The sequence below is a fragment of the Sinohyriopsis cumingii genome, chromosome 16, assembly GCF_028554795.1.
Source record: "Sinohyriopsis cumingii isolate HCF-2022 chromosome 16, ASM2855479v2, whole genome shotgun sequence".
NCBI classification, from domain to species: Eukaryota; Metazoa; Mollusca; class Bivalvia; order Unionida; family Unionidae; genus Sinohyriopsis; species Sinohyriopsis cumingii.
Window position 1 is genome coordinate 70,751,438 of NC_142976.1, and position 72,089 is coordinate 70,823,526.

At 35.7% G+C, this 72,089-nt stretch overlaps 1 protein-coding gene across 1 annotated transcript; it reads left to right on the forward strand.

Annotated features, from left to right (window-relative positions):
- Positions 1-6,126: 6,126 nt before the first annotated feature.
- LOC149780746 (lon protease homolog 2, peroxisomal-like) lies at positions 6,127-57,736 on the forward strand. Its single transcript, XM_089937808.1, has 17 exons — positions 6,127-6,319; positions 8,588-8,684; positions 10,741-10,936; positions 12,471-12,586; positions 15,428-15,580; positions 18,777-18,952; positions 19,743-19,841; positions 23,417-23,491; positions 25,045-25,230; positions 29,056-29,203; positions 30,349-30,428; positions 30,837-31,069; positions 33,950-34,191; positions 44,272-44,484; positions 47,400-47,591; positions 49,724-49,834; positions 53,761-57,736. Exons 1-17 carry the CDS (start codon positions 6,213-6,215, stop codon positions 53,869-53,871), a joined length of 2,535 nt encoding a protein of 844 aa, XP_089793934.1. The 5' UTR covers positions 6,127-6,212; the 3' UTR covers positions 53,872-57,736.
- The last annotated feature ends 14,353 nt before the right edge of the window (positions 57,737-72,089 follow it).

Consider the following 72,089-nt stretch of genomic DNA (forward strand, 5'->3'; position numbering starts at 1 on the left):
AAATTTATGTCAACGGAGTGCGGAGTGCCGAAGAATTTATCTATGAATTCATCGGTTTTTTGAAAATTTCTTCGAAATCTTCCAAAAGCGCCCACGTGAACGTCATACTCGGCCCGCAACGTGGATAATTTACCATCTACGGTGTTGTAGTTGACGTCGACGTATTTTTTTGTTGCTGCGTCTTCGTCGGATGTTGGATCTCTTAAAACTACTATCTTATTCCCGTTCATGCTGAGTTCACCCGTCATTGTGTCGCCGGTGTTTCTTACACGATTAGCTACACTTTTTGCAATTTCATCTCTAATGGTTGTAAACGACATACTTGAATCCCTGATTTAGCCGCTATCAGTAAACACAGGGATATTATCCGTGACCGCACCGAGTACTCGTCGAACTATATCATTCCATCTGATGTTGCTCGTTTTTAGTTTTCCGTATCGATCCTGAAAAATAACAACCTCATCTGGGTCAACTTCAGCAAGATTCATGATATCAGCAAGTTCATCTTTAGTCGCGTACTTTGACAGATCAACGTCGCCGGACTTTGTCTTAACGCGTGAAGATCTTCTTCCGTAAATATCAACCATTATATTTTAAGATCTGTTTAAAACGAATCGGTTGCTTGTATAATCATGCACGACTTTATGTGGCGGTTTGGATGATTTTGATATAGCGTTAAGTACATTAATTACTTCACGGCCGCATATTGGCGGATCCGTCATTGTTTGTGTGGGTAGCGTTGAATACCAAACTTGCGCGTGAAGTGGTGCAACATACTTGATAAATTCAACAGGTGGAGCTAACCCGTATGAATCAAAATAAACGATTCCACGTGGATCAACCGCGTATGATACCCAATGAGTACCGGGTCCTGAATTCGAGTCGAGATTAATAATACCTGTTTCGAATTTGTTCGGTTGTTTTTGGTAATTGATCTCGCATAAAAACACCTCTGAAGTTTTTTATTTTTAATCGTTTAGTAGCATCAAGTAAATCAAAATTTGATGCTGGAACGTCTAACGTGGAAGCCTCAGACCTCTTCCCCAACGAGATCCCGGTAATCTTAGGACGCGTCCCTTTTTTTGTATCCATTTCCTGTTGCTTTCTTTAGAGCCATTCTAGCAGCTGTTCCAACAGCACCTAACGCGGCTGCTTTTGCTACAGCTGGAGCAGCAGCAGCTATTAACGCTGGAATATCCGCGAGAAGTGGAAATATTCCACCTATTTTATCCATGTCCTTGATGGCGCTCGGAAAAAGATGTAATTGAACTCCGGTTTTTGATTCTAGGGCTTTATTGAAATGTTTAATCTGATTATTTGTCAGCGATAATTTGTTTGGACCACCACCAATCTGATCTCGTTTTAGTGATATTTTAGTTCCGCATTTGCTGGCGGTTTTTGATTGAAGTTTTTTGACCTGACCGGGAGTCAGAGTAACATTAACATGACCATACGACATTTTTATATAAATATATTTTTCTAAATAACATGATCAAAGATTTTCCACTGGTGCATCAACGACTCTCATTTGACCACTACCACCTTCAAGTAACATGGCTTTATCGCTGAGTATGACCGCGATTGCTCTATAATTAGCACCACCTGTATTTAATGTTGCTTTAAGATGTATATCAACGACAGATTGTTTTAATAGATCAAGATGCTCCATTGAAAAATAATGAATCGGATACAAAGTTCTAAAATCATGTTGTGATATTTACAACCCAGTATCAACATTTTAATCACGTCCCATGAATGACATCAATCGATGATATACACGTCGTATATGATTCTGTTCATAATTTAGTTGTAAATTTTCTGTTGGTTCTTGTTGTCCGTTTATCCGCAAAGAAATATATGTGACACCTAGTTTATCAAATATCATATGAGTACGTTCTTGACTACCTAATCGATTAGTTTCCTGAAACGCAATAAAAATATGTCGCGGTGCAGAAACACCGTGTTGTGATGATATATGCCATGTAAATTGACCGTTAACGTTAGTTTGCATACTATCTGTGCTTGTTGTTAACCATGACAACAAGGATTTATCACCAGTGTCCATGAAAGAAATTAATTTTGTTCTACTGCGATCGTTGGAGTCATTACCGGCATCCACAATGAAAGTTTCGATAGTACTACTTTACCAGGATCACCATCATGTCTCCACAGAGCATCGTTATCATCACCCTTTCTTACAAGAACAACCGTGTGTCTAGCTCCAAAAATAACCTTTCTAAAATTTCTGCAAAATCCAAAAATATGCGATAGTGGAATTGTGCATGAAAAACTTCTATTGGCTCCTAGCAACATATTTCTGCGCGCTGCAAATCCCACGTTGAAATCTGTATTAGAACCATGAACTACTTGCCACACATCAGCATCAGCATTATTGGCAGCATTTCTTGGTCGTCTTATATTATATGGATCATCATTGGGGTGACCAGAATTATCTTTCACAAACATCATTGTGGGACCTGCTGATCTTGTATAATCATCAGAATATCTTGCTAATCCTATTATTGTTGTAGCAACGTCTACATCTTTCTGAATTGATTCGATATTTTTTCCATCGATCATATAAGTGGCGCTATCAAACAGTGCCATGATCCCGTTGTTGACAAAACCAACTTTTGCTGCATCTGCGTAATTAGCATTGTTTGTTCTTACAATTTGTACCTTCTACCTCAAGAAAAGCCTCAGCGGGTAAAAAGTATTTACTTGTGTCATGAACTTGTAGTTCAGTTCTTCCACGTTGATCTGGTATTCGTGCTTCATAAGAATAAAACTGATAATCACGTACCAATTCATATTTAAGGAAGGTGCCTCCATATCAAATGCTTCATCGGATTCACGCTTGAACATTTTATTATAATTATTTTCGTCTAACACGAAAACCGGGTTTGGAAACTCCACTCCCTGATATCAAACTTGAAATATTATTCCCTGGTTCACCGAGTCCTTGATCTGCTAACGCCGCTAGTTTTTGATTTGCAGCCTGATTTATTATTCTACTGACATCTGCTGGCATCACCTCAGTACTTGGTAATTTTACTGGTGGTTGTTGTTTTCGTCGCAATAATCGTGCTAGTCTTTCTCTGATTGCCCTACAAGCAACATTGACAATTGCTCCAGGAGCTTTATCACGAACAATATCAATAGCTTTCATCGATAACTGTTTTGCAATAGGTGCTACTTTTGGAGCTATCCTTGTGAATAATCCCTGTACAACATCACCAAGTCCATCTCCGTAAGTAGCTCTGTAGATTGGTAATCGTGAGTTTACCGCTCTGACCTGTACGGGTTTACGATGATTATTGTGTATGATCATCTTATTTTGTTTGTTATTTATCTAACAACTAGTCATCAACAAGTTCATCGATAAGCTCTCGGTAAACGCCAGTATCCATGATACCATCTTGAAATAATCGCCGGCAAATATCAGCTGCTTCATTAATTATTTCTGGTGAATTATTTCCAGTTCGTTTTCCTCCTATGAGAACTTCTAACCGTGACACATCATTAATGATACTGTCAGGACAAACAAAAATCATCTCCCAGACCACTCCCCGTTGCGCCTTCTTCTGATTTCTTAGATGGTGTTGTTCTAAATAGCTTTTTAATTTTTGACAGCGATGAAGAAGATTGTTGTTGTTCTGTTTGTTGCCGAGGTGAAGGAAGTTGATACTGGGAGAGTTTTTCTTGTTCTTGTTGTCTTATTTTCTCTCCATGAAGTGCGTTTACTTCTTCATAAAGATTTCTATATTCTAAATCATCATCTCTAGCTTGTCTTTTATTTGCATATATGCGATACATCCATTTAATAAGATTTTCATTATTTAGTTTTTCATAAGGGAGGTTTAAAGCAACAAATTTGTTAGATATATAATCTAATATTTTTTCGGGTAATTTTTCTCTTTTAGTATTTTTTATATCTTCGACAAACCCTTCCTTAAATTTTGCAATTAATTCTACGTTTTCTTTTACTGGTTTGGGTTTAGGTGTATGTTCTTTTTTCACGCCGGTGACTTCAGTACGAAGTTATCCAATACTTTCAAGTATTTCCTCACCAACAGGTGGAGGTTGGGCCGCAGCTATATCAGTTGGAAGATCTCGTAAAATCTTCTTTGTCTGTTTAGTTCTTCTTGCTATTTTTTCAGTTTGTTCTGCTGTTTGTTTTGATACCGGAAGAAGATCTTCTTTGATGACAGTTGTAACTTTTTCAGTAGCTGCAGTGACGGGTTTAAACAGCTTTTTAGTATCTTCTTCGTATTCAACTTGTGCTTCTTGCTGCGCTTGTAGATTTTTTTCTGAATGAGTCTCTGACAGGAAGAAATTTTTTAATTGCTTCTAGTCTCTCTCGTGCTATTCTTGCAGTATGAGATTCTGGATGTACCATTATTTTTTAATATAACAATTTTTTAATTAATAAATTTAATTAAACAGATATCATTAATATATGCACAATTGTGCGTGGCTGATTCAAGGAACAACAAATAAATGCAACAAAAGGTGCCATGGAGAATATTGCAGGAGACATAATTATATTTTATCAAAAAATCCTCATGCTGGTTCACGACATTGTGTTGGATGTAACAACGGCGTTAGAGGATTATAACAGATTTGTAAAAATTGCGATGGAGATCGATATAGAAGTTTAATGATATATTACAGAAAAAAGAAAGAACATAAATCCAAAAATAGAAAAACCACCATCAGAACTTGAATATTACTTGAAGAGCAATAAACATATTCAAGATTACTCTGATGAAGATTCAGAATGATTGTACTCTGATAAAGATTTCCAGGATTATTCAGAATAACATAGCAGCAGAGAGGGTGTGGACCGCATCCTTTGTTTGTCTGGGTCAATCAATGACGCGGTAATGTTAATGACCTCAAAAAAAGGTCACTATTTTTTTTGGTCTAAAAACACTTACGTGACGCGTTAAGTGGTCTGATCGCCCTCTCTGCAGCTAGGTATATCAATGAGACGACCACATAAACGATAACACTTACAAACAAATGCACACTTCAATTGTTTATGATATATATATATATATATATATATATATATATATATATATATATATATATATATATATATATATATATATATATATACTGATAATTTTATATACATTGAACTTGCCATTTTTGATTAACTTATTTAAGGAATTATCTGATACATTACCTTTCTTGGTCTCTTAGTGTTGTGGTATTGCTGGTTACTGATAAATGTTAATAAATATTTACATTACTGTATCTGAACGATCTTCGTCAAAACGGGAGTTATTTCCCTTATCAACTCTTTCCATAACTACTTTTCTGTGCAACAAAATCTTTCTACAATCGTAGTTTTTGTTTGTTTGTTTTTATTGTTGTTGAAATGTAAAGTAGGTGTTCAGTAAAGTCTTAGACTGTTCTTGGAGATTCTTGGTGTGTTTTTTTTTTTTTGGGGGGGGGGGTCCTGTGGTGTTTTGCTGTTGTTTAAGGGTCGCTCACCAGTTTATATGTACTTTTGAGAGAGTGACATATGCAAGGTGAAGTCGTTTACATTTGAAACACACACAGTGGAGAGAATGTTGTCATATCTCAATGCTACTTTGATGTAATGTAGCTGTCGTTTCTTTGGATACTGTACTTATGGAAATTGTACATACAATAAGCATACAGCTAATAAAATGACTGCTCCCTGGTGCTAAAAAATCGCCCAGAATTAGTCCTAAAGTACACTATCTTTAGTACTTATTAAAACTGGGAAAATGAATTTTACCCAAGTACACAATACCAGCTTCTGGAATTGCAATGGATGAATTACCGTATGCGTAAAATGTAAAGGAAGTTATCGGTTCTTTATTTTAAATAATTTTTATAATTTACCTCTAAGTCCAGGAAGTGAAAATAATCATGTGGAGCTAGCAGTCTTTTTAAAGATGCACATCTGGATTAAGGCCAAGCTGTATATTCTATAACCCATATTACACACATCAATTATACACCAAATTGAAAGGAAACAAAGGTTGTTTTAACAATACCGAAGATATAAAAGGGTGGGAACCCGGGGAACTTCTTTCTTTTCTTTAAATTCTAAAATACAAAACTATAGAGCGCGACCTTAGTGAGACCAGATGGGAGAGAGCTCAGGGAACCAGACTATTGTTTGATCTCGAAATTGCGAATGAACTTTGGACGAGTTACAATATTACAAAATGGCTTCTACGATTTCAATTCCTCGGCGATTGCCGCTGTTAGTGGTTGCTGACAACGTTCTTTTACCTGGATCTGCAATGCGTATCCCTGTAAAGGACATGAAAAAGTATTACACATATGTCATTGTGTTAATTATGACAATCCGCAATATGAATACGAGCTTTGCGCTTTGTTTACATGTATTACTTAACATTTCAATTTTATTTATCATTTTACTAACTTGAAATTATTTAGCATTTGTACAAACTTGCAATTCCAATAATGCAGTCTAGTTATTCTGTCACTTAAAATTTATTACAGTGCATAGCTTGTGTGTTCTTTTAAAGTCATACGGCCAAATACACAGCATGTGTGACGTGAATATAATTTTTATAAATATACAAAACATAAAACTCAGAATGTTTCTGCTTAGAAATAAAATATTGCTTAAAGTTTAAACCATTGTTAAATCCAGTTAAGCTAGTCCTACATGTAAGACCTTGACGCTGATATTTATGTTTTGGGTGTCAGCACTTAAACAAAACCAGCATGTGTTGTCTTACATTGTAGGACTACCAGATATGCATGCTGTGAAATAGAGGACACATTTCAAATAAGAGAATGAAAACACGCACACAGACATACACTGCATTTCTTGCCTGATCCCACTTCTCGTTCATCTCACAATTCTCCCTGTTCTGTCAAAAAGGAACAGTGTGTGTATATATATATATATATATATATATATATATATATATATATATATATATATATAGAGAGAGAGAGAGAGAGAGAGAGAGAGATATAAATGCAATAAACTGACAGCAAACAGTGCCAAACTAGTATAATTAGCCTGAGCACTTTCGACTCTTAATGAGTCTTTTTCAAATGCATAAACAAAATATAGACAAAACAAATAGAACAACCATTGTGTTTGCAAAACTTTACATGACTATTTCTACAGGAATGAAATCTTTTAATTTATTTCAGCTTGTTGTGGATGCTGTAAAATATTTTGATCTAGAAAACGATGGATCATAATGACATTTGCAATAAGTGTTATATCACTGAAAGTGTAGCCATGAGAGGAGAAGTGTTCTGTGACACATAGCCACACTTACAGTGATATAACACTTATTGCAATTACTCACATCCCTAACTGGAGTTCCGAAACCAGGAAAGAAGAGGAACCTTACTGGATACACCACCTTAGAACATTGAAACCAAGCAGTTTAAACCAAAAAGACTAGAAAAAGACAGCTGTACACAAATACAATTATCTTTTTGCAGCTGGCATATTTTCTTTCAAATAATTATCTAAATTTGCTTATTAGTCTTCCAGTAGCCTATAATTACTGCTATAAGAATGAAATATCCTCGACATAATTTGCACTTGCATAAATTTACATAAAATAACATGTTTTTATGTCCCATTGTTTTCTAGGTCAGTATAGTTAATTGAACAGAATCATTTGATTTTGATTCAAACCTTTAAATATTAGAACACTTAGTGATAATGTTTAAAAAAAATGGCAATGGTTCACCATCGCAAATCCCTTTTTACCAAATATTCCTAAACCTCTCTCACTGCACACACCCACCCACCCACTAGTGGCTCATTGTATATGATGCACTTTCTTGCTTTGATAAATCATGTGTAGGCAGAAAATATTTTTGTAAAAATACATTTGTAATGACATAGTTTTGCATTTTAACTCTACAATATCACATGGAAGATAGCAATCAATCATACGTTGATTTTGTGGTCATCTAGGCAGGACAAATCTAGTTGCCTCACACAATGAACAGTTCTGGTTCACATTTCTTCAAAGTATACTATGTAGATACATGTATCATATTTGGTCGATAATCAGGAGTTTCTTTTATATCCATGCACCCACATCATCCAATGACCTGCATTCAGTTTTTGAATGTCTTTTGAAAATCTTGCTTTGTAAAATTTTCAGTTTAAGTACTTCTGTATGGTCCTAAGTTACAGATAGTTATCTATTGACTTTTAATTTCAAGTGAAGAAGCTCTGTCCATTTATAACTGTGCACACACAGCCTTTCAGTGAGCCTCATATAGTTTAAATGTCATCTGAAAGTCTTAATTTTGGTTTTCATTAAAGGTACATTTGTATGATCACACATCAAAAATCTTTGGCAATAGAGCTGGCAAGATATATGATTCTTTCAAATTGTTATTTTTCTTGTTATTAACCTGGTGTCATTTGAAGTGATACATTAAGAATTCTTTTTTCAGAACATGCTCAAAAATTATACAACTCCATCTGTTTTTAAAATGGTTAGAAAATGATTATGGTTATTAAATTAATATGCATAGTGGATAATGCATTTTCATAAATTTATTAATTTTCAAACTTGTTTGACAGCATGAATATGGTGAAAAGCCATGTATTAAGCAAAAACACTCTCAGAAGCACCATTATTGGAGTCATCCCCAAAGAAGCATCAAGCGTGCTAGATGAGGTTTGTATTTTATGACTCAGCAAAATGTCTTCAACCTTTTTTTGATAGATTATTTTGTTCCACAACTCATTTTTATTTTTTATCTTATAGGTGTTGTCTAATGTAAAGTGCTTAGAGCCTCTAAAGATTAAGCGCTATACAAAGTCCTCATTATTATTATTATTATTATTATATACAGAATAATTTGTTTCGTTTCTCTAGAAGATTTTATATTACCAATTTCTAAGCTTGTTTTGAATTTGATGGAAGTTTCCATTAGAAATCATTAGTTTTCCAGAAAATATTAATGTGTTATAGGCCAGATGACAATCTATATCAAGGAGACAAGGTAAACAATTATTCATTCCTGTTTCATATATCAATCTTTTGGAATCTGTGATCAGAGATTTTAGTTGCGTTCAGATATAATTTGACGGGAATCATTTATTTCAATTATTCATTTGAATTACAAAGTGTTCATTGACTTTTTGGACTTAAACACTTATTTGAGATTATTATCAATTCATTCCAAGGCTTTCCAGAGAATATTATTGTGATACTTCAAGACTATTTGTACATCAGCACCTTCAAGATTATTGGAATTAATTTAGAATGTTCTGTACTTTTAGACTTGTGATAGAACTGTTTGGATTATTTGGGATCTTATTCATAATTCTGTGTCTTTTGAATTTTCATTTTGTATTCGAGGGAAATAAAGTGTTTTTGTAATTTAGAAAAGTTGTTGGTTTTTTTCTTTTTGTTACTTAGTTTAAGACCATAGAGTAATAATAGTATCAAATCCAGTAATGTATAAGACAACTGATCTTCATTCATCATTTGATAATATTTACAGTGTAAAAGATTTTTGTATTAGTTGTTATTCTTGCAGATGCTTACATAATAATATATTTTAAGCAGGAGGTGCAGGGAATTCATCAGATAGAGTATAGATGTGAACCAAATAGGGATATATATATATATATATATATATATATATATATATATATATATATATATATATATATATATATATATATATATACCATCTTTGAGTGTGTTTTAGGTTATGATTCACTTTTGCTGAAATGTTGGGAAATCTGTTTTTAATAACATTTGCAAGCCTGATCGGTTTCAGACATGATTTTTGAAAATTGTAAACAATTGTAAAATTAAGATTGCAGTAATTGTTGAACAATTTAAAATTTTCATTGGGTGAAATTGCAGTGATGAGTAGACACTTAATGAATATTACGATATTGTATGATTTTTGTATGAAGAAACTTAATTAATCTTGGATGTTATCCTAAGTAATTTTCCAAAAGATTATGTTATCCTGCCGTACCTGGTGCAAGAGTATTGTTGCACAACTCTGATACAATTTAAGGGTCTTCACAAACTGTGGGACGTGATGGGTGGTAGTATGTTGATATGTACAATAGATTTAGAATTTTGATTCATCTTAGCGGGCATAGTTTGGGATCCTTGGAGGATTGTACATAACTTTTCTTCTGTTGCTGCAATTGTTCTTTTAATCACTGCTTTTTAATGTCCCTACCAAACTTTTTGGCCCCAAAAGCAAATGTTGTATGATTGAAGACATTCTGAGACTGAATAAAGGTTAAGAGTTTAATGAATTTACTGAACATTTTACCCGAAAATCCAGTGGAAAGAGAGAGTTTGCTTTCTGCAAGTTTTAGCCACCTATTTTGAGTAACAGCTATCTATTGTGAGTGACAGCTACCCATTTGCAAAGTTGCTCTTAATGAAGATATGCAGTAGATGGAAAGTTTTTCATCATCAGTAGTAGGTGGTTCGGCCTCGTTACATATCTCACATACATACAAAGGATGGTGAGCATTTTAGGGTGTATTGTAATAACTAAGTGACATGAAGAAACAGAAAAATATCAGTCATTGAGGAATTTTGTTTGTAATAAAAAAAATGTTTCCTGTTACTTTCACATCTCCCTACATTCCATTTCCTTCATCCTGTTTAAACAGGAGGGAAAAGTAACATCTCCTGTAATGTTGAAGCTAGTGTGACAACTGATATATCAGTCTAAATTTAATTTTTGTAGAATGAGGATATTTCTACATTGCATCCAATAGGAACAGCAGCAGTGGTTGTCCAGGTCACTGGCACAAACTGGCCAAAACCAGCCTACACTCTACTTGTAACTGGTCTGTGCAGGTTCAAAATTGAGGAACTTCTGCAGGAAACACCCTTCCCTATTGCCACAGTAACCCAGCTTGACAAGCTATCAGGAGACCAGGGTGAGAAGTATTTTCTCATGTTGCCTTACATTGGGGCATACACCTACATTGTGAGATAATCAGGCTGTATTTAGATGGTTTAATGCATTTGATTTTAAATTGTATGCTGCTTTCAAGAGTGAAAATTGGCTATTGTAATGAATCAGAATTTTTTTCATCCAAAATTTATTTTTTTATCAGCTAAACCACATTTTTGTTGGTTTTGTGATTTGTGCATAATTTTATATGTTAGGTGATTCCTCGGATGAGAATAATGATCATAGATGATTTACTCAGTTCAGTGATTTATCATTATTTAACATAACGTCAGTGTTTGAGAGGTTACACCATACTAAAGCAGCCTGATCTGGGCAGGATTCTAACCTGAATTCTTCTGGTCATGAGTCCACCATGCCAACCACTGAGTCAAGATGATTTTTCTTCCCCAGTTAAGCCCTTAGTTAGAGCAATGGCAAAACCATAAATTCTTCACTTCATCTCTTGAAAAATGTTCTGATTTAGCAACATTGATTATTGAATCCTTCATTGAAAAGAAGTTGACATTTGTTGCATTTGACTATTAGGGCTGGAAAATCATACTGCACAGAAACTTAAGGGAAAAGGCTTTGTTTGGAGCAAGTGAAAAATATATTACTCATCAAATCTTTTATTTCATTTATAGAGGATCCATGAATTGAACAGGTCTTATGCAAACAAATCTCATTGGAATAGATTTTTCTGACATAAAGTGGGCCAGAACTAGGCTACACTGGTTGTTATTCTTGTCATTGTTATACTTGTTGTTGTTCCAGGCTGCACCTTGTCAGCATTTTGAGAATGGTTATTTCATTGTGCTTTCAGCTATCATATGGCATACTGCTGTACATGGTTGTATAATGATTAATACGTTGTTGTAAATTAGCATGTAGACTATAAGTAAAATGCGAGTTACACTGATGATACTTGACCAGCATTGCCCCTGAGACACGCAATTTGTTTTGCATAAATTTATCATTTCCACACAACCATTTGTGTGGACAGACTCCTTATCTTCCAATTAGTTGGGATTATTGGCATTTTACTACATGTTGTTTGTACATATTGTCAAGCCCACAGAGGAGGAAGCTTGACATAATGGTCAGTTTGGTGTTGATGTGTGTGCCCATCCATACACAGGACCACACTCTTAATTAAAGTCAGTGTCTAAGTTGGTTCCTTTAAGATAGACTTGGCAAAAATGTGGTTTCTTGTTTTTTTGGGAAAGGTTATTTTTTAAAAATTACACTGTACCAGTATATGCAGATTGAGCCATTGGACTCAGATATGACATGCATTACAGATAAAATTTCTTGTTATATTTTCACTAAAAACTTTTACCCCATTTTGATAATACTAGTGAGAGAAAAAAGAAAGTATAGATGGAATAAAAGATATACTGCTGTTAATGCTTAACAAGTACTACAAACCAGTCTAATTTGTATTTTGCTGCTGTTTAATGCTTAACAAGTACTACATACCAGTCTAATTTGTATTTTGCTTAAACATGTAATTTCAGATGACAGCATAAAGAATAACTCTGAGTTGAACAGTCTGGCTGGTAATTTCCGAGAGCAGGCAGCAAAACTGGTGGACATGCTGGATATTTCAATACCAGTAGTGGCCAAACTAAAGGTACCTTTTTATATAACTCAGAAACAAAATAGATTAATCAAAGTGTTAAAAACACCCAGTATATCCATTAACATTTATTCTTTTAAAAAAAAATGCTTGTCAGCATTGTTGGATGAGGTTTATCAGGTTGGGCATATCCCTTTATCACTGTAAGATTTCATATGTGGCATTGGTGCTCTTGTGTGTTCTTATACTTGTCATTTTTCCAGGCTACACAAAAGCTTAGGACTCTGTTACGTATATCTGATTTAATATATATATATTTTAATTGAATTGTTTGTCAGTTTTACATTTTTATATTTCTTACATGCTATTGTAATGTAAATTTATTCATTAGAGATGATACTTTTTCAGAAAATTGTTTTACCTTGACTGTTAGTTTATAAACAACAGGTGTTGATCTTAATTCTGACCCGAATTCAGAATTAGTAAACAAAGTTCTATTTTATTTTAAAATGATTGGTTATTGTTGTCAAGGTCATGATGGGACTATGTGAGTTAAGAATAAACACTTCTAAAAAATTTTATTCTGGGCATAAAATCATTGGTCTAATCAAGGCCATATTCTGTGTATGTGATATAAACACAATCATGTGACACCCCCCCCCACCCCCCCCGATTTCGCAACTTGGGGGAATTTCAAAACTGCATCTTATGATACAATATAATCTTTGTTTTGAGAGAGATTTCTCAGTTTGGGGCTTTTCATACTGTTGTCAAGTTAATTTGTTGTGGCCAGATTTGAGCTATAATAATTCTTCAGATCAGTTGGATTTCAAAAGGATTAATTCTTTATTCTCTGGAAATATTTTGAGGAGTGCTCACACAGAAATTTTGGAAAGACATTGCTTACAAATTTAATTTGGATTTCCAACACCGGATTGCTATTATTTGTATTTCTACAAGGAACTGTAGATAAGCACAGTACTGACTACAGCATACGTCATCGTCATCCATCTTGGATTTTCCATCAGGATTCAAACTTGAAATTATTAGAACATTTATTACTAGGACTTTTGCAATTTAATTCATGGATTATTCTTAGATTATATTTGGATTTGATTCTTGAAACTATAAGTTCTTCTCCTTTTTTCATTTTTACAGAATTTTCCAGGAAAATAAATTATTTGTTAAATTTTAAAAACTTGTTTTTTTTTTTCTCACTCTTTCTGTGTTACTGTTTATTCCAGCCTAAACATGTAACAACTCTGTGTTTCAGCATCATGTCTGTATTTGCTGAAAACATGCAATCCAGAAACATTCTTTGGTTGTACAAAAGATGTAAATTTTTAGAGCAGAAGCAAATGTCATGCTCTCTTGTCATAATACATCTTATTAACTCAGTGATCAAAATAATGGTGCATACAAAGGTGATTTCTAACCCATCTGCTGCACAGTGTGTTTTTCACTTGCATAATATTTTGTGTCACTTTTTCTGTAACTTCTTATCACATTAACTTCATATCTGGAATAAAATATCATTATGTGCTCCCCTGCCTTTGAAATTCTTCTACTCCTGGAAAGGGCCATGTGGTGTATAATTTGGTTATGATGGATCTGACACACACAGTCAGACCTGATGGATCTGGCACACACAGTCAGACCTGATGGATCTGGCACACACAGTCAGACCTGATGGATCTAGCACACACAGTCAGACCTGATGGATCTGACACACACAGTCAGACCTGATGGATCTGGCACACACAGTCAGACCTGATGGATCTGGCACACACAGTCAGACCTGATGGATCTGGCTCACATAGTCAGACCTGGTGAATCTGGCACACACAGACCTGATGGATCTGGCACAAATAGTCCTGATGGATCTGGCACACACAAACCTGATGGATCTGGCACACACAGACCTGATGGATCTGGCTTACATAGTCAGACCTAGTGAATCTGGCACACACAGACCTGATGGATCTGGCACACACAGACCTGAGGATCTGTACCCAGGTGTGTCTAGATCATCAATAAATACATGTAGAACACACTTTGGTTAAAGTTTTTGAGTAGAGTTTTTCTATCATATACATTTTGAGAGTGCCGTTACCAAATTCATTTCATATTGAGAACAGAACAGCACATATTTATCCCTCTCTCCTTTACCACTCATATCCCCTGGTCAAGTCACTGTGTGGTCATGGGGTCAGATGAAGGACAGTTGAAAGTTATTGAACTTTTAATTCCATCTAGTATGTTTTAATAAGCATTGTCCATTTAATTTCAGATTTAGAATAAAGGATGATACCAAACTTGTCTTACCCCCTGTACTGTTACACTTGAGGTGTGAAGATGCCTATTAAGTTAAAGGTCAAGGTCATTTTGGTTCATACTCATAGTTTTACATAAAATATTTTGTTTTAAAGATAATTCCTTCACCAGACTTTGGATGGCTTGCACATAGGGTAAAGCACAAACCTTTAGATTCTGGTGACTAAAGGTCAGAGGTCACAGCAATGTTAAGTCTGATAAAAAATGATTTGTTTCTTCCCTGTAAGTTTTATTCAAGAACGCATACCTTGACTTAAGGTCCATATCATTGAAATTTATTGATTGGTAAGTAGTCTTCAGAGTAAACCATGCCATGCTAGTGCCTACCTGGAGAGCTATGAAACATTGGCAGGTGTACCATTCATCATACTCTTGTTTTGCACTTTGTTTAGGAAAATGCATTTAGCCTTTACCCATCAACCACAAATCAGTACAGATAAATGGATCTTCAAGCCCCATTCAGCACATACATTTTCCACATAGTTCATTCAGATATAAAATTCATGTACTCCTGGCTTGTGTAAAAATATTTTTTTGACATTTTTCCATCATTGATTACAGAGAATGTTGGAGAGTCTGCCCAGTCAGCATCTACCAGACATCTGTGCAGCAATTGTCAAGGCTTCATATACAGAGAAGATACAAGTCTTGGATTCAGTTGATCTGACAGAGCGCTTCAAGAAGGCTCTCCCTCTATTGATGAGACAGATTGAGGTAGAATAATAAAATGTACCATATATACTTGCTTATAAAATGAATCCAGCTGCAAACTGCACAGACCCAGATCTGCATTCACATAATGCATTAACATATCTGGGTTTGTACAGTTTGTCAGGAGTAATCAGTAGAACAAACAACATCCTGATCTTCAGGTGCTTATGCTATGGCAGATCAGGATCTTTGTTGTTTACCATTTGATTGACTCTACTTATAATTGAGTATATACAGCAGCATATTTTGCTAATGATAAGCCCCTGTCCCCAATTTTGTAAACAAAAATCTGGCAAATATTTATTAATGATATCTTTCTTTGTCTGATAATAAACCTACCTCCTACTGGTTTACAAATTTATTAGACTGGCTTCCTGGTGTTATGCTGGTAGAAACACTACACAGACACACACACTACATGTACACATAGTGAAAATGTGTTAAGGCTGAAATCTGGCAACCAATCAGTAGGAAAATAAAGATGGTTGGTAGGCTTCTCTATTTGCCTGAGAATGACTGGCTGGATGGATGTCATTTCTTTTTCTAACTTATCTTTGAATTGTTCCCCTGTTAAGCCATTATAAGCAAATTGGGTGATTATTTGAGTATTGGAACTGGTTTATAAGTCCAACCCAGTTGTACAAAACTATACAGTATTGTCATACCTATGTTAAAGGCTGAAATTTGGCAATCAACCAGTAGGGGAAAAAGTGGGTGGGTAGACTTCTTTATTTTTCCCTGAAAGAATAATAGGTTTGTTTGTCAGTATTGTCATGTCATTGCATGCTGATTAAAATAGCTAGTTTAATTCTTCTCAGTGGTCATGTGCAAGCCATGTGTGACTCACCTGAACATTTCTCAGGTCAAACATATTAATATTTCTTGAAACAACAAATTACAGTGTGAAAATTGATGTTAATTCAACTGTAAACCACTCAATCCAACTTTTATACTATCGCCTCAGCCTGCAAGCAGCCATCTTAAGGAGGGGAAAAAAGTGGCCTCTTCCATAGAGAAGTTCATTTTTGTATAAATTGTTACTGGGACTTTCAGAATGAGAATGTGAAAACAGGATTGCTTAATAAATTTGGTTGTTAAGGTAGGTTTGATTATATATGCACAGTTTAACATCCCATAACCGACCAGCTAGTAGGTATAATGATTCCTGGGGTTTTTTTTGTTGCAGACTACTGTGGAAGACATTTAAATTATATAGGGAAACATAAAAAGTAAAGTTTTAAAATGATTGTCTTGGTATCAGTGGTGGCCATACAGGGAAGGTAACTACTGTGAAACTTTTTTCATGGGTTTCAGATGTAGTTGTTTGGGCAAAAACTACATATTCATGGGTACCTAATTTTCTTCATCCATCATTTAGGCACACAAAAAATATAATTTATTCTTCTTTATACAATTATGTCTGACACTCATTTCCATGCATTAGCAAGAAAATTGTTGTAATACATACTGCAGTAATTAAGTTGATTAATTAAGTTATTCATTGCAAACATCTGGCAAAAATGCAGAGATCTTAAAAAAAATACCGACTTCTTCCACACCTGAGATGACACATTTTATACCGCTATTATAATCTTAAGTAATTAAAATTGCATATGTTTTTAAAGACCACTATCAAAGCATCAGGTTCACAAGAATTAAGGATTAGGTGCCTGAACAGTGCCAGTGATTGTAAAGTTCTTTTGTTCGAAACAATTTGGCAAATTCAGCCAGTGGAAACCCCATGCTGCTTCTTAAGCTTGTGGTCCAGATTGGATCCGTAAAGTTCTGATGAATATCAATGTTATTAATAATGCATGTATTGTGATGGATGATCCTAAAGAAATTGATAAAAATATGCGAAACTTAAACTGCAGAGATACAAATAGGTCCCAGCTGACCTATCATTAGGCCAGTTTATACTAAGTGGCCTGTGTGTACACATGACAGAGTAGCACTTCAGAGAGACCTGATTGAAATGAGAAAGTGGGACTAATCTGCTGATTGTTTAGATAATAGTTGATATGTGCAAAAATGTGTATATAGCTTGGAATACTGTGTTTTGGGAGGTAAAGAATGACATGGACAGTGTGTAAGTCAGCATTTATTGCTATACATTAGTAGAGTTATTACAACTTTACACTAGTTTTCATGCTCATGAAATTTTGCCTTCAGATTAAATTGTAATTTTGTTGTTGTTGTTGTTGTGGGGTTTAACGCCATTTTTCAGCACACGATAGGCTATACATGCCGGTATTAATGGTGGAGGAAGAACCTGGGAAACACCGGAAAGAACCACTGACCCGTAAGAAGCTACTGGCAAGGTTTCTCACATACCCACAAATGCCGAATCCGAGACTCAGACTGGTGCAGACAGAGGTGAGATGGCAGTGATCCGTGACCGAGAGCGCTTTAGACCACTTGGCCGCTCGGGGCCCTGCTTAAATTGTAATTATATAGTTCCATTGTTCATCATGATTGATGTACTTGTCCAAAATTATGTTTCACATTCCCAGCACTATAGATGACCATGGTATTAAAACAAAGCAGGTAATGCTTTTCCATTGCATGTGGCATGGGATGGGGGCAAAGGTAAATGTCAGTTTGGTTGATATTTTGTTGGGACTTTTAATTTAAATTCTTGGCCTAGCACACCCACAAAAGCCATGAAAATCAGAACCCTGCAAATTTAAAGAATTTCACAATATGGAAGATTGTATAGCAACTGTTAGGTTTCTTGTATGTTCTATCCTTATTTACTGAACATTGTAAGACCTATTTTAGGATGCATGATTGTGGTATTTTATGCAAATTTATTTAAAATTCATGCCAAAATATTATTGAATACACTGTTTTTTACACATAGTAATTGACAAACCCTACCTTTGTTTACATCCGTAAATTCCCCTTTTATTTAGAAAATACCACCTTTAAAAAGGGAGGATTTTCCAGATTTCAATTCAGGAATAGACCATGACATTTTATACAGGTACTTCAAATTACCAAATTATAAAGAATGATATATCATTAAGAATAAATTCATCACATCAGTATATGCACATAAACCATCTTTCTGCTCTTTTGCTTTACAGAAATAATGCTGCCTGATTTAAGGACAGTTATATTAAATGTGGGTTTTGTTGTGCTTGTGTAATTATGAATAGGATTCAAAATGATTTTCTTTGTTATGATTCTATTGAAGGGGCTAAACCTTCTGCAGAAGGCTCGTAAGAACAAAGCACTTGAGATCATTACCAGGAGGGAAGGTGGACGACCTCGAAACATGCAACGTGTGTTCCGGGGGAAATTGAACACAGATGTGGATGAAGAAGATGATGCCGAAGGTGATGAGATGGCAGATCTTGAACAGAAAATCAAGTAATTGAAATGAAACTGTAACGCTTGAAAAATCATGATCTCATCTCACTTTGAACAACAACAACAATCTGACAAAAATAACAGCAGTTGTTTAAATCTTTGCCTCTGTTTCCAATATACTGGTTTTCTTCCTGTCTATTTTGCATGTTGGTATGCTGAAAACCTTAATGACTCTATTACTACAACTGATATAGCTTTTAAGTTGTATAAATGCATTTAAATGTTAACAGTAAAACAAACTCATGATTGGGTCTTCTTGCTATGGTTTTGTAATAAATTCTTTGGTTTTTTAAGAATATTTTTGCATTTTGTTAATATAGGCATTTGTAAGTAAAGGTACATAACCAGTGCACTATAGGCATTTGTAAGTAAAGGGACATAACCAGTGCACATGATTCACAACACATTAAATATGTTGATTTTGAATATATATTGCTGATGACTTCCATTTAAACTTACATGGTACAGAGACAGTGCAGTTTAAAAAAAATATATGCCAGTGTACTCAGATTATACAGAGATCATATGAAAATAATACAAAATTCTTAATTACAACTAATACTCCACTTTGAAAGTGCACTGCCTAGGTACCAAGTATATTATATAATGGTGATACTATGATTACAACTGAATTTAAATTACCCATGCTAGATCAAGGGTTTTCTCTCTCTCTCTCTCTCTCTCTTGATCAAGAGAGAGAGAGAGAGAGAGAGACTTATTCTATGCTGAAGGAATTTACATTTATTTATGTAATTTTTTATTCTTTATGCTTCCTAATTGCTTTATGAAGAAATGCTAACATGCCAGAACAAGCATTCACAGCTGCTATGAGAGAGTTTAAGAGGCTCAAGAAAATGCCGCAGCACATGCCTGAGCAGGCCATGATCAGGTATGTAGTTACATTTATTCCTAAGATTGTATAGAGTGTCATGGCTGAGTAAGTAGTTACAGGCATTCCTAAGATTGTATAGAGTAGCATGGCTGAGTAAGTAGTTACAGGCATTCGTAAGATTGTATAGAGTAGCATGGCTGAGTAAGTAGTTACAGACATTCCTAAGATTGTATAGAGTATCATGGCTGAGTAAGTAGTTACAGGCATTCCTAAGATTGTATAGAGTATCATGGCTGAGTAAGTAGTTACAGGCATTCCTCAGATTATTTAGAGTAGCATTACTGAGTACTTAAAATAACTGTTGTGAAAGTATATTTTGATGCATTGTAATTTTGGATGAAGCATTACCTTAATTGTTTTATAGAACTTGTACTTAAGGCACAGTCTCATTTTCATGTAAAATTATTAGTGTCTTTGCCAGTAAATTTAAACAGATGACATTTGCTTCAGTAGGTCAGTACTATATAATGTGACCATGAACATACCAATAACTACAAAAAATTTAAATCTTTCATGTCAGTCTTCAAGAAAATTCCCAGATATGTAAATTCCCAGTCTCAAAGAGTCTGTTGTACAATGCATGATTCATGTAAATTCCATCTTACAGTCTATTCTACAATGCATGATTCATGTAATATTCCAGTCTTACAGGGTCTGTTCTGCAATATATGATTCATTTAAATTCCCAGCCTTGAAGAGTCTATTCTACAATGTATGAATCATGTAAATTCCCAGTCTTACAGAGTCTATTCTACAGTGCATGATTCATGTAAATTCCCAGTCTTACAGAGTCTGTTCAATAATGCATGATTAATGTAAATTCCCAGTCTTACAGAGTCTATTCTACAATACATGATTCATGTAACATTCCAGGCTTACAGGGTCTATTCTACAATATATGACTCATGTAAATTCCCAGTCTCAAAGAGTCTATTATATAATGCACGATTCATGTAAAGTCCCAGTCTTACAGTCTGTTCTACAATGCATGATTCATGTAAAGTCCCAGTCTTAGAGTTTGTTCTGCAGTGCATAATTTCATGATTCACACTCATTTATGAAATGAAGAGCACTGAAAAATAAACCAATTGCACAAAAATTGCACATTATATTTTCAAGTTCAACCTTTATTTTCTCATTAAATCCATTCTTATGAAAGGTTCCAAGCATGTGGATTAGATATGTGTATGCTAGTGAGTGCACAACGATGTCAGGAAGATTTGAATAGATGTGCTTGATCATATAGTATATTTTTCCCCTTCCAAATCTAATAAATGCAGAGTTTTTAAGGCTTAGAATTTATAAGACATTATAAGTAAGATCTAGAATTTTGCTTGTTACTTATTTGATATTTAATTTTACTCTGTATTCAAGATGTAAAAGTTACAGTACCACTGACATGCGCGTAGATGCTGGCAGGCCATGCAGTTGCGTGGATCATGCAAAACTTTGTATGAATTCATGCACTTGGAGATCAGTTATGCATAAGAATTCATGCAAATTAGTTTAAAGTTGCACATATGAAAATTACCTCCATGCAGTGTACAGTTTTTATTCAGCCATTCAGCCTTAAAGTGCTTGTCATAAGTTGTGCTAATAGAGGTATTGTAGCATTTGCCACACCACAACTTGTCTTTTTTCATAACTGTTTACACATCTGGATTCTTTGGCTTGACATAAATGATGTGTAAACTAAATTTGATGGGAGCATTGGGCCCTGGAACAAACATTCAATGATAGTTTTTTAATCTTGCATCAACGAAGTTTTACAAATGTGTGTTTATAATACGAGCTGCTTAGAAAACTCAAAATGGCTGATTCCCAGTGTAGTTCATCTTTAGATGATGATATCATTCAGGAAATACTGGGTGATGATAGTGATGAAGGCAATTTATTTATAAAGTTATGAAGTATGTCAGATTATTGGAGCTGGGAAAGTGTTAATGGAGATACCAGTGAGTGATTTTGAACCAGAAAATGTACATGCTGGATGGACAAAAACAGATGGCATGCCAGTCAAGTCCCCATTTCAGCAGTATTTAAAAAATAAATGTAAAAAAGGTTAAAGAAAGCTAAATTAAATTATAGACAATTTAAAAGTAGAGTGCAATTTTCGTTTTGTCCTCAAACAATTTAATCCTGTTGGATCTTGTGCTACAAAATCATATAGCCCAGTGAGGGTTAAGTTAAATTTAATAAATAATCTAAAAATGAAATTAGGAAATTAAGATATTTATTTGGTCAAAATACCTCTGAACTGTGGCATTAATGGACTTAAAATTTTAATGCAGCATTTTGGAACAGATAGGAAATTTGATACCAAAAGTGAAACTCTGGCAGAGCTTATTTTAGTAAAAATTATTATTTTGGAGTAGATGTTTCCAAATGATAATACCAGTGAGCAGTGGAAAAGTGTATGTAACAACCATAAAGAACAGTTTCCAAACTTGCTTCATCTTGCCAAGCTAACTGTGTAATTCCCCTTGAGATAGCAGAATGCAGAAAGGGGTCATCAGCACAGATTCATACACAAATAAGGAACAGATTTAGCTCAGAAAAAATCCACAGATTAATGCTTATACAACTACAGGCAACATGTTTTAAAGATTTTGATTTCATTAGGGCTCAAACAGTGGAGGAGGAAGAAAGAGAAATGGATACTGAAGTTTTAGGTAAATATTGAATTATGGCCATTTCCTCCTCCACCTTCTTTTTGTTCTACTCCTCCATTGTTTTTGTGACAAAGAAGAGCTCCCCCAGTTAGATAAAATCCTGGCAGCATTTCAGCTTGTGTGAAGTCTTGCAACAAGTTTTAGTTTGGTTATCACCAGCAGCATGGTAGTTACTTTATATTGATATTGTGTTAATTACCAGTCGGACTATTTCTATTTTATGACATGCAATTGCAGGATTCACACCAGCCTTTATTTCTTAATTAGAAAAGTTGTGAAAATCCATAGTTGTTCCTATACATTATTATCACTGGTTGATGGACATGTATCGAGTAGAAATATTTAATCTAGTAATGCATGTCTTTCATTCATTGCCATTCAATTAAATATAAAGAAAATGCTTGTTTTGCTTCATGGGAATATAACATCATAGGTGCTAATATCATTACTTGCAAGGAAAAGGGGGGATCTTTGTCTTCAAGTTTGTTTTTGGATGTGAAATAAAAAAATAAGTTATGTCTTTGGACAGCAATTAAAATTATTATTTTGTGCTGTCTGAAAATGTGTAGGAAGTATGTTGCATATAAAATAAGTTATTGGCATTCCTATGATTATATGGAGAGGAATGGCTGAGTCCTTAAATAACAGATTTATCTTGGCATCAAATCAACAAGGAATTTCACATTTTTATTCAGTCTTTTGTAGTTATTTTTTTTTTCGAGTTAACACTATGAATGATTTACAGTAATTATATACCGTTAAAGTGGGTTTGACATCCTGTATTAACCCAGAGAGGGATGGGACCAAAGTTGATATGCTTTATATTACTGAACCGTAACCAATTGTAGGTCAGTATTAAATATTTGAATGTTAATCAAGTGACCCTATGGATTATTTCAGAAACTATTTAGAACTTTTGGTGGAATTGCCCTGGTCCAAACAGACCAAGGATGTTCTGGATATATCTCAGGCCAGGTAAGGATGTTATCAGAAATTTTTCAATACTCCCTTTATATGAATCTTTCTGGATTTTGTGATTTTAGTATCTTTTTTTTGTGTGCTTGCTTAGAAATCTCAGTAGATTTATTGCCTTATGGTATTTTCAGTCTTAACTTTAAGACCTAATAATGTTTCCTACTTTAAATGATGTCAGCATGTTTTTATGTTTTCTGATTTCATGGTGTTTGCTTTTTTATTTAATGTTGTAAAGTGCTTAGAGCTTCTAAAGATTGGGTGCTATACAAAGTCCTCATTATTATTATTATTATTATTATTATTATTATGTTTATATTTATGTTTACTGTTCACTCTCTGACCAAATTTGTTAAAGCCTGATTCCTTATTTCCCCAGTTATCTGCTAGACTAAAAGTGTTCTTGCTGTATGCATATATTTCTCTCTCTCTCTCTCTCTCTCTGGTTTTAAGCATGATTTACGTACCTGTCATTTCTTATGATTTGAATATAAGTCATAACTGAAATGAACTTTAAATTACAGGCTTACAAAATAATTGCAAAAACTATGAAAATACGATTATTGTGGTAAAATCTTGAAACTGTTTGAACTGGGTCTCATTAGATTGAATGGAATTTGTCAAGGAATTACTCTGACTTTTACAGTAGTACCTCTTACACTTCACAAAGCTCATATTTTTCATGCAAGATGCCTGAATGATCAATTGGATGCTTACAGCATTGTCTAGAAATGGCATTGAAAGAGCAAAAATATGTTGATGCTGAAGGGACAGTAAGCCTCTTAAAATGCTTAAACAGTCAGCATAGAAGTGTAAAAATGAGTATACTTGTTCTTGGTGGAAAAACGGGAAAGATGCAAAAATTACTGTCCAAATCAGCCATTTTTGCAAGTCAGTGTGGGTAATTTTTTGCTAGGTATTATGACTGATTGGTATTAGGCTTTTCTTTGTAAGATTTTGTATTGCTATATGGAATGAAATGCTAAATTATACTAAGAATGTACCATTTTTATCCAATATGGTTTGCAAAAAGGGGCATTCTTGTACATTTATTTATGTGCTTACAATTGACTGTTATAAATTAAACTTCTTACTGAAATTTCCATTCATTTACCTGATAAAAAGATAACAGATTTTGTTCTGTCAAGATTATGAGTAAACATTTAAATTTAATGGGAATTATAATTTCAGAAAATTGTAAGGTAGTTCTTGAACTGTTAAAATGAATTTTAATATTGGGAATGCTGCAAACATATGTATAGTATGTAAAGTTCACTCATTGATTGCAAGCCTAAATCTTATGAATCTCAAGGTAAGGACTTTATTGACTAAAGTATATAAAGTCACTTGCTCATGAATTCAATTAGTCTGTACCATTGCGCCCTATTATTCCATAGGTATTTGTGTAAGCCAGGCTTGGTGGAAGATGTTCTGTGTTCGATCCCCTAGCTTTACTTTGCTCTTTTCTGTAACATTGTTATGCCAGTGACACAGAAATTTGCCATCTCTATGTTACTTGTCAGAGAATATTTTTGTAGCCCTTGTTCTTCTCACAGAAAATACCTTGATGCTGATCATTATGGACTGGAGAAGGTGAAAAAGAGGGTGGTGGAGTACCTGGCAGTTAGACAGCTGAAAAATTCCCTCAAAGGACCCATTCTTTGCTTCATTGGACCCCCAGGAGTTGGTAAAACCAGCATTGGAAAATCCATAGCACAGACACTAGGCAGGGAGTTTCACAGGTAGCTTCTGTAAAATTATGAACCTTTTTCTCACTCATATAATAATGCGCTGACTCCAGACAAAAGACCCTGTTCTATGTTCCAAAATGTTGTCAAGCCTGAAAATCATGCTTGTGCTCACAATTTTTAAAGTACTTTTACAACACTGAAATTGAGTAGTCATTAAAGCTGTACCCATTAATTGGCCATACTCATAGTCAGGTCAGTTATTAGAACAATCAGTATAATCGGTATCAGCAGAAATAATTGGTGCCGATGTAAATAAATTTCCAAAATATAAATTCATTCATAACATTCATCTTGATTTTAAATCAGAATTAAATAGTGGAAATTAAGGGATAAACATTTGATTTGGGGGTTAATTGAAAGACAGTGTATTCTTCAAAGGAAATACTTTTTAACACACTTGCTGAAAACTACCGCTGATTGTCTGCTCACAACAAATTATCAATACTATTCATGCACTCATCCCAGTCATAGCAGCCAACCAGTCAATGAGGCCTTGTGTCACAGTTGAACTTCCAGCATACACATTAGCAGATACCTAGGCAGATGAGATAGCTAGCGAAATTTCCAACTACAAAACTATGACTTACTATAGTTAATCTGTTATTTAGCTAGTCCTGCAGTGCTAAATATTAACGAATAGTGTTCGTACGCTGAAGCAGCTGAACGCTGACATACAAATATTATGCAGCATTGATATTGGCATCCCAGCACCAGCGATGATAACTCTGGATACCCTAGCTGCTGAGCTGCTTAAGCACGCGACTTGCAGCGTGGTGCATGCATGCATCCTGCCACGTGGACAACTTAGTACTAACTTACTTGATTTAAAACATTGTTTTTTTTCAAGAGCATGAGTCATTTGGATTATAAATATTGACTAGCGATTGTACACTATTAAGTATACTACCAAGCCTATGCATAAATAAATGCAGTCAACGAGTCCAAAGCAAATTGCACACTTTGCAAAGCATGCGTTTCCAGAGTTGGAAAGGATTTTAAAGACTATGTGACATCAAATCTTGTCCAGCACTTGCGCTGCAAGCACATCGTCAAACATGGCCTGTTTCTGGCAGATAAAAAAGAAAATGATGCTGTGCAGTTAACCTCAGCAGCTGCAGCAACTCTTCATACTCTGACTATTGATGCCATGCTGGACCTGAAGCAGCCATTTGCATTTGACGACACAAGGGCTATTAGTTGGCACAAAGCTATTGCTAAGTTCATGGTAGTAGATGTGTAACCATTTTCAGTTGTTGAAGACATTGGATTTCGACGTCTATTGGCCAAGGCAGAACCGCACTATAAAATTCCAAGTTGGAAGTACTTTTCCACATCTTTGATACCTGGCATGCTTAAGGCTATACAAAGCAAGGTGCGTTATTTAGTTTCTGCCCAATCTGACCTTAGTTTGACCTATGATGTGTGGTCAGACCTGTCCATTGGCATAGCCTTGTTGAGTCTTATGGCACACTGGCTGACAGAAGACTTTCAGCGGAAACAGGTGATTTTAGCAGCAATGCCTCTCGATGAATCACACGCAGGAGAATATTTGGTTAGCAAACTGGAAAAATTATGCGAGGAATACAACAGTCCCAAAACTCAAATCCGTGTTCTTCTGCGTGACAGAGGTGCAAATGTGGCTAAAGCAATGCATCTGGCTGAAATTAACAGTATCAGCTGTTTTGCACATGCGCTGCAGCTCGATGTCAGTTATGGCATTCTGACGTGATGAGCTGTCAAAAATGTTTTGGCGATCTCGCGATCCATAGTCAGCAGGTTCCAGCACTCCATCCTGGTACAACAGCAGCTCAAAGAGCAGCAGGAAAAATTTGGCATTGCCCATAAGAAACTTGTCCAGGATGCCCAGACATGCTAGAATTCTACATACAATATGTTGGTTTCATTATGTGAAGAAAAACATGTCTTGAGGGCTTACGCTACTGTCTATAACCTGCCTAGCCTTACAGCCCAACAGTGGGTCTTGATTAGCAATATTGTGGACACGTTAGGCCCATTTGTGGACATTACAAAGGAAGTAAGTGATAGCCAAACATCAGTATCCATCATTCTTCCTATGCTGAAAATGCTCCAAATGTTGCTGGCTCGAGAGCATGAAGTGAGTCAAGGTATTCAGACAATGCGCCGTGATATGTTGACATCACTGAACACGCACTTTGATTACATTGCCAGGAACAAGAAGCTTGTCTTGGCCACCATCTTCGATCCACAATTCTAACGCCGCCTATTCAGCAAAGAATTACTTGTGACCAGATCCAAAGAAAGGCTTAGAACAGAATGCATGATACTTGCGTCAGTTGATAAGCAGGAGGAACCCCCAACCAAAAAATGAAAAACTAAAACTGAAATAAATCCCACTGGACCATCACGTCTCTAGGATTTGTTTTTTGTTGCCTGTAACAAACATGTCCATACCATCAACGAAACAACCCACATGGATGATGCCGTTGACGTGATGCTTGAATTGTATCTGGCCAGCCCTCTGTTGCCATGAGAAGAAGACATGTATGGCTGGTGGAATACTCACAGGTTTCAGTTCCGCTGCTTGGCCAGATTAGCATTCCAGGCGAGCAGTTGTCTAGTGGTGCAGACCAGATTTTTTTTATTCTCGTGGATCGTTACTTGGCGAGAAGGGAGAAATGTTACTTTTGCTTAAATACAACCTGCCTCAACTAGGCTTTCAGTATTAGCTGCAGCCAGCGTACAGTGACATCTAACTTTAGTCTTAAAGCATGTGTATTATTCATTTTAATTATTATTGGGCTATCGTTATTAACATTTGTTAGTCATTTATTGAAATCTAGTAATGGTGACCTGCATTACTGAATGTAAGTTAAAAGACTAGCTTAATACATTTTCAGTCATTTATATCTTGAATTGGCAAACCATACGTTTTATCAGTGTTAGTTTTAAAGTTTTTCAAGTTTTATGTTTGTGTGATCATTGTTTTCTATAAATAGCTATGTACTTCTTATCCGGTTTCTGTTTGTTTTTGTATAGAAGTTCAACCTCACTTGCCGCCTAAACAACCTTGTTATAACTCACACGGCAAAATACCTGCTTGCATTAGACTAATAGGTTTATGTTTCTGAACCAGTCATTGTTATAAAACAAATAATAATGAAATAATCTGTCTCGTAATCGGTATCAGCAATTTAAATAATCGGCTATACGTGGTATCGGCATAATCGGCAAGAAGTGACATCGGTACAGCTTTAGCAGTCATGGAGAGGAATTATACAATTCCTCAAAACCTGATAAATAAAAAAATGGTGTCCAAAAAGTTGGAGTTTTTTCTTTTGCTCTGAAAAATTCTTAGAATGCCGGGTCTTGATGGTCACACAGTCTCACTGAGTTCTCTCAAGGTTTTAAAGCATATAAAAAATTCTTTCGTGAAAAATAATTGCACAGTTATAGCAATCTGATTTTACTCTTAAATTTTTCCACACATAATAGATGTGTACCAAAAATGTAAAATGGTTAAAATTGCTGTTAAACGTAACATACACTACATTGCTTAACAGTTAACAGGCAGGCCTATGCGTATGAAGTCGAATAGATAACAGGTGTTCTATTTATGGCGTGCTGCACTTGGTAACTTTGCTCTATAAGGTAAAGGGTTAAGAGATAAAAGCTTTAGTTCATCTTTTTATCTATAGTTCAGATATTTTGTTATACAGTTTTTGTTATTTGAATATCAGTTGTCTGAACCATTCAGTTATCTGGACAGATAAGTGCAGTAAATTACAGGGTCTATTTCTCACCAGACTATACTGATGAAAATCACATATGCTTCAGGATTTCCCTGGGAGGTGTATGTGATCAGTCAGACATCAGGGGTCACAGGAGGACGTATATTGGATCCATGCCTGGCAGAATTATACAGGGGCTAAAAACAGTTGGAGTGAGAAACCCAGTCTTCCTGCTAGATGAAGTGGATAAATTGGTATGTTTCGTCAGCATGTATCTCAAGTAATAAAATGACTACATAGTTTTCTTTTTCTGAATTATTAGGATCCCAATATTTGCTCCAGTTTGTTTGACACCTGTACCATCAGGCAAACCTTTGCATACCAAAAATATGACAGCAGACCAGTTTTATTAGTTGTAAGGCTACTTTTGCCTTAATATAGAACTGGAACAATTTTTGTATTTGGAAAATAACCAACGTGATTACATTTAAGGCACTGAGACTTAGCTGAAATACAAAGAATGGTGACCTGTTCACGACTTCAGGTTGTCTTATTTTGAGCTTTTGTAACTTAATTAAGTTTTGTGTTTCCTCTCAAATATCTCATAATTGTCTCTGGTTGGTGTCATACCTGATATTATTAGTGCTTATTAAAGCAGATTTGATAGAAATAAAGTCATCAAATATACAGCAGAATATCCTATCAGATTCATAGTTCATTGAGTCTGGGAACTTGGATTTTTGTTGCAGTCCCACAGTTAAAAAAATCTACATGAATTTTCAGCATTTAATATTAACTAAACAGTGTCCAATAATTTATTAGATTTACAATGAATATAATTGTATCCATTAATATGTGTCATTTATCATTCTGACAACCTTTACCCCATTGTTTCAAGATTGTATTTTGCATACTTTTACAATTATGACTGTAATTGACCTACATACTTGTTCATTTGACTGTAATTGACCTGTCTGACTTGTTCATTTGACTGTAATTGACCTATTAGACTTGTTCATTTGACTGTAATTGACCTATCTGACTTGTTCATTTGACTGTAATTGACCTATCATACCTATTCATTTGACCATTTTACCTGTCAGACTTGTTCATTTGACTGTAATTGATATCTCAGACTTGTTCACTTGTTCATTTGACTATTATTGACTTATTAGACTTGTTCATTTGACTTATCTGACTTATTCATTGGACTTTTTTGGACCTAGTAGATCTGATTGCTTGTCGGATTGTAATTCATCTATCAGACTTGTTCAGTTGACTGTGATTCACCTATAAGACTTGTTCATTTGACTAATGGACTTAGCAGACTTGTTCATTGGACTCTAATTGACCTTTCAGACTTGCTCATTTGTTATTGTGAATGCTGTTTTTATTACAGGGAAAGAGTCTCCATGGAGACCCAGCAGCAGCTCTGTTAGAAGTACTGGATCCAGAACAGAATCACACATTTGTGGATCAGTATCCTTTGTGCCAGTGCTAATAAAACATTCTAAATTGTACTTGGCCCATTCCATGTAGCTCCATGCAGCCTAAGAAATCAGTCCATAGCCATATTGGAAGCTATATCTTTAACAAAAATAAAGCATTCTAAATTTTACTTGGCCCATAAAGCTACATGCAGCCTGTGAATTCATTCCTTAGCCATATTGAAAGCTGTCTTTTTTTTAAAAAAATGAAGGTACTCATGCTAACAAAATTGTGCATTTCTTGGACACTATAAATGCGACAAAAAACTTTTAAACATAAAAACTGTATATATTCATTTTGAATACCAGTTTTATAATAAACTGGTTAAATTAATAGGTTTACCTTGGCAAAGATATTTTTATTTTCTAGGTTGTGTTTTGTCCTTGACAATGTTGTAAGCTACCTGAATATTCCATTTGACCTGTCACAGGTGGTGTTCATTGCCACAGCCAATAATATGGCTTCCATTCCTCCTGCCTTACTGGACAGAATGGAAGTCATTCATATTCCGGGCTACACCCAGGAGGAAAAAGTAAACATTGCCTCGAGTCATTTGATTCCAAAACAACTGAAGAATCATGGTTTAACAGCAGAACAGATACAGATACCTGCAGAAACCATCCGAATGATTGGTAGGTTTAATTTCTTTCAAATATTTTGTAGACTTCAGTTGATGATAGTGATGTGGTGTTTAATCAAAATAATTGATAATTCGTTTGATTGTCATTTTTAAAATCAGCTATCAATCATTAACGATTTCATTGTTGAAAGTGTTTCTTTGGTACCTTGAGTTTTAATGTTTTGACTGCATCACAACTGAACTTGTTTATTCTACCAATGAATGACTACTTCGTATTTGTACATCAATTGATTGTCAGTTTACTTTGTATTTGTACATTAATTACTTGTCAGTTTACTTCGTATTTGTACATTAATTGATTGTCAGTTTACTTCATATCTGTACATTAATTACTTGTCAGTTTACTTCATATTTGTACATTAATTACTTGTAAGTTTACTTCGTATTTGTACATTAATTGCTTGTCAGTTTACTTCGTATTTGTACATCAATTGATTGTCAGTTTACTTCGTATTTGTACATTAATTGCTTGTCAGTTTACTTCGTATTTGTACAATAATTGATTGTCAGTTTACTTTGTATTTGTACAATAATTGATTGTCAGTTTACTTGGTAATTGTACATTAATTGATTGTCAGTTTACTTGGTAATTGTATGTTAATTGATTGTCAGTTTACTTTGTAATTGTTTATTAATTGATTGTCAGTTACCAGTACTATACATCTGGAGAGCTTATAAGATAACTGATCATTCCATGAATTCAAGGACATGGACAAACATTTCCAAGTATGCACAATTCACATTTTCTATTCAATATATAAATAATACCGCCAAGTAATTAAAGTTAATTATTGATTGGTTCTTGATGAACTAATACTTGATCTTTACATTTGGACCAACACTAGTTGCTTTCTATATGTAGATGGCCTACTTTTTTGGAAATCTTACTAGCATGATTGATGAAAACTCATTTGTGGTGTTCCTGTAGCAATAAAATCTTAGACATTACAAAACAAACAAAACAATTAGTCTAGAATCTTCCTTTGTACATGGATTCCCCATGACTACTTAAGCTTCATACTGTCATACCTTGTCGTTGAAGTTAGCTAGATGCCTGACATAACATTGTTTTACAAATTTTACCCGTTTCAAAAGTAATAGAAAACACATTGTAGCTGTCTTGACTAATGTTGTAACTCTCTTGACTAGCTGTATGTTTCCAACTTAAAAGTGTCACCAGCTAGAACTTCTGCAGTTGGTATTGTCATTGGATTGGCTTTTACATTTATTTTTTATAACCCGTGTAAACATGTCACCTGTTTTACTCTGCTGTGGGTAGTTCTTAGCAGACCACTCTGGTGGCCTAGTCGTTTGTAAGAGCGTCCACCTTGGATATGGGAGGTCATGGGTTCGAACCCCAGCTAAGTCATACCAAAGACTTATAAAAATTGCACTAACAGCTGCCTTGTTAGACGCTCAGTGTTAAGAGGTTAGTGTTAGGACAGATTCGCCTAGTGTCGGGATACAGTGACTGGATGGGACATCATGCTAAATGTCTTCAGCATGATGCCCAAGTGCTAGACATCACTATAAAATGCCACACTGCAATATGACTGAAATTGTTTTAAAGCTATGTTACAAATTTAAATCACACTCACACACACTTAGGTCTTAGTAACAAATAAACAATGATATCACTTACATGCTTGTATAAATATGACACATTTGTATCATTGATTCTTTATAAACAAGTAGAGTTAGCATTTACTTATAATAATTACATAACTTAATCTATTTGACAAGAGAGGGAAATGGAGGCCTATACTGTTTGCCACCAGAAGACCTTATTTGATGCTGTCTGTTGTTCATCTATCCATAAGGACACTTTTGTGTTTGCTTCTCATCCTAAACTACTTGGAGGAGTGCTATGAAACTGCACACACATTCATCCCATGGTCTGGTTGGTCCCAAATGAAGATGTTGACACTTAGACATCCAGCATGACCACCACAGTGGCCATCTTGAAAATCTTGCTCTCACTACATCTCCTAATGAATGATCATTTCCACATGAGCCTTCACTAAAAGACTTGTGTCTAATTGCTCAGAATGAAAAATGGATCCAATTTCATGTCTAGTATGGCCACATCAGAATCTTGTTCTTGCTACTCCTCATGAAGGAAGGTCATCTTGACCATGGAGTTTTCACCAGAAGACTTCCTTTTTACGTCTACTTGGTCCTAAATAAAAATAGTGCTTATTGTGATATCCAGTATGACTACCACAGTGGCCATCTTTAAAATCTTGTTACTGCAGACTCTCCTGATTGACATGGGGATTTTTACCAGAGGACTTCTGGTGTTTAGTTGGTCCTAAATGAAGATGGTGCCTATTCTAGTATTACTACCACTGTGGCCATCGTTAAACTCTTGTTATTGCATATATTATGTTAACTAAAATCAGGCAGAAAACCTTTATATATGTGTATCAATTTCAAAGATTATGTAAATCTAGTGCTTCACAAATACAGGTTGGTAGAGTATGCCAGTTTGAAGTTTTGAGTTGTCATACCATCATTGTAATGTACAAGTATTTATTGTTACAGGTGTATTGTTGTAAGCAATAGTTGACCTGATTAAAATTTCATGCTATCATGAATTATTTCACATTTATTTGATAATTTTTCAGTTTTTATCTACCTTAGAGTTTTTGGTTTGCATGTCTAGAGAGGGGATTTGAAAGTTTTGAAACATTCAATGTAGCTAAATTTCTTGGGAGATTACTTGTATGTAAATCAACAACTGTACTTTGAGTAGGTAAAATTCTGTACCATTTATAGGGTTCTGGATACATCAATGCTTATAATCAAAGAACTAGATAAAAGTGATGATTGTAGTATGGGTTCATTCACTGTAAAATTGCCACATTTCCAGCTGCCAACTACACAAGAGAGGCTGGAGTCAGGAATCTAGATAGGAAATTGGCTGCAGTTTGTCGAGCAGTGGCCGTCAGAGTGGCCGAAAATACCACAAAATTCAAGAAAGACTCATCAGAAAAGAAGAAAGTGGTGAATGATAGCCTCCCTGAAGATATGTCCCAGGATGCCTCGACTCTGGCCCACCCACCTGAGATGCCTATTGTCATTGATGAGGCAGCATTGCAGGATATACTTGGGGTAGATGTCAAATTTTATTTTATGAAATAGAATTACCTATATGATGAGAAATTGTACAGTCAAGTTGTTATTGTCTTAAAGCGTCTTTCCAGCCACTTTGTATTAGAATGCAAATTTTGAAGTAAATTATGTTTTTCCACCTGATCAAATTAACTTTAAGGGGATATAAACCTTGTACCTCATAAATCCAGCCTGCTAAAAAGAAAACAAGTCATATATTCAATCTCATAAAGGGCAATAACTCTTGCCCATTACTTCCTCTTGCCACCACCAGGTGTTGCTATTTTTTAAGGTGAGCGATATAGTAATGAAGTGCTTGCATGGTAGAATGGTTGGGAGGTTTTTAATGCGTGATCGGTTAAGTATTCATGGAGAAACATAATTTACTAAATAATTTGCTTTCTTCTTCAAATATGTTCCTTGATCACATTAATATTAGGAGAATAGGTAATAGGAGGAGAAAATGCTGAGTATCCAACCTAAACCTCATATATCATTCTTATGAATAACAGCTCAATTCCCCATGTGAATGATAGCCTGTTCTCGTAATCTGACAAGCAACACTGCCTTGGGTGACTTGATCATTGACACCATATCTAGCTGAAAAGATGATTATTGAAATCTTATCAGCATATTTTCCCAGGTGAATCCAGTGAAGCTAATAGGCAGTGATGACTTTTAATTGGGTCTGGTGGTCATTTGGGATGCTGCCTCCAAACCAACCAAAATCAAAGTTTGTCTCTGTAAGGCTAAATCTCTGTGATAAAAACAGAAGAAGGTTTATTCGGTGTTCCAGCTTTTGTTATGTCTCAGACTGAAATGTTGATTGCAAGGCTCGCAGAGATCACTCTTGATTTCATGAGCTGAAATCTTCACGAGGCGACTCAGATCTGATACCTCAGATTACACAGAGCATATAACTCACTTCAGCCACAAAGATAGGGCTTGAGGGGTGATATCCAGCTTCCCAGCTTTCACAAGGAGAAAGTGTTACATATCCACAACTTCACTTAGTGCACTTCAAGTACTGCATGACCGCTGCTCTCTGTGTGTCTATGGAAGAGAGTGAGTGTATGACGACTGTCTATGCCACCTGATGGTAACCAAATTTTGGGTATAAAACCCTGTAAATGCTATTTGGAAGTATTAAAGGGCGAGTATTGCAAGATAAAAACATATTGCAGTATATTGCAATATGGCATGTTTGTATTGTGTTACATGTCTATGATCAGGAAACAAAAATTTGCAGAAACATTGAAGTATTATTTTGTTTGATCAGAAATCTCATTTAGTCAAGAAACTAAAATCATTTAAAGGTTCATATACTGCAGTATTATGATGACAGGGAACAAAAATAAGAGAAAAAATGCACGTAATCCTGATTTTCATACTGACAAATGTCTTGCTTTGATTTGAAAAACGAATGAATAAGATAGTAAATTAGTAATATCAATCACTCCAAACTTTTGTTTGGCTCAAACCCTGAGACTAAGAACTACCAGTTGTTAAAGCAACTTTAGATGCAAGGGAATTGTGATTTTATGTCCTCTTTGACTTAAATACATATTTGGGATATTTTTCTCAGAAAACTTGTCTAGATGGTACAGCAAATCACAGACCAAGCACCTATTCCATGTTTAAGAATCTCTTTTTTTGACACAACAGTGTTTGGGCGCCAGTCATGAATAATAAAACTGGCAACGGCATGAGTAATAGCTGTGGCTGTTTGTGATGAAGATTTGTATTTAGTCTGTGCAACTAGCATATCTATAGGACTTGTTCATTTGACTAATGGACTTAGCAGGTTTGTCGTTCCACCTGCGTGTTTGATTTTGGTTGTGCACATCTTACACACAGCAACCGTTTGTCAAGTGTATTGGTGCCAAACTCACTTTTTAGTGAAAAATTACTCTGAATAAAACTATTTACTCTTGGGTTCTTTATGAACTCGTGTTTAGAAGCTGCCATGTTGGTTACAATGCTAAGCCTAATGGAATACAGCAGTGTGCTGAAAGTTAGTTCCGGATGGTATGGTGTAGTTAAAGAAAAAATCTGGTGTACCAGTATTTCCATAATTGTATTGCAATATACTGTATCAGGCATTTTGTATTGCAATTTACCAGTATATTGATATATGATTAGGATATATGTTTACAGGATAGTAGCTTCATCAAAGTGCAGGCTCAAATTTATCTGAATTATCCAAGGTTGAAACCCAGGATAGATTTCATTTTTTAATTAGTGTTTCTGGTTGATTCATATCAAGATTGGCTCAGAGGTATTAAAGATGTCATGGAGCAGTAGCTTTTGATGTTGCAGTACAGCTCACATGTATTTTCAGAACTCCATGCATCGCGGTGGGTGGGGAGAAAGAGGATTAAGAATAAAACCTCCACCATCTCTCCGTGTATGGATGGAGTTGCAACTGCAGCTCGCAGAGAAATGCTCTGACACCACACTTTCTCACAGGGTCATCACAGATGACTTCTGCGGAGTGGACATTGTCTCTATCAAATCGGCTTGAATTATGACTCCTGCAGGCATGCTCTTTAAAAGTTTATGGAGAGAGGCGACATAATGTAATGACTTTATGTAACCGAAAGACCTATCATTAGTAATAATACCATGTTTGGTCTCTACATTTAACTCAGATTGGTTCAGTTCTTACTACTGCATATTACGGAATCCTCTACCTAACCCTTTAAATGCTAGTTGTGACAATAGTTGCACTGTCGGTCGAGGTCTCGTAGTGCTTGTCATGACTTAAGTCATTTTCCAGGTAAGCAGCAATGTACACATCCTATTACTTCAGCTTGCCATAACTGCTTGTAAAACTATATTTGATTGGTTTATAGAGCCCAGAACAAGCATTCCATTGTACTTTACTATGCATTTAGGAAAGAAGTTTAACAAATACTCGCTTTTGAGCACGTGGTACCTGGAAAACATTAAAATGGCTGACACTGAATACGATGGTGATTTTTTGCAATGAATCCTGATTTCTGATAGTGTAGATGACAATGATTTTGAAGGATTTGAGGAGGATGAAGTTATTGGAACTGGTGAAGTGTTGATGGAAAAACTATAAGTGATTTTGAGCCTGGAATTGACGTGGAACTGGAGTCTGATGTACATGCTGGCTGGACAAGAAAATATGGCATGCCTGTCAACCCCCCAATTCACTGGTACTTCAAACTTAAATGTCAAGATGGCAAATAATGAACCTATGGACTATTTAAGACTTCTTTTTGATGACTAGTTATTGCATCTGATAGTACCAGGTAGATCAAATAAATCATTATGCAGATCAGATAGTTCATAGGGCAGACTTGAAGGAGAACAATCGCATGAAGAAATGGCAACCTGTCACACCTGAGCAGCTAAAACTCTTTTTCTCATTGATTATAGCAATGGGTTTGGTACATAAATCTGATCTCGATTCCTACTGGGCTACTGATGATGTGATATCAACCCCATACATAAGCAAAAACGTGAGTGGGGAAAGATTTCTAGCTATTCTAGGCAATTTACACCTGGCAGACAACGAGAACAGTCAAGGTGACCCTTTACACAAGATCCACCCAATGATTGAAAAAATGAAGCATTTGCTGAAGTGACTCTAGGCTCTCATTTTGACATGAGATAATACAAGTATATTAGAATAAATAACAAGTGAACATTTTTCATGAACATTTATTACTCTGGGGGTCTAAACTTACCTCTAACATTCATGGAGTGGATGTTTACAAAACTGTTACCTTTTCTTTACCTGTGAGTTTCACAATTTAGAGATAACATTGTGACAGACATAACATGTACATGGTTGAACTACTAAAGAATATAATATTTTTTTGAACTTTTCTATTAAAAACAAATTCAATCGTAACTTGTCATTTTACTTGTAGTTGCACCTGTAACTGCAAATATGTTAAATTCACACATGTGCCTTGATGCTAATCTTAAAGTTTAGACATCCACCATCATTTTTCATATAGGGTTTGTGTATTTATTGTGCATATTTGTTTAAATACCTGCAATTTAAAAACTGTGTAGTTTTCTTCTTTTTTTTTTCTCAAACATTTCAGCACTGAGGGATCTTGTACTGCAAACCAATATAGCACTTTAAGGGTTAAAGTGAAGCAAAAACTTAACAAAGCGCTAATGTATATATTTTGAGTACATTGAGCACAGTGAATCTTTTCTTTTTTTAAAATTCTCAATATTTTGTTTTTGGAATGTTCAGATGCTTTCATTTCCTTATTTCTGCTGCAGTTTGTGCATTATATTTTGTTAAATATCATATGAAATTCAGTAATATTGTACTCTCTACAATGAAAAGAATGAAAATGAGTGATAGACATCAAACATTTTACAAAAAAAGTCACATTAATACTTGACTGATGTGAAACAATATTGCACAAGTGCCGATAGTTACTCCATGCATGAGCAGTTCCAGATAAGGTCAAGTGTTGGGTGGGGTGGGTGGAAAGGTTTCCAAACTTTCAAAAGGGTACTGACTATTCTTGAAAGGGCACCAGAGTATAAGTCTGTGTGTGTTTGCTCAAAGTATGCATAATACCACTAAATGTGTACAAGAATAAAACAATGGTCAAATTTCAAGTGAGAAGTGATTGTACTAGTGTGTGGGTATGTTACTTTGCAGGGTGGGGTGGGGTAACCAGATCTGGCCCAGATGAGTTCTTAGTAATATATTATTTCTTCTGACATCCAATCACAGGATTATAGAAGGGTTATTTAGACTGGAGATTTTATATTATAAAAAGGACACCATGCCATTCCTTTTCTTATTTGAAACAAATTTATCTTGTGATGAATGAAAAAGCAAAAACATATCCTGGTTGGAAGGAACAATCTAGCCCCATAAATTAATTGGCCTTGCGGTACACATGTAGTTAAAATTGAATATGTATATTCAGCTTTGAGACTGTGTCATTTCATAATTAATAAATTCAAAAATGCCCTTGTTTTTAAAACAATAAAAAACTGGCTCTTAACAGGAATTTAATTGTCTAAACCTAGAGGATACATTCTTGTTTAAACAGCAAGATAAATTTACACTTGTTCAAGAAAAGATCAATATGGTGTGCCTCTCATCAGGTCAGTGCATAAGTTAATATTCCTTTGAATTAAATGAAAATGTAAACGTATTGCTAAAGAAGTTGATCAACCTTCTCAAAATATACAGAATATACAAGAATTTTATTTTGTTTTTTGTTGTCCCAATATATTTGATAGGAATTAAGATCACTTGATTCTTGAAATGGTATCTGATTGTAAATCATGCATGATGTCTCTGTCTCTCCATGTGGGTGGTCATCATTAATTGAATTTTCACATGTCAATCAGTAAAACCTTTTGTTGTTAATGACTGGACCATAATTTGAGCTACATGTATCAAGTGAAAATGTGCCAAGTCATATATGTGATATAAATGCAACTTCCCAAACTGAAATTGGCATCTTCTGATGCTAACATTTTATAACAATGTTGACATGGTCACGGCCTTCATTGCTGCTGAACATCTGGTGAAGCCAAGTCTTTATTAGAGAAAGACCATTTAAGTTTCTAAAAGGGTGGGGTAGATGCTTGGAAGCTATTGCCTCATTCTGGTTTGTAGCATAAAAATGGACACTGTCATTCTTACATTACGGTTCTTGAAACAAACTTATCTTGTGATGAATGAAATAATTAAAAAATTCCAGTCGGAAATAACTATTTAGCCCCATAAAATTAAATGACTGGTCCCTTACAGTACATGTCATTAAGAATTTAACTACTTGATAGTTGTTTACATGTATATTTAGTCTCATAACTGGGCCATTACTGCTGGACTAGAAACATGGTTTGCATGTAAGTGTAAATTCAGTGTTTTCTTTTTTTATTGTTAATATTTTAAAACCGAAGTTGCTGCTACCTGGAATTTAATTATCCATACCTCATTGGATTACTTTTCAAGTTCACACAGTAGGATAAATTTGCACTGTTCAAGAGAAGTTCAACTTGGTGGACCTCTCATCAAGTCATCACATGAATGAGGTATACAAGACCTTTAAAATTAATTTTTGTTGTCCATAATTAATGTCACTGATTACTGAAATGGTATTTGATTGTTTATCACTCATGACATATTAGTCTTTCCAGTTATGGTCTTCATTGAGTGTCTGTTCAAATGTCAGTAATGCCATTCATCCGCTCCATAGTGGAGATGCCATTGGCATGTTGGTCGAGTGCAGTAGTGATTTATAAGTTTTTTATTGCTCCATCACTGAGCATTGATGCAGAGTAAAAGTGGAGGGAGTTAAGTCCGCCACCGTGATGCATGGGGTTATGAAAATATACATGAGCTTTATTGTAATTGGGGCCAACTACTCAAAAGGGAGATCTTATTGACTCGCCACCAGTCCCTGAAAGCAAGGCACTTCCTTCTTAAGCTTTCAGAGTGGAGGGTCTTCTTCATTTCAAAATTCTCTCAATCGACGATTAAAATTCTTTCTCTCACAAGGCTGTCGAAACAGGAGCCAAGTGTGACAAAGAAAAACTGGTGATTCCACCTTGTCACAGAAAGATTGAACATCAGACAGCTCCAGAGTGCACAAATGTGAAGAAAGACTGATTGATGGAGAAACCGTTGGGTGAATGTTTTGACACTTTTCTAGATAGATTTTCAGCCACGATATTAAGTCTGCCAGAAATGTGCCTGATTTGTATGTTGATAAGGAGATGGTCGCACCAATGTAGAAACTGCCACATTAAAATGCTCAGGTTGGGTGATTTGTTGCCCCCATTAGAGGAGTTAGATCACCACTACTGTGATGTCTAACATAATTATGACTGCTTTTTCTGAGAGTGTTCCTTCTAGAACTGAAGACTTTGAGAGCAGCATTTATTTTAAGAAGGTTGATATAAGAGACCAAACCCTCTGACATAAATTTGCCACTGATCATAGCAAAATACAGCAAGAGATGAACACCCTAACTGTATGTACTGGTGTCAAATACTGTCATTTCTGCTCGAGGTTTCAACAGAGGAATACATGACACAAGCTAACCTTAATTGTGCCACTGTTACAGGAATGATTGTACCTCTTGAGTGATCATGACTTTTTGATTGAGTGGACTTAAAAAGGGGTGCCACTGGGCCAGCAAGATCATCTCTAAGTGGCATATAAAAGATGGCCAAGCAAGATCAAATCCACATTGAATGATCTGAGGAGTTGCAAAAACTGAAATCCAAGTCCTGTTTGAAACAAACTCCACAAGTTAAACAATTCTCATTCATCGAGTATGAGGGAGCTGTACTAGACTGAAGTTGGTTAGTAATCTGGATGGGTGAAACACTGGGCTGGATGAAAAAAAGACTTTCCTTGACAGAAAACTTAGATTCAGAGTCATAGATCATTTTATATACGAAGTTGACCAGAACAGGGTGATGATGTAATCCATGACTCTGGTAAAAGCCCAGGGGCTGATGTGTATGCCAAAAGGTAGGACTTGAAACTTATAAACCATGTCACAGTCAACAAAATAGAGAAATTTCCTTGATGTGAGGTGGATAGTCAGATCAAGACTGATGTCATCCTCATCCCATGAGAATTTCATCATTATCGCTGTATCCATTTTGAAATTTGGTTACATAATATATTGGTTGAGGCAACTCAGGTCAATGATTGGTCAGCTGAACTTGCCATTTATCTTCTGGATAAGAAAAAGAATGGAATAAAACCCCAGAGGTTGTAGATTTTGTATAGTCCTCAATGCCCATTTGTCAGTGAGCAACCATATCACCTTAGCCAAGCATCCTCAGTAAGTCTAGAATTACGTAGTTGGCACCAACCAGTAGACCGTCTGCAAGCAGTGGGATTAGTAGGTCAACATCAGTTGTGGAAGGGTCAGATTAGTCCTAAAGGTCTATGTGGGTTGCGTGGCAAGTTGGAGGGGCAGTTTCAGAGTTGCCTGCTTCTGAACTTCTTAAAGTTTGCGCCCAAAGAACGATGGCAAGCCAAAGAAGGTCATCTGTAATGGCAGGTTATGATGTGGCTTAAGCAATGTTGAGTGCAAACATGCATCATTTTATATCAGGTCAAAATTAGTAGAGGTAGTCAGTGCATTGGCCGTAGAATAGTCAGCTGCCCCATTATTGAACCAAGCAATTCAAGCCATTGATTCATTGACATGTTCTTAGCCCGATTTTTCTACAAGTTGGAAAATAACCATTGAAGACAAATCTAGCATTGTAAATGTGGCAGTAATGTTTATAATCAGCTCTGAAGTGGCATGGAATACGTTCTTGTCCACTTTAAAAAAACACTTCTGAAAAATGACTGCTAGATTTTTAACTAGAGCTAGGTGTTCAGTATGGAAGGCTTCAGAGTGGTTTTTCTACCAGACAGATTTGTATTCCCCAGATCACATAACCTTCCCAACAGAGGGTCATTGATCTCCCAAATTTTAGCCTACTGGGAAAGCGGCCTGAAGAATGGAGTCTCCTCCTCCTTGTTGAGATCTACTGCCACTTTAACTTTGTCAATTTTAGTTTGGTTGTTTGGCTTTTTTTCGTTTTGGCTGCTTTCTGTAAAACTGCTGTCCAGACTCATTCTGACTACATAGTAAACATGCTGCAGGGAAGAGATGATGTATGTTTTGTACATAGTAGACAAGACTGATGTTCATCTACCCTTGTTTTAAATTTTTTGCATTTTATGTCTCTGGTCAACATGCTATATACTGTAATGAAATTTAAAAAAAGGGGAAAAAGCACAAAATTAACAATTCACTGTGTTAAGAAATCGCAAATATAGCATTCTTTGCTTAGTAATTGAAAATAGGCAGTGTTGTGTTAAACCATGAATGAAAACATGCATTCCATGTTAGGGCATTGTAAACATGTTCTAAGTAGACAAGTCTGTAGCATGTGACAAATTCACCCAAAAATTAGAGAAAATGCAAAAATAATATGTACAACCTGTAGAGCGATGAATAGCACACCCAAATTACAAGGTCACACATTGTCATTGTGACAAAATATACCATCTGGCAATTTGTTTGCAACTAATTGATGGTGGGGCATTCACAAAGATGTTTGTTAAACTTTTTGATTTGTTCACATGTTTTCATATTTTTGTTGTTGTTGTTGTAGAGTTTAACACCATTTATCAGCACACGATAGGCTATACATGGCAGCCAGTATGAATGGTGGAGGAAGATCCTAGGAAAACCCCGGAAAGAACCACCGACCTACGAGAAGCTACTGGCAAGCTTTCTCACATACCCACATAGGCCAAATCCGAGACTCGAACCCACGCAGACAGAGGTGAGATGGCAGTGATCCATATCGGAGAGCGCTTTAGACCACTCAGCCACATGGGGCCCCCCATATTTTTGAATAGCTGACCAAAATCTAGGCCACTTTAAGTACATGTAGCATGTAAACAACTAAAGCCTTGTAGTACTGACAACAGTGAACATTATAGTGAATTGTCTAGTGACACATGTTTGTTGACAATGGGATATAGATCAAACGAGTACTACCATATTTTATATATATATGTGTGTGTGTTATTTTTGTTTTCTAAGTAGATGTGACTGATACATGAATTTTATAATGTGATCTGTACTTGAATTCATGGATTTTTAATATACATGTATGTTAAGTAATGCATTGCACACAAAAAAATTGACAACTTAAACGTGTATTTCACAATAATGTTTTCATTTAATCAAAAGCATGTATTTTTGTGCAATTTTCTTTGATTTTGCTGGCTCTTGGTTTTCTTTTATTTTGTGATTGCTATAAATTGCCTTTAAGGACCTATTGAACAGTAATCCTGTTGTGGAAACAGTAGTACCTTCTCCAGTCCACAAATTGAAGTACCCACAGCAATATCATTTTCACAAAACCATGAAAAACTTGCACCTACGATAATCAATGAATTCACAGCTAGCCAGTGAGTCAGAAAATTGCCTGGTTATTTGGTACCATAATAAGTTAGTAAATTAGTTCCATAGTTAGTTCCACCTTAAAAAGATGATTTTTACTTAAGATTATACTCCATTCCTGCAGGCACCTCAGTATGAGAGCGAGGTATCCCAGCGAATCACTCAGCCAGGTGTTGCAGTTGGGCTAGCTTGGACCCCTATGGGTGGGGAGATTCTGTTTGTAGAGGCCAGTAGTATGAAAGGGGAGGGAAACCTGGCACTTACAGGGCAGCTGGGAGATGTCATGAAGGAGTCTGCAAACCTGGCTATGAACTGGGTCAGGGCCCATAGCAAACAGGTACCCAAAAAATGTAGCTTAATTGTCAGACATTTTGTCTTTTTCATACACAAGAATAAATTACAGAGATTTCATGGCAGTTTGAAGAACAAAAGATATAAATTAATTTTTACATGAAATAATTTGATCGTTGCTTTTCTTAATTAATTTCCATTTTCAGAGTCTTTAAATAATATGAACCTTTATCCTAAAACTTAGAAAAGTATTTATTTTGGTTAAGAAATTGATTGTATGTATTGCAGAGAATTTCTGCTGGTTAAGAAGTTGATTTTAGTTATTGCAGATTATTTCAGTTGGTTAGGAAGGTGATTGGATTTATTTGCACAGTAATTCTATTAGTTTGAGAGTTGATTGCATGTATTTGCACAGTAATTCTATTAGTTTGAGAGTTGATTGCATGTATTTGCACAGTAACTCTATTGGTTAGGAAGTTGATTAGATTTTATATCTGAGTGTTTCTGTTGGTTAGGAAGTTGATTGGATTTATTTGCAAAGTAATTCAATAGTTAGGCAGTTGATTGGATTTATTTGCACAGTGATTCTATTGGGTGAAGTTGATTGGATTTATTTGCACAGTAATTCTATTAGTTTGGGAGTTTTTTGGATGTATTTGCACAGTAACTCAGTTAGGAAGTTGATTAGATTTTATAGCTAAGTTTCTGTTGGTTAGGGAGTTGATTGGATTTATTTGCACAGTACTTCAGTTAGGCTGTTGATTGGATTTATTTGCACAGTGATTCGTTTGGGTAGGAAGTTGATAGGATTTATTTGCACAGTAATTCTATTGGTTAGGAAGTTGATTGGATTTATTTGCACAGTAATTCTATTAGTTTGGGAGTTTTTTGGTTGTATTTGCACAGTAACTCAGTTGGTTAGGAAGTTGATTAGATTTTATAGCTGAGTTTCTGTTGGTTAGGGAGTTGATTGGATTTATTTGCTCAGTAATTCTATTGGTGAGGCAGTTGATTGGATTTATTTGCACAGTAATTTTATTTGTTAGAAAGTTGATTGGATTTATTTGCACAGTAGTTCATTAGTTAGACTGTTGATTAGATTTATTTTCACAGTGACTCTATTGGTTAGAAAGTTGATTGGATGTATTTGCACAGTAATTCTGTTGGTTAGGAAGTTGATTGGATGTATTTGCACATTAATTCTTTTGGTTAGGAAGCTGATTGGATTTATTTGCACAGTACACCACTCCCTCTGTAACTCGCAAACCAGCTTATAAAGTGGAGTCAGGCATGGATCCCTTTTTTTAAACCAGAAAATACCCTCAAAATTGATCCCTATTTGTTGAACTTTAAGAAAATCTCGATCAAAATTGGTAATAGAAACTTTGAAATATTGCTCGTTTTATCATCGAAAACGGTAGATAGAACCTGGGAATTTTAATCAGTATTATAAAATGTCAAATTGATAAATGGGTCATACAATTTTTACATTTTCTTTCCAAACGACATTCCTAGTACACCACAATTAACAATATGTTAGGAAATTTCTATCATTGAAAATGTCACTTACGCCAAGTGGAGGCAGTACTTTAATAAATAAATACAAGTTAAACAATTTTAAGTGTAATCATCATAAGTGCAATGTGTCCTCTTGTAATTAAATGTAAAATGTGTCGATCTACCGTAACAGCTATGTCCACAAGCATTTCTTTGAGAATCTATTTAAGTGCCAACCTTGTTTTGATAACTGACTTGCAGAAGTATTTGTTGTATTGTTGTACTGAATTAAAAGCTGGCCTCGTTTGTATTATCACATTAATTATGTCTTTTGAATCAAATAAAGGAGGTGGAATAAAAGAAAAGTTAAAAGGCACAAAAATACTACAAACTTAAAATCAAGCGGCCCCAGTCGTCTGTTGGGTGAGCTCACTTCATTTGATCAATCAAACACTTATAAATGTTACTATGTATGTAACGTAAACTACCTTAAATTAGCCAACTCTTTCATAGCTGTAATCAAAGATAGCAAGGCAACCAAGCAAAATGAATACATTGTAAAATAAAGAGCTTGATTTCATAGATACGGACCATAGAGGGCAAGCAAGTTTCAGAGAATTCTTGAACTGGCACTTAGAGATATCCTCAAGGATGATAAGTTTCATTATTACTTCCAATGGATTGTCTCATGAAATCCATGTTAAATGTTTTTGATAAAAAAAAAGGAATCTTGTCTGGTGGTGTATCAACAGTTAGTCTAATTCCTTGCTTTGTGGACACCCAATTTGGCAGGATAGTATTTGAAACCACTACAAGAACCAGACTCATCAAGAAAACAAAAAGCAGTGACATAATGCACAAACTTTCTGCATACACATGATGGTTGTTGAAACCAGTTGGAATGATCTTTCACATGTTGGACATTTTGAAAATAAATGTTATTTAAATAGAAATAACGAACAACTTCATTAGAAAAAGTGCGTTATTAAAAATTATTATCGACATGATTGTAAAATTAGAATTCCCTAATGCTGCCATGGGGGCCCTGTGGTTTTCGCGATGTCAAAGTGATTTTTTTCCAATTTTTTGAGATCCCTTGGTAACTTGCGCCCTCACTTATAGTGCAGTCTTAATTTGTAGATCCCGTTGTGCGCGAGATATCAAGGGAGAGGTGTAATTCTGTTGGTTAGGAAGTTGATTGGATGTATTTGCACAGTAATTCTATTGGATAGGAAGTTGATTGGATTGTTTTGCAGAGTAATTCTTGTGGGTTTGATTCAGTTGTATTGCAGAGTATTTATATTGATGAGGAAAAACCTGTCCAACTGTTGTGATAAAATAAGCAACAGTAATACAGTTGTGGCAAAATGATCTGTGATGGTGGTCAAGAAAATAATATCTAAAAATGACCTGCATTTTACTCTTTCTTCAAATTTTTGCATAATGTCCTTTTTTCATCCCCAGCTTGGATTCAAACACGACATCTTGGAGAATCTGGATGTCCATATCCACTTCCCAGCTGGAGCTGTCGAAAAGGATGGGCCATCAGCTGGCATCACCATAACTACTGTCCTTGTATCCCTCTTCAGTAATCGATGTGTCCGCTCTGACACAGCTTTGACAGGGGAAATTACTTTGAGAGGTCTTGTCTTGCCAGTAAGTTGAAATGTAATCAGATTGAAAAAATAAACCTATATAAAGTTGAAGCAGATCAGCCTCAGTTTATTGATTGATACAGTTAATGTAATCAGAGGTTTTGTTTTTTAGTTGTTTTTAAACTCTGGATTATAGGCATATAGGTTTTTCTTTTTAATGACTGGAGGTCATATGCATTTTATTTTTAATACACACTTATCAGAGATGAAATTGATCAAACTATAGCTATTAAAAAGATTTTATATGTATGCTTAAAACAATATTAAACATCTTACATAAAGATAGATAATTAAAGAACAAAGACAGCAAAAAGAAGAAGAAAAAAAACAGAATCAGATGACATTATGCTGATATTGATTCATTTTGTTTAGTCCAGGTATTTGTGGGAAGGTTATGATTTTTGGGTGGGGTGGGTGGGATCAGAGTTAAAATGTATGAAAATTGCTATTACAGTCACAGTGTTGAGGTATGATACTTGCATTTATAGATGTAGGACATACCTGATATGTAACAGATTAGGGTTATGGTCATTGGTCATGGGTGTTGGAAAGGATGATATTTTGGTTGGTTTTTAATGGCACATTTAATATGTTACTGGCTGACACTTTCATGCCAAGGAAATGGGGGCTAAGTGCAATCCTACGGACAAACTTGGACAGCTTGGCTGGTCAGGGTGGATATCAAGCTTGCAACCCATGGATTTCAAGTCCAATGCTCTACTAACTGAGCTACTACGGTTGTGGAGAATGTTTTAAAAAGTTTGGGGATTTGCAGTGGCAGGCTGTGGAAGTAGCTCTTGTTGAACTTAATTTCCTTAACATTATTTTCCAACTGTTATTAATACTACACTGGACGTGTTGACATTCAGACTATTGTTAATGGTACTGTGTTGCGTAAGAGTTAAAACAACACCAACTGTATATTTCAATGCACAGGAACTTGTTAGAAAACCATATATTTCAGTGCATATGAACTTGTTAGAAGAATGTATTTCAATGCATACAAGCTCTTTAGAAGACCGTATATTTCAGTGTATATGAACTCAGTAGAAGACTGTATATTTCAGTGTATATGAACTCATTAGAAGACTATATTTCAATGCATATGGTCTCATATTACAGTGGTTTTTCATTGTATATGAACTTGTTAGAAGACCTTATATTTCAATTCATTAGTCAGAGCTTATTATGTTAAGACAGAATATATTGTAGTATGCAGCTTTGTATCATTTGTTTGTTTGGTTTGGTGATTCATGGCACTTTAGGTTATTTATTGCCAAGAGAATTAGAGCAAAGTGCCTTGCTCAAGGACACACCGCAGTAGCTGTCCCAGGCTGGCCTGATGGTAGATTTTGAACCCACACTCTTTCAACCATGAGCATGGCATGCTAACCACTACAGATCTGTCTGTCCATATGTATGTTACCAGTTTGGTTTCTGCACAATAGCCTTAGTTTTCCACCATCTACAGTTAACAGACTCTGTGGATGACATGGACTTGTGATAAGGAGAAACCCTATTGGCTTCAGGTGCAAAAGTTTAAAGGTCAAGATAATGATGACGGAAAGAAGGAAAATGGTTTCTGCACAATAACTCACTTTTTTCACCATCTGCAGTTTACCAGGCTTTGTGGGTAGCTTGCACTTAGGCTAAGAAAGAAACCTGCTAGTTTTGGTCTAAAAGGTCAGAGGTCAAGGCCACTGTGACTGAGAATAAAAGATTTTCCATCGTCTACATTTACTAGATTTTGTGGATAGATTTCTCTTCACATGAGGAGGAAAAACTCCCCGTCATGTCAGAAGTTCAAAGGTCAAGGTCACTGTTATTGAAAGAACAAAAATTCTATATATATGCTGTACAGACACACTTCTAGTTCTGATATATGATTTGTGGAGAGAAAACAACACTGACACTGCACAAGGAGAAGCCATAATTATGTAAAAAGTAATAATTGTACTCATCTAATATTGCTCTAAGATTCTTGAATATCTCTTTTTTTCCGTCATTTGTAATGTTTTCTTATTGTAGAAATTAGCTCAAATGTTTCATCTAAGACTAACCCTCATGGGCGAGCCTCATTATTGTGCATGGATAGTCAGTGAACATAGCCATGAATGATGAGTCCATTTTCAGGTTGGAGGGATCAAAGAGAAGGTCCTGGCAGCTCACAGGGCTGGAATCAAAAGGGTCATACTCCCCAAAAGGAATGAGAAGGATCTGAATGAAATACCATCTAGTGTCAAGGTCAGTAGCTTTGATAAAGCAAAAGCAGTTTTGACCTTTATAGCACCAGAATTAACATGAGTCATAAGTACAGTGGGGGTAAGTGGAATACTGTTTTTCATGACAAGATGGCCTAATTTGAACAAACCACTTTGTCATAAGACCTACAGTTCAGTTGGCACTGGCACAAATACTGGCATAAATTCTTTAATTGGATGCTGGATATTTAGTTGGGTTTTTTTTTAAATCAAAAGACAGAATAAGTTTGGAACAAATGGTGTTCAATATATTCAGTTCTTTCAACAAAAACATCCCTCGCTTTCCAGTATTGTGTTCCAAAATAATTGGTTCATTGGGGGCCTTTCAAACAAATTTTGCAATTCTTTTGAACAGAAACTATTAAAATCTTTTCCAAAATGACTTGGCTAAAAAATGTACAGATATTTTGACCGTTAGATATTACAATCTTAAACAGAATTTTGTTCTCATGTTCTCCACTTTTATTTTCAAGCCTGACAAAAAGATAAAAATTTCGCTTCTGTGTATTTTCTTGCTTAGAAGTTCTTTACCTAGGTGAATTTTATGACTAAAATTGGTTAAAAAAATGTGTAAAAAATCTAAATATCACACACACACTTTTGAGTGAAAATGGAATAGGGGACAATTTTACCTATGCACCATATAATACATTGGTTGCCATGTGCTTAATCAGGAGGAACATGCAAGTTCACGTGGTAAAATCAAAAAGAATTTCTTGTTGAAGTGGAATCAAATCATTCAAATGAAATTTAAAAAAGAATTTCTTGTCGAAGTGAAATCACTTTTACTGTATGGTTGCACAAACTATATGACTAGTACAATAGACAGGCACATTAACTGTAGGATGCGCATACTATGAAACCAGTAAAATAGATAGGCACATTAACTGTAGGATGCACAAATTATGGAACCAGTAAAATAGATAGGCACATTAACTGTAGGATGCACAAACTATATGATAAGTACAATAGACAGGCACATTAACTGTAGGATGCACAAACTATCGGACCATTAAAATAGATAGGCACATTAACTGTAGGATGCACAAACTATGGAACCAGTAAAATAGATAGGCACATTAACTGTAGGATGCACAAACTATGGAATCAATAAAATAGATAGTCACATTAACTGAAGGATGCACAAACTATGGAACCAGTAAAATAGATAGGCACATTAACTGTAGGATGCACAAAGTATGGAACCAGTAAAATAGATAGGCACATTAACTGTAGGATGCACAAACTATGGAACCAGTAAAATAGATAGGCACATTAACTGTAGGATGTACAAACTATGGAACCAGTAAAATAGATAGGCACATTAACTGAAGGATGCACAAACCATACAACCAGTGTAATGAAAAAGGATTTTGAGCATGGAATTACTGGCTGGACTAAATCTTGATTTGTTGGTGCTTTTATTAGGTATTGGTATTGTGCAAGTCTATAGCAATCTGAGTCATTTATAAAGTTATTTCAAACAGTATATCTTGTTTTTCCTTGTTTCTTGCTTTATTTGTATTTTTCCTTTACAACTTCTTCTACCTGTTATTTTTACCAATACACTTTATTACATCCATGCTTCATACACATGAACACTATCAAAAAGGAACACATTTGCCATTGGTTGTTGTTGTTGCTATGGGTTGAACACCATTTTCCAGGAAATGAATGGCTTTACTTGTGGCATTTGCGATTGGTAATATATTTTTTAGACTATGGATCTTGTTTAGAAGGTAAAACAATTGCTTAGATAAAACAAATCACACAATAATAGAACAAATCACACAATAATAGAACAAATCACAATACTATAGAACAGATCACACAATAATAGAACAAATCACAATACAATAGAACAAATCACACAATCTTTTGCTTGTCTATTTTGAGAATGCTGTAATAACCTGCAATAGGTTCATCTGTGTGACCCATATTTCTCAAGGGAGAGGCCAGATTTGTCCAATTGAATCTATAATTGGCCCACATTTGGAAATGGGGTGGGTGGGATGGCCTTAATTTGAAAAATTCTAGAAGCAACACTGTAAGTATGATTTTTCAGCCATTGATGGCAGCAATGCCCTTGTTTTGAACAACATTGATGTATATTGTCTGGCTTACACAAGTTGAGTAAGGCACAGGGTGTATATTGTCTGGCTTACACAAGTTGAGTAAGGCACAGGATGTATATTGTCTGGCTTACACAAGTTGAGTAAGGCACAGAATGTATATTGTCTAGCTTACACAAGTTGAGTAAGACAGGGGGTGTATATTGTCTGGCTTACACAAGTTGAGAGAGGCAAAGGATGTATATTGTCTAGCTTACACAAGTTGAGTAAGGCAGAGGGTGTATATTCTGGCTTACACAAGTTGAGTAAGGCAGAGGGTGTATATTCTGGCTTACACAAGTTGAGTGAGGCACAGGATGTATATTGTCTGGCTTACACAAGTTGAGTGAGGCACAGGATGTATATTGTCTGGCTTACACAAGTTGAGTAAGGCAGAGGGTGTATATTGTCTGGCTTACACAAGTTGAGTGAGGCTAAGGATGTATATTGTCTAGCTTACACAAGTTGAGTAAGGCAGAGGGTGTATATTGTCTGGCTTACACAAGTTGAGTGAGGCAAAGGATGTATATTGTCTATATTGTCTAGCTTACACAAGTTGAGTAAGGCAGAGGGTGTATATTCTGGCTTACACAAGTTGAGTAAGGCAGAGGGTGTATATTCTGGCTTACACAAGTTGAGTGAGGCACAGGAAGTATATTGTCTGTCTTACACAAGTTGAGTAAGGTAGAGGGTGTATATTGTCTGGCTTGCACAAGTTGAGTGAGGCAAAGGATGTATATTGTCTAGCTTACACAAGTTGAGTGAGGTACATGATGTATATTGTCTGGCTTACACAAGTTGAGTGAGGTACAGTATGTATATTGTCAGTGACTGAAATATACTTAGCTGTCAGCTGTTAACCCATCATACACACCAGGGGAATGGTTAAGTTTTGAATTTTAAACAGCAGTGTTTCAGTTATTTATGACTTATACACATGAGGAAATTTTGTCATAAATGTTCCTGACTTAAAGTGCATACATGTAGTTGTATTTTACATGAAGTAACCAAGAAAACCCATTGAAATTTAAATGAAGTTTTTTAATGCTATGATGAGGGAGGGACAGTGGAGGGCCAAGAAGGAAGAGTGGAGGGTAATAATGAAGGGTGGGAGGGCCATAAGGGAAGAGTGCAGGGCATTTTAAGGAAATATGAAGACCCAAAAGGGAAGAGTGGAGGGCATTAAGGAAACATAGGAGGGCCAAAATGGAAGAGTGGAAGGCATTAAGGGAAGAGTGGAGGGCATTAAGTACAGATGGGATGTCCAAAAGTGAAGAGGAGGGCATTAAGGAAAAATGGGAGGGTCAAAAGGGAAGAGATAATGGCATTTTGGACAGATGGGAGGACCAAAGGAGAAGAGTGGAGGGCATTAAGGATAGATGGGAAGATAAAAAGGGAAGAGTGGAGGGCATTTAAAAAATGGGAGAGCCAAAAAGAAAGAGTGGAGGGCATTAAGGACAGAAGGGAGGGTCAAAAGGGAAGAGTGGAGGGCATTAAGGACAGATGGGAGAGCCAAAAAGGAAGAGTGGAGGGCATTAAGGACAGATGGGAGACCAGCTAGAAGGGGAACAGAGTGTCTTTTTCTTTTTTATGTGCAACAGTGTTCAAAATACTAAGTTTTACATTTCTTTGAACTAAAGTTACATTAACAGCGTACCCTCTGGTCTAAGAGCAGTAACAATTGTGTAGATAATGAAGATGGTTATAGTCATTTGGGTGATAATAATATGCTGACTCATCATGATACTTGTCATGTCCTGTCTATCACAGAGAAATTATCAGTTTTCATTACTTGCAGGATGATTTGACCATAATCCTGGCCAGCAAACTTGAGGAGGTGTTGAATGCAGCTTTTGAGGATGGCTTCCCCTCTCTTTCTGAAGGTCTCCAGATCCCCAGCAAGTTGTAATAAAGGACAGATATGAACATTTAAATTGCTTTCAATTCCTCCTACCTGAAAAAATTACCTTACAGGTTTATTGTGCTATCATTCCATTCTGCATAAATACTAGAAGATGAATAATTCCAAGACAGGTGATTCTATATTAAAAGCAAATTCATTCAGTTGAATCTAAGATAATTGTCTGGTTGCTTTATTTCTTCAAGGTGAATGGAGCAAGTGCACACTGCAAGCAAGAATGTGTTGACACTGTTGCATTATTGACCTTTTCACTGTATGATTTAAAGATGAATAAACCAGACTACCATTATTTAAACATCTTATAGAATGAACTAGTTTGTTTTTGAAATGGCAAATTCAGTGAAGGCAAAGGTGTTGTTCATTCGGAAAAGGAAAATAATATTGTGCAAAATTATTTCATATTCAGTAGTTTGAAATGGAATCATGTCATTATACTAGTCAAGAAAGAAACATTGGGCTTCTAAAATGTTGAGTTGTTGTGACATGTTCCAGATGTAACAGAGTGCTACTTTGTTCTCGATGACAGCCTTAAAGCTATAAAAGATGTTGCAGAGATGCTGCCAGGACATGCAAATGCAGGAATCATGAGCAATGATGCACAAGAGCTTCCTCAAACTCTGAGCAGTATATAATTAACCCTTAAAGTGCTTTTCGTAACAAACCTTATGCTGTCAGTAGAGGTATTGTAACACTTATCATGACATCAGTTGTAGGCAACTGTTTGCACATCTAGGTTCTGGTTTGACATTAATGGTTGTTAAACTAAATTTGATTGACATGTTGGGTCCTGGAACAAACATTCTGTCATAGTTTGAACCTTGAATACGGGCTACCTAGAACACCACACTGCCGAACCTAATTAAAAGACAAATAATTTAAAAGTAGAATGCAGTTCTCATTTCTTTTATCAAACAATTTAGCGATCAGGGATCTTGTAGATCATTGGAAAGATATGGTTATGATAGGCAACTGTTTAGACATCTAGGTTCTGGCTTGACATTAATGGTTGTTAAACTAAATTTGATTGGCATGTTGGGCCCTGTGGCATTGATGGACTTGAAAGTCTAATAATATAGCATTATGGAGCAGATGAGAAATCTGACATAATAGTTAGCAAAGCACCGATTTAAGAAAGTGAAACTTTGGCAGAGCAGTGAAAGAGCAGGTAGTGAAAAATCTTATTTTGGAGCAGAAGTATCCAAAAGATAATATATGTGACCTGTGGAAAATTGTATATAACAACCGTAAAGAACAGTTCCCCAGTTTGTACAAGCAGACTAAGCTAGTTTTTTATATGACTCATCATACGGTAGACTGTGAAAGGGGGATGTCTGCATCGAACATTGTTCATATAGTCAGATAAGGCAAAGATTTAGCTCAGAAACAGTTAACAGATTAATGCTTATACAACTAGAGGTGACGTCTTTAACATATTTTGATTTAAATAGAGCTCTAACAAAGTGGAGCAGGAGGAAAGACATATTGACGAATTAAGTAAATATTGAACTGTGGTTGTTTCCTCCTCCACCACATTTTTTCTTTAGTTAAAATCCTGGTAGCATCTCTGTGTAGTTGGACTTTGTTCTAGATGACAGCTTTAAAGTCAAATCAAATTTACAGAGACATAATATTGAATTTGGGTTGGAAAGAACTGTAGAATAATGTTGTTGACTGAAATTGAATTATAGTTTACACTAGAACTGAACATTAAGGGTCGGTAGGAGTCCCCCACCCCACCTTTTGAAAGCAGTGGAACATTTTTTCTAATTTTACAGCAGGGATCTAATGAAGAAATAAATGAAGGGCTTGAAAATTTGTGTTTGAAATTGTGATTCAGTTGATTTTTTTAGAGTTAATATATTTAGACATCATTGCAAATCTAGCAATTGCTTGTCCTAAATTAGACCCTGTTAAATTGGGAAAGGTATTGTGAAAACCATAGTAATGATAATCCTTATATATCTCTGATTCTTACCAAAGATGTATGAAACATTAAATGTCAAATATTGTGAATTATCTGAGTTCAGAAGTTAATTTCAGAGCAATGGAATTTTTGGTTTAAGTGATTTATGTGTAGCAAAGTCATGGTTATACTAGTTTAAACCAGAAATAAATGATTAATCAATAGATATTTTTTCTTGCCTGTGATATTAAAAATCAACATATTGTTTATATTTCACATTTTGTCTTATTGTATATCTTTCTTGGTGACATGTTGATTGCATGATGAAATAGTGATTAGAACTCATGTTGAATCATTTAAAGGTTAATGCAAGTTTTACTATAGATAATTCTGTGACTTGCTGTGGTAAATTCCCATGCTTTTTGTTACCAATACATGTTATTCCCCTCACCCTGTCCCTGAATAGTGAAACAGAACAGAAGCTGCATTGCATACACAAAATGTTTTCACATTGTGTTTACATGTATCAGGTTTTACAAAACAGTTTTTAAATAATCTGTTGTCGATTGAAATGAGTGGATAATTTTATTATGAATGTGAGCTGATATGTAACAATTTCAAAATCATTTGAAAGGTTTCCGCTGAGAATTTGAATGGTCAATATGGCAGATAAAATTACATAAAATTAAACAGAGTCTGTCACTCACAGAGGTGATTATAACATTTCAATATTAGTTGATGGGTTTAGTACCATCCAGGCTCAGAATAGGGTCATGGCTGGTAGCTGTATTAATGGAATAAATTAAAATTGGCTTTTAATTTGTGCATATTCATAAGGTCAAGCACCACTAGAAAGATAGATATGGGTGACACAAAGCATAAAGGATGCAAACACTTTTCACACTAGATTTTTGCACATGAATTTTAGGTCATAACGGTCTTTTATATTTTATTTTTTTATGATAGGATCAGTCCAGTAGTTATGTCTCCGACTCTGTTGATCGTTGGAAATCTATTTTATGATTCTGTTGATCATTGGAAATCTATTTTATGATCCTAACAGTCCACTAGGTATGTCTGCATAGATCATTAGAGAGCTATTGTTATGATACAATCAGTCCAATAGGTGTGTCTGTGGATCATTGGAAAGCTAGATTTATGATATGATCTTCCAATAGGTATTTCTATATATCCTTGGAGAGCTATATTTATGATATGATCAGTCCAGTAGTTATGTCAATCATTGGAGACCTATGGTTATGAGGTGATCAGTCCAATAGGTATGTCTGTAGATCATTGAAAAGTTATTTTTATGATATGATCAGTCCAATAGGTATGGTTATAGATCATTGGAGAGATATGATTATGATGCGATCAGTCCTATAGGTCTGTCTATAGATCATTGGAAAGCTACAGTTATGAGATGATAAGTCCAATAGATCTGTCTGTAGATCATTGCAGAGCTATGGTTATGAGATGATCAGTCCAATAAGTCTGTCTGTAGATCATTGAAGAGCTATGGTTATGAGATGATCAGTCCAATAGATCTGTTTGTAGATCATTGAAGAGCTATGGTTATGGGATGATCAGTCCAGTATGTCTGTCTGTAGATCATTGGAAAGCTATATTTATATGATCAGTCCAATAGTTACATCTGTAGATCATTGGAAAGCTATGGTTATGATATGATCAGTCCAATAGGTCTGTCTGTAGATCATTGGAAAACTATGGTTATCATGCAATCAGTCCAATAGGTATGTCCGTAGATCATATAGTTATCATGCAATCAGCCCAGTAGGTATGTCTGTATAGATCATTGAAGGGATATCATTATCAGAATGGTAGCTGATTATTTGTTGATTGTGTTCATGCATTATTATTATCAGTACAGTAATCTTTTAATTTTATTCAAGTTAATTTTTTTAATAAAACATCAATCTAGATATATAACTCGTGTTTGTTTTCATTTATTTAGTTACAGAAAGTCATGGTTTGCATTCACAGGATAACCAAGTGCATGTCAAAACATGGATACAGACCCTTAAATTGTTAATTTTACCAATGAAAATGGAACACAGAATACAGAATGATTGAAAATGAAATGATGAATGTAGTTTGAAGAAAACAGCATAAATATAAATTAGTGAATGACATAAAAAATGGAACAAAGTTGGAATGCATTTCTTTTTCAACTATGTTACTTAGGACTACTACTATCCCACAAATCCTTGGTTAAAATGTTTTAACTAACTTTCTTAAATTATGGGGTGCTGTACAGATATTATGAACTTCTGAGAGAATGGTTCATGTAAGGTGAAATTGTTGACATTTGCAACATGTACAATGGAAACAATGTTGGTATACTTCTATGTTACTTTTATGTAGTGAGGCTGAAATTTCTTTGGATATTGTACTTATGGAAATTGTTCTTGATCTAAGCACACAGCTAGTAAAAATGACTGCTCCCTTGTGCTAAAAAAAATCAGCCTGAATTAGTCTAATGTATGCCATTTTTAACAGTTAATAAAACGGGGAAAATTAATTTTGCCACATTAGACAATACCAGATTCTGAAAATGCAATGAATGTATTACCAAAATACTTGAAATATAAATATTGTTATCGTCTCTTTTTTTAAACACAAGTTACCTCTGAAATCCAGGAAGTGAAAAGTGGAAATAGCAGTCTTTTGAGATGTGCACAAAGTAAGGCCAAGCTGTGTACTCCATAACCCCCATATTACACCGATCAATCATACACCAAAATAAAGGGAATCAAAGGTTCTTTGAACAATATCTAAGATATACAAGGTAATTTTTTTATAAAGCTAGTTTAACCAGTGAGGAAGCCAGGGGAAATTCTTTTTTCTTTTCAATTCTAACACTTTACAAAACTTGACAAAATGACCTATCTGTCCACCTATATAGCAGATAGAGTGATCTCCCCTGATACCAGGAATGATGCCAAATCCCATGAGTTGGCCAGTTACTACCGCCTCTTGTGTTGAGTAGTACGCTCTCTACAGGCAGAGAGGCCTCGCAAAATCCATACAAACAGTTTGGAAGTTTTCTACCTCTTGAAGGAATTTCCTCTTTGTATGGAAGTATATCTCATCTGTAAATTTTCAACTTTAATTTCTTCCTATTGCTGTCAACAAAGTTTTCTAACCTTCAGTGTTTTCACTTTGCTGTCTTCACACACTTAGGCACCTTGGGTACATACCTGCATGGGGTTTATGATGGTGTCCCCTCACTTGGCTATAACTATATTAATATGTGCTTGTCAGGTGTATGATGTAGAAATGTCATTTTATTACTGCTTTATAATTTCCACTGATTTAGGATACATTCTTTTAGGTTTCTGTATTGTCTTGTCTTAGCATCTAATTTATAGTTGTATGCATTTCCTGCAGGTAACATTGTCTAATAATGGATATGTAGTGTCTACTTCATGAGTACCAATAATGATGCTTCAGTGCCTTTTGTATATGCAGGTTTTGTGTGTAATATAGAAAACTTGTTTATACTGTATAACTTCCACCAATTTTGGATAGGTACAGCTCATTTAATTACTGATCTCTCCGGTGGCCTAGTGGTTAGAGCATCTGCTTCAGATGTGGGAGATCACATGTTCGAACCCATATCAAGTCATACCAAAGACGTATAAAAATTGTAGTAATAACTGCCTTGCTGGGTGCTCAGCATTAGGAGGTTAGTGTTATGACTGGTCGGCCTCGTGTGGGAGGTTGTAGGTTCGAACCCAGGCCGCCAAGTCATACCAAAGACTTATAAAAATTGAAGTAATAGCTGCCTCACTTGGTGCTCAGCATTAAGAGGTTAGTGTTATGACTGGTCGACCTCGTGTCAGGATAATGTGACTGGGTGGGACATGAAGCTACATGCTTGTGACATGATGCCTCAGTGCTAGACATCACTATAAACTGCCACACTGCAGACATTGTAGCGATATGACTGAAAAATTGTTAAAACTACATTAAAAATCCAAATCACACACATGCACACATTTAGTTACTATAAGTGATGCTTCAGTGGTTTTACCTGTATAGGCAGTAAAAAAATTGGCCTGCCAGTGGGTAAATTATGGGAATTGATTATTCAGCTTCCACTTAATACATGTAGTTACTATAAGCGATGCTTCAGCAATTTTACCTGTATATACAGTCAAATTGACCTTCCAACAGGTTACTTGTTACTAGAATAGATTTGTTAGCATCCATTATGTGAATATTAACAGAGATGCTCTAATTCTCTACCTGTACAAGCCACATGTGCCCCTTTACAGGTATTTATCATAGTGGGTAACTCTGAATTGCCACTCATAAGTTCATAAAGCAGGACACTCATCCACACTACTTGTATATATTGTCAGTTCTATTTTGTCTTACAGATCTAGACCATGAGCAAGACCAGTCTGATAACCACTCAACATGTGTAGTTTTCTCAGGTTGTCATTCCTTGAATACATGTCGGGTTTGCATATTATGAGCAAGAGTCAATGGGCAACAATTCTTTGTGCACTAAGGGGAAGGCACAGAAGCATAGCTTCAGGGACAAAAGCAGCTTGCATGCAAGTGTTTGAAACTATATCATTTATCAGGGGAGCAAGATGGAGAGCAAAAACAGCCTCAGTCTCACATATAAGATTTACAGGCTGGCTATGTGGATCAATATCCATACACCATCTCAATCTCAAGAACTGGACAACATCATGCCAGCCAAGATGGTCATGTTCCTTCATGACTGGACTTGGCCATATAAATCTGATCACAGTGGGCCACAACCACAGTTGATCATATCAGTATCAGCCACCAGAAAACGAACTTGTCCAGTTCCATGACTCACATTGTTGTGCTTGGCACTTCCTGCATATGACGCCCAGTTTAGTGCTGCAGTACCCAAGAACCCACTTTGTGAAAACAGTTAAACAGCAGACTAACCCAAATAGTGCTGCTAAGCACTTCCTGTGGATGATGCACAGCCAATACAGGCACTCATGGATCAATATAACATACATAGTGCTGCCAGGCACTTTCTGAGGATGACATCCAGTTTATATAAGCACTTTCATGGATAAGTGTAAGCCACATGGACACTTCTGATGTATGATGTCCATCTTGATGCCTCAGTTCCCTAAGATATGTCTCTTCGCTGATTCTCAAGTCTCTGCCACCCAAAGGGAGCCTTTACTTAGCAACGTCTTAGAAGTAAGGGGATTTTATGCATAACATGCTGCAAGTCTATTGAACCACCATCCTTGACATTCTTCTCCAGCTACTTTGCAGGTAGCACAAGAGACAGTAGCTTCACTTCCTTAATCCAAAAACCGATAAAAACTGTCCCTCAGTACCCTTGTTATTAGATCTTACAATGATGAGTGAAACTCCACCTTGATAGCTTGGACTGAAGAAGTTTTCCACCCACTCCCATCGGAGTTCTGTTGTCCTTTTTCCTCTACATCACCTGTCTGGTCTACAGTTCTGACATCAGGTGATTATTGTCCACGGAAGAACCTACTTTCAATTGCTTCCACAATCAGACAATTTCCTGACATTTTTGGACTGCCTACACCGTTGGTTACAAGTTCCAAACAGCTACAGGCATCTTTTATCGCAAATGCCTTTTCTCAGTTTTCCATAGGATACATATGAGCTCGTTCGTAATGTCACGACCATGGGATCGACATAGCTTCTAATATCTATGGCGATCTTAAATAGGCGGAACACAGCTTACCTTCTCCCACATTGAATCTCACAGGAAATACATGGCAGCGTGTTTATAGAATGGCCAACTTTGTAACATAGACGCCCAATATACCATGACCATGGCCGTAATAGCAGCAATGAACTTATGACAGGTGGAATGAGATCCAATGCTCTCTATCTCCAAATTTCATACGCTCGCAAACTTCATCTAATCTCCTCTTTAATTATCAAGTTGACGTAATTCGCAACAAGCCACCAAGTGGACATTCCTTTCATCCATCACAGTCTCAGCTAAGTGAAGACTTTAAAAGGCAGTAAACATAAAGATGCAAGGATATCTTTAGAGCACATGCCACTAGGAATAAGTTCAATCAAATTTTCAACCATTGAAAGCCACAGTTCTCCCAGACTAAGTGTAAGACTTACCATGATGACATATGGACCGAACAAATAGTTTCCTGGGGAATCATGTTCAACGCACGTCCTAAGCCTTTGCCCAGAGTTCTTTTTAGCACAATGCAACCTAAACACATTCACTCAACTATATTGTGTTTTTAGGTTCGCGATGGGATGCAGTAATGGATTCTAACACCGTCTACAATCAGTGTGGACCAAGAGGCGTGTCTTCATGTCCCCATTTACACGGCTTACAAAAGACTTGTGAATCGCCTACAACAGGCTACAAAATAGCAGACCAGTTAAATTTTGGAGCAATACGTGATTTTATATATTACACGCATTCTCATTCTCAGTCTACTTGTCAATAAGGGCATCTCTGACCTCATACCCTTTCAAGATTTCGGTTGACTAGGTCTGGGATCAAAATCTTCAGGTAAGAATATGCTTCCTCCAGGAACTAGAATTGAATTAATGCGATGGTAGATACCTTGTCTATGTGGAACAATCCATCAGCTAGAGAATTCTTTTGCCTTCTAAGTTCTGTTCAATGCGGCAGCGGAAGTCTTTCCTGGGTTCCCTTAACAATGATTATGTAAGTCGAACTTTGACCATTAGACCAACTTTCACAATCTTCACAATACAATTTTGCATCTAAAGGCAGGGAAACCACTCTGGACTTGTGTCAAGGATACCTCTGCAAGTACATCAATCACGATTGGTACCGCTGCAAACACAGGACTGAGTGAGCAAGTCTCCTACCATTTCGAGATAACACAGGAGTGTGCCCCTATCAGGATCATTATTTATTTATCAACAATTTCGAGGAAAACCGTTTTGGAAGCTTCCCATTGTTAGCTGAAGAACCTATATATGGTTGGAGTTTTTATTCTGTCTGAAAACTCCACTGTGTTTACTTATCTCAAACTGCAAAGCAGAACCAATTCCCTAGCTTTGTATTCTTGTTCTGGGATTTTCTAAAGTGATGTCCCATTGACAAATCCACGTTTAAGTTTGACATTCCCTAGGCTGGCTAATGTATTGGCAGACTCATTGTCCTGTAAGAAGGAACTAATTCAAATGGAATTGTCTCTTCATTCCGCAGTTCTCACTTATCAGATCAACCTATGATGAATCTACTGGCGAAATGGTGGAATGCCAAAATCCTAACCTGCGTCCCTTTAGTCTTGGATCCCGAAAGCCTGGATAATAATTGCTCTTTCTGTAGATTTGATCCTATACGAAAAAGCGGTTATGAAACAACATTTCCCCGGAGTACAAGATGCGCAGGATCAATTGGCCCAGACACGTAATGATAACACTCCGAGAACGGATACCCAAGGTAGCCATCAGACGGACAACAGCTGGCAAGCGTAAATCCGGACGGCAAAAGATAACGTGGCGAAATACAATGATGACTGGGCTGGAAGAGACGGGCCTTTGCTCAAGACCGACTTAGACAGCGGAAGATAGTTGCAGCCTTATGTCCCAGACTTGACGAAGAGAACTAACAAATTTTATGTTGATTCGAATGACCAATGTATACACTTCTCCATTACTTTAGGTTCTGAATGTCATACAAGAATCAAAAGAATTTTACGAGCATATTTAACCGTCTCCTCATCCACTCAAATGGGAATCTTGGATCAACCTCATCTATCGCGCAACGACCGCTCCAGTGGCCTAGTGGTTAGAGCGTCCGCCTCGGATGTGTGAGGTCGCAGGTTCGAACCCCGGCCGAGTCATACCAAAGACTTGTACAAAAATGATACTAGCAGCTGCATCTACACTACGAGGTTAGTGTTATGATTGGTCGGCCTGGTTTCAGGATAATGCGACTGGGTGGGACATCTTGCTACATATCAGCAGCATGATGCCCCCGTGCTAGACATCACTACAAACTGACACACTGCAGACATCGTATGACTGAAAAATTGTTAAAGCTACGTTAAACATCCAAATAACACACACACACACACACACACACACACACACTCTATCTCGCAACAGAATCGACAAGAACCGAGATATTCTCTCATCTGCGTTAAGCAACCACGATGGCATTTGTTTCATCCGAATCCAGAGTTACTGAACATGCACGTCTGGATGCTATTAATATACGCACTTAAGAACAAACTGTTCTTACAAGTGTTGGGAATCCCTCAAATAAGATGGCTTTCCACCTTAGAGATGTACGAAAGCAGTGGAATATATTCTCAGCACATATACCAATGTAGTTATCAGTGCCACAATAGCTAACATTCTCTGCCTCTTTCATGAGAAACAGCACAAATCACAATTAAACCTACTGTTACACGACAAAGGCACAGTTTTATCTTGAAAGAGAGGATATCTGACAAACGAAAGACCTCTCCGATCTTATGTTTAATTTGGATTTCTCCTGGCCAATGACACTGGATCCTTACCCAAGTGAAAGTTTTCATGGGTATTAACCTGCCTGAACAAGGCACCATTTTAACTGCTCTTGATCGCTTAATTAGTTCATATCTCACATGAGCCCTGCTTCGTCATTCATTGTCGATCGGGAGGCAAATTCAGTAATACATTTCCTACTGGTGAACCCACGGACACTTTCGTCCTGAATAAAGAGGGCTGCCTGTTCCGCACATGGGACGAAACCCACACCAATAAATTAGCTTCGCTTATCGGCACACGAAGTTAGGACATTCGCTACAAACATTGCATGTGAGGGAAACTGTTCTCTAACTGTAATCGTCCATGCCATGGGATGGAGATCCAATATACTTCTCTTGTTTTTATTAGAGATCTTTCATTCCAAATGACTCACTTAGATCTGAGGAACCTTTTCTCGTCGTTCAAAAGGGTTACCTTTCTATGTTATTTGACATCTTCATAAAGTTGCGGCTTCATGACATACGGAATCTATTTTCCAGTTGGGTTATCTAGAAGCTTTCTAACAAGCCTTAAGGTACCGGAGATGGTCTCGCCGGGGTAAACTGGTGTATGTATCTCCCTCCACCTCTTACTTATTCTCCTAAAGTATTATGATTGGATAATGTATTTGAAGAAGAAACAAACTTTTTCTGGTAAAATATTTCTTCGATAATTCTTACCCAATCATAATACAAATACACCCTCCCAGCCTCCCCGCAGTTACATCCATACCGACAGCATGCCTTCTGCTCCTGTAGTAACTGACACATTTATGTTATTTGGTGTCTGTCCAGTATCAAGGGGAGATCATTATATCTAACTCCCATCTAGATTGGCAGATAACTTATACCTTTTCAGCTAAAAGTTTCAACTTGAGAGGGGCTGGATTTGTGAGTTGGTAGTAGTTTTACTAAGGTATTATGATTTGGTACGTATTATTGGTTTCATAAATGGATTTTTAACATTGATTATTTTCAACCTGCTGCTAAGTTTCCACGGTCAAAAACCCTTTTGTATAATAAGCCAGATTCAAATTCTTTATACAGACAGAACTTTCCAACCCTTACTAACCATGTTATTGTCAAAGTAAAGATACGAAAACAACCACCGTTGATGTGTCGACACTAGTGGTTGTATCTCTACAACCTTTATTTCAACAAAATGAAATGTGAAATTCTCTGATGAGTACTCTACAGCTATGTATTTAACTCTACAAGTCATACATAACAATAGCGTATGGGATGGCCTGTTGTCCATTGTCCATATCTTTATCATCAATTCATCTGTTGGCTCAAATTTGTTATTTTTGCTCCTCCCAACACTACTTGGAGGGTTGCCATGAAAGTTTACATGCATATTTTTCCCATGGTTTAGTTTGTCCTTAATGACAACGATGATTATCAGACTTCAGAGATGGCTAACGTGGTGGCTATCTTGACAACCGTATACTTCTGATTCGATTTCACATTTACTATTAATATCTGCCAAAAGTCTTCTTGTGATGTCTAGTTCGTTCTAAACAAAACCCATTCCAATCTGGCAGCCTATGATGGCCACCTTAAAGATCTTGGGGTTTTCACCAATAGACTTCTTACGATACATAGTTGGATTCTAAATGTACATGGTGCTAATCATACATCCAATGTGGTGTTCCCGCCATGTTTTGAAAATCCTGTTGTTGCTACTTCCTTGAATGGGTGATCATGAAATGTCTTCTGTTCACTTGGTCCTAACTGAACATGGTGCCAGTCTGACATCCAGTATTAGAGGAACGCGGTATTACATGTATACCGGTTTCCCGTAGTATTTTTTTCTGGGGGTACGTGCTACGGTTCTTTTTCGACCATCTACTTTACCTACTAGGTTCCAAATTACCAGCAACAGAAAAATATTTTCCGGTTCCAGAGGTGAAGCGATAAAAGATAATGGCTGCAAATATGTAAAACTTTTACGTTTAAAAAATAATTTCATATTGTAATATATTTTTTAGGAATTTAGAAATATTTACTTCTCAAATATTAAACCAAATAAATTGATTATTATGTTTGATTCTCGTTTGCTCATGATGCTTGTTTAAACTTAATGAGAGCCGAATTAGAGTTGTCAACTGAAAATGGCTTTCATGACTGAATCGGATATAGGACGGGGAATTAGTACGGTACTAAATTAAAATACCATAGGAAATTATGAGTACTGTATTAATGATAAAGGCAAGTTTGTAAATGAGGGTCATATTCAAGATCGTTCGTTAAGTACAATGAACGATGTTGTGGGTATGATGTCACCTGTTCATTAAAATATGCAACTTTGCTGCATGCAAATCATTCCGGAACGAACCCGCGTACACTTTAGACACATACCGGTAATTGGTAACAGCCATATCAAGCACGAAATTCAAAATGGCCACATAACAGATGGTTGTGCTATTCCATGTGGATTTACAAGTCACCATACTTATGATTTGCTTAGGAAATATAATATACATGTCACCAAAAGAATCCTTCAGCCGACGGTAGCTGCACAGCTACGAGAAATACAGGTATGTGTATAAAATATACATCGATGTGTGCAGCCAAATTTGAATGCAGATAATTGCAGTTTTTAACGAATAGGTGACATCAGCCCCTCACACGAAAATCAATATTATCACGGGTGAAGGGATGATTTATCGGCCTAATAACCATCATACAACTGAACAATACAGAATACAACATTGCCACTAGTAGCATACGTTTTTAATCTGTTATTTACAATTAAAATCTTACCATAATGCTTTCATCTGTGTCATAACCTTGCTGAACTAAATTAAATATCTCCATTAACTCCTTACCATAGTGTCGAAACAGACCTTGTAGTATATGTTCTATTTCATACCTAAAATCCAAACCACCTATTCTTTGATTTACCCTTGTAATACCTTCGTAATTTAATCTGTAGCTATCTTTCGATAAATTTATTGAATCGGTATTATTGCAAAAATTATCATTTTCTTTAATCTCATTTTACCAAAAATTATAATCACGAATTTCGTTAGTACACATTATACCAGATTTGCTCAGATCTATTCTATTATGATTATTCGAATTAAACATTTGTTCAGTAGGTGAAGGTAATTTACAATATTGTTTTCGTTTCTAGAACTGGTTCGTCAGCAAGAAACCCAGAGAGAATAATAAACTTTGATCTGTTAATAAAGTCTAGTGCTCTTTTTGCAAAAATGGTTTTCATTATTCTTCACTGGGAGAGCCGCAAAACCATATCATACCACTAGCTTCTGATGGAATGCAGGTTTAATATGACGACAGTTGAGTCAACATCTGCATTGTATGGAATTTATTCTGTGGAGTATTGCCAAATATATCAGGAAATTCCTTTCAAGAAGTAACTTCTTAGATGCACATACAAATTACCATTGCATGATGGCAGACAGTCGTGACGGTCGATTCCTGCAAAAAATGGGATTTATGACAATGTAATTCCTTTATATATATATATATATATATATATATATATATATATATATATATATATATATATATATATATATATATATATATATATAATTCATAATAATAATAATACTTTTAAAATAGTAGCTGAGAAAAACACAACACGAATAGGATAATGATAATGAATAGTAATCCTTCCGACATTTGAAATACAATTATCTGAGCAATGATACCCTGTTCAGGCACTATTGCACGTTAAAACATTGAGTGTGTGTGTGATTTGAATTTTTAACGTAGCTTTAACAATTTTTCAGTCATATCGCTAAGATGTCTGCAGTGTGGCAGTTTATCGTTATGTCTAGCACTGGGGCTTCATGTCGCAGACATGTGACATGATGTCCCACCCAATCACATTATCCTGACACCGGGGCCGACCAGTCCTAACACTAACCTCTTAATGCTGAGCGCCAAGCGAGGCAGCTGTTAGTACCATTTGTTTAAGTGTTTGGTATGACTCGGCCGGGGATCGAACCCACGACCTCCCACATCCTAGGTGGACGCTCTAACCACTAGGCCACCGGAGCGGTTTTAAAACATTGATATCACTTATTAACTTGCACAGATTCAGCAAAATTTCATGCATTTGTGTTCCATTTATTTTTGTAAGTTGATAAGTTGTGAATACAATGTATATTCTTCAGAATACATTTATGGTGAGCCAATAAACAAAGTGTCTGTGGAAAACATATTTAAAATGAAAATAGAATAAGAGTGATTTGTCAAGCAGGAAACCAGAGCATGCTCTTATTATTTTGTCCTGGGTTTCATGCTGACGAACCAGTTCTAGAAATGAAAGCTATATCATCTCGTACTGCATTTTTCGCGTCTATTTGGCATGCATTTAATGTGCACAATGACATTTTACTGGTGCTTCCTGTTTCGCGCACTTTGTTTTTGTGAAGATTCTTGGCAATAATCCAGATCCCATACCAGCATAAATGAATTTTCGGTCTTCTTTTGTTATGGTTTTTCAGCTCTAATAAAGTTGCCGATGTGTTAGAAAAACGTTCATATATGACGCAATATCTTCAAGATGATTCAACGTCTAATGATGAGATTTCTTTCCAGAAAGAACTTGACAGCAGCACTCTCTGACTCAAACTGTCTTAGCCCATATCATATAGCATTTGGAATGCATTGAACATACAGAGGTAATGCTTCTCATGGAAATACATTCTTTCTATATTTTAAGCATTAGGTACGTTCCTATTGTCATTATTATTATTATTATTATTATTAAATTTATTATTATTATTATTATTATTATTATTATTATTATTATTATTGTTGTTATTATTATTGTTGTTGTTGTTGTTGTTGTTATTATTATTATTATTATTATTATTAAGGGGTAGCGTGCTATAGAATGCAACGTTTATCTTAATTTCGCAACTTGACTTTAAATCGGCACTATGTAGGCACAATTGTGTTGATGTGCCGTACATACATACATACATACATACATTACTTTCTCTGGGGAATGATATGTAACTAAGCATGAATTTGAGATAAAACTCCGAACTTAATCATATCGGTAATAATTTTGCCAAATAGTGGCTATTTCACCCCCACCCCAAAAGAACAAATTTAAAAAAGTTAAATTTCTCATTGAAATAGTGTTATTCTTAATTGAAACGTGAACAGCATTTGTAAAATCTATTTATGATAAAGTTTACCCTAGTAAAATTTAACACAGCTTGATTTTAATCACCTTACTTATTCGAACAATTCGAGACTTTAAAACGAAAAATTGAAGCAAATCTCTCAAAGTCAATATTTTATTCGATTTATTGGTAAATTATGAAGTGAATTGGCCAGACTGAAGTATAATTTAACCGGCGGGAAGGTCAATCAAGCTGGCCAATGCATGGGTTACAATTAAGTCGCCAGTCATTCATGCATCAAATGGCATAACCTCATTAAAATCACATCTTTTCATGCCGACAAGCTAATTAAAAATGGTCTTTTCTGAGAAACGGTCGAAGATGTTACTTCGGTTTGGTCATTTTCATTAATAGTTAGCTTTGTATCCAAGATAGCCCTACGATCTTTGTTATCTTTATCGTTTGACCTAACCGCCCATTGCATACAATAACAATATGTATTAGGCAATATGTCTACCGTCCAAATCCATTACTTCAGATGAAAGTGAAAGTATAGTTTGTTCGTGTCTTTAAAAATGGATGAGTTGCTTCAGCTTGTCAGTCATTGTCCTATTTCGGACGTAAATGCATCTTTATTAAAACAGGAAATAAAAATATTTTGATGCAGTATTTGGTAGGAAAGATTTTTTTTAAAAATAAAAGTGTTTTGGATTTAATTAGTAAGTCTCTATCGAGCTCTGAAATGATATTAAAAGAATTCAGCTAAAATAACCCCGAGAGAAATAGAGTTAGAAATCTTCGACTTAGGAAGAAATGATGGAAATCCAAAAACCAGAAAGAGGAAAGAGAAAGGCAAAGGAAGAAATAGGGAAGAGAAAGAGAAATTCAAACTGAAATTAAGAAAGAAGAAAGAGAAGACAGGAAAATGCAAATGCAAATTTAAAACGAGAAAGAAGAAAGAGAATTTAAAATGCAAACGCAGAAAGAAGAAAGAGAAATGCAAATGCAAAGAAAAGAAAGAGAATACAATTCAAATTGAAAGCATTATAATTGGCAAGCAGAAAGCACCAAATCCTTCAGTTCAGGTTTTGATGTTACCAAAAATGTTAATTAGGTTAGTATCGCTTTTAAATAAAAACAAGTAAGTCAATACTTTCCTCATTACTCATTATGAGAAAATTGCTGAAAATTTGCAATGGCCAAGAGACTTTCTTATTACAAAATGTACGTGCTGGCAAAGCTCGTAAAGGCTATACTGCATTGTCGGTATAAGAAAGTGCTAATTATGGTGTGGTTAAGGAAATGTATTTTGAAGGATTATGAGTTGATACTTGGGGCATATCGACAAAGGATTAGGAATTGCAGAACAGAAACTGGACAGATCCATGTAAATTTGCAAAGAAAAAAGAACAACAGTTTGATAGGTATTTCTCAGCCAAGAAGGCTGATAATGATTATGGTAATCTCAGAAAACTCTTACTAGTTGACGAGTTCAAGACTCGCATCTCTAGTGGTGTCAAGACATATCTAGACGAGCAAAAGGTATAAGCTTTGAAAGATGCTGCTCTTACAGCTGACGATTATTCCTTGATCACAAAGTTCCGTTTGTCAATAAGTCTCCCTCTCAGCAGCTTTTCGACATCGTGGCTTTACATGCAGCAAGCAAAATTTGCATAGATAAAAATAAACTGATGATTGGTGAGAAAAAAAGACATCACAATTTGTTGTGAATCTGGCCTGCAGTATAAATGAAATATGTGAGAATAAAATGAAATAAAATTAAATAATAGAACGTTACATTTAAAGCAGGGTCGAATTATTATTATTATTATTATTATTATTATTATTATTATTATTATTATTATTATTGAGTAGCGGGGGGGGGGGGGGCGAGGAAGACAAAAAGAAAATGATATTTTAGTTTGATTGATAATGGGACGGTCCTGCTCCGTTAAACAACTTATGGTTACAATATATCTAGGTACAAATACACTAACTCGGGGAAACCCTTTTCAGTAGGACCCGTCCACCCATCCCCGACAGTAAATTTTCATTTCTGTATGCCCGCCCCGCTACTTTCTTATTATTTATGATATGATTATTACAATAAAGCGAAACTTTAAATTGAAGATGTTTCTGGACCAATTGAAGCATTGCGAGTCCAATCACATCTCCCAACAATGTATTTGACTAAATTCTCAGTAACCAGCATTTTCAGATTCATTTGGAACCATTAAATGCTAGTTAATACTTCAGGCACCATGATAAGCTGGTTGCTAATATTTCAGGAACTAATTAGTTACTACATGTGTTGGCTTTGTGATACATTCATCTGGAATTAATTAGCTGCCACGTAATTTACCTTCATGATACATTCATTTCATCAAGAGTAAAGAAGCAGCACATTTTGTCTGCGAGGAACAATTACCTTTTTAATGTTTGTAAGTAATACTGTTGTATATTAGTATCCAACTATAAGTATAAAGTTAGGGAAAATGATTATATGATCCTTAATTAACGTTTGCTAATATTTGCTGTTAATATAAATATCACGAATATTGCTGGCTTGTTTGCTCCCAGCTAATATTTATATAAACAGAAGAAACACTTGTTTGGGACCTGTTGTGGTGCCCGCTTCTGAACGCAACACACGAAACT

What these genes read in the sequence shown, in the direction of transcription:
- LOC149780746 (XM_089937808.1), top strand. Translation starts at nt 6,213, where the DNA reads ATGGCTTCTACGATTTCAATTCCTCGGCGATTGCCGCTGTTAGTGGTT. An exon ending in CTGGATATATCTCAGGCCAG is followed by an intron (nt 23,492 to 25,044) that starts GTAAGGATGTTA and finishes TTCTTCTCACAG; the next exon opens with AAAATACCTTGATGCTGATC. An exon ending in CTAGGCAGGGAGTTTCACAG is followed by an intron (nt 25,231 to 29,055) that starts GTAGCTTCTGTA and finishes CATATGCTTCAG; the next exon opens with GATTTCCCTGGGAGGTGTAT.